Below are 69,997 nucleotides of genomic sequence, written 5' to 3' on the forward strand. Positions count from 1 at the left end.
GGAGGCCCCAAGCAGCTGCTTAGTTTGCTTGATGTGAGACAGCATGTGAGAGAGAAAAGTCACAGTTTAAAACGCAGGAATTAAAAAACAGAACTTCAAAACTGTCACAGTCACTGAATTTTAATGACTGATTTACAGATACATGTAGGGAAGAAGAAATGTAGGGAGAGAGGGATAAGGGTGAGGGTAAGGGCAAGGGTGGGGAAGGGGAAGGATGAGGGTAGAGTGAGGGTGAGGGAAGGGTAAGGGTAAGGGTGAGGGAAGGATAACGATGAGGGAAGGGTAAGGGAAGGGTAAGGGAAGGGTAAGGATGAGGGAAGGGTAAGGGTAAGGGTGGGGGAAGGGGAAGGATGAGGGTAGAGTGAGGGTGAGGGAAGGGTAAGTGTGAGGATGAGAGTAGAGCGAGGGTGAGGGTGAGGATAGAGTGAGGGTGAGGGTGAGTGAAGGAGTAGGAGAGGGAGAGGGGTGGGTGAGGTGGGAGAGGGGTTTGGGGAAAGAGGGAGCTGTTGTTATTTGCTGCGACTCCAGCTCCAGAAGCTCTTCTGCTTCTTCTTCTCCTTTTTCATCAGGAGCTCCTGAAAAGAGAAAACAGCATATTTTGAGTTCAGTTTCAAAGCTCTGAAATGATCTGAAATCAATTGTTAGAATTAAAAAGATGAGGCAGCAAACCTGAAGCTGGAGGTTGTCATTGGTGAGGCGCTGGATCTGTTCTTTCATCTGCGCCTCCTCGTGGATCCAAATCTTGTGTTTGGCCTGCAGCGTCTCCTCCAGTTGTTTTTTCTCTTTCCTCCACTGGTGTGACCTCCTCTCCCAACTCTCGCACACTGTGGAGAGCTCCTCTCTAGACTTTCTGACTCTCTCAGAGAGCTCCTTGCGGAGGCTCTCTACTCTCTCTGAGAGCTCTCTCTGGTCTTTCTCCATTTTTTCAGTCAGCTGCTGTCTGAGTTTTTCCTCCAGTGAATCACAGGCCAGTTGACTTTCTTTCAAAGCTGACTGTGTTTCACTCAGCAGGGCCAAGGTGTCAATATGAGCCGTGGTACGTTCTCTTCTTTTTTTATTGGCCCTGCTGATTTCTTTCTCTTTTTCACTGAGGAGCTCTTCTAGCTGGCTGACTTTTTGCTGCCAGCTCTCTTTCTCAGCGTGGAGGCTCCGTTCAAGAGAGATGATTTGATCATCTCTCTTTCTGATGCCCCCTGCTGCCTTCTCCAACACTTCATGTAACTTCCTCCACCAGAGAGCATTGGCGGAGTCGTACTTTTCTTTCTCAGTAGAGAGCTGGCAGTGAAGAGACCAGATATCTTGTTCTCTGTTCCTGTTCTTGTCCTTTTCATCCTGGAGGTCACTCTTCAATGCCGTGACTTCTTCCTCAGTGACAGAGAGCTTCTCCAGAAGTTGCTCCCTGTCACTTCTCCAGGTCTCCCTCTCCTTGAGGACCATGATTTTAGCAGCGGTCCTTAACTTTTGTTCCCTCTCCTGCATCTCACCCTCCATCAGTTTCCTCATCTCCTCCATCCCTCTGTTGTAGTCCTGTGCAACACAAACACAGAAATACATGAAGACATTTTCATATTACTGATAGCTCTATTTTTCCTTACAGGAAAACAGTCATCTGTTAATACTGAGAGGAAATAGATATCACATTTACATTTTATACTGGAACCCTTCAATAAATCCTTTATTTATTGTTTATGTATTCATATTAATCTGAAGTATTTATCCAGGCAGACATTCTCATGTATTCATGTGTTCATCTGACTGACTGTGAGAGATGAGTTTAAATTAAGATGATATTGTAAATGTGTATGAAATGTAATCTCATTACAAACTGCATCTGTGCTCATAAAAAGTGTGTTTATCTAAGCTTTAGACACAATACAAAGCCATTAAAACATGCATAGTCTTGTGCAGTAGTGCAGTGTTACGTCCTGGTTTGAACATCTTACCCTGCTGGCTCTACTCTCTCGTCTTTCCATGGTGGCTGATGATCTTGAAAACGTTCTAAAACGTGAGATAGATGTAAAATCTTGTTGAGTGTTTGACAGATGACTTTCTCTGAAGACGAATGTGTGTCTGTTCAGCTGGTGAAAAGATTGTGTTCTGTTCTGAGGAACTCACATATAGACTCTTTACATTCTAGAATGGATTTGTCATAAACGCTGACATCATAACAGGAAGACAAACATTCTTCTGTAGACTGACATCATGCAGTTGAAAGAGCTCAATCAGTTTGAATGATCACACAAAATGTTTGACAGAATAACATAAATGATTGGAGCTCAGAGAAACCACACAGACAGTACTGATCTTTAGTTTTACTCACAGAAATCAAACACGCTTTTGTCCCGCAGTTTGTGGACACAGTCTCATGTACACATCACACAATACTGAAGTTTCCTTCATTGTTTTCACTAATAATGTTGTAATGTTTACTGTCACATCCAGATTGATAAAAGTGAAAATGTTTCTTATAACAACAATGATTTTCATTCAGTTTAAATATGAATTATTCTGAGGTCACACACACCTTGCAGTCTGCATTCGAAGTAGAATTTGCTGTACTTCTGCACAAATATGACCTAAAATGTGATCCGATTGTCATGCAAGTCCTAAAAATAAAGAGACATTAATCAAACAAATGAGACAAAAATCTTACATTTCATTTATTTATTAGAAAAAGAAGAAAACCTTTATTTACTCAGGGGAAACCAATTGAGAGTAATGCTCTCATTTACAGTAGTGGCTTGTAAATACACAACCAAAACAAGTCATATAACAAAAAGTGTAAAAAATGTAAAACCAGCAATCTTATACCAAACATAAATACAACACAAACACAAGAGAAATTATATAAGACAGTAATATAAAGTACATTACAGGGATAAAACAGACACATTGAGAAAAACAGGAGCATTCATCATATAAAACATCGTCCAACAGAATCTTAAAATGTTCTAAGGATAAAAATTTGTCTAATTTAAGGGGGTCCGGAAGCTTGTTCACCTATGAGGAGCATAGTAGGTGAATACAGTTTTCCCCAGTTCTGTATTCATATAAGGGATATCCAAGGTAATGCATTCTTGTGAACTAGTGTGGTATCCCATATTAAGTCTTAAAAGTGATGATAAATTAAATGGTACACGCAGAAAAATGGGGGTATCATTTCTGTACCCAAAGGTACATTTATCAGAAAAGTACCCTGTAAAGTACGGAAATGGTCCTTAAGGTGATAACTGTGGACCTTTGTTTTAAAGGTACAAAATCATTCCTGACAGAAAAGGATACATAATTGTACTTTTAACAAGCTTAACCCGGTTCAAACTGGTTCATCCCCAATTGTGTTACTAGACATGAAATGGCACGAGACAGTGAAAATGTTGGTTAGTTTTCCTGCTTTGTCAAGCTTGTCCACGGATGAACTTATTAAAAAAATAATTGAAGATGGAATATAAAATTAACCAAGAAGAGACAAGAAAATTCAGGGGTAAGTAACTGGACCTTAACGTTTCTTTTCATGCTATTGTTAGCTAGCTAGCTAACGTTAACAAGACTAACTCAGGATACAACTTAACATTAGCTAGCTACATTTATGGCTTGTTGTTAGATAGGCTAATTAGCTATTTCAGAACGATTTGGTCTTTTAATCAAGTAACTTAAACTCTGTGACAGGATACTTTTTATTTCAGAATGATTTTGTTCATTTAATCGAGTAGCTAACTGCAATGTAGCAGAGTTGAAATGCTTCCACTTGCCATCACCATTATTCCCCACTTTAGTTTATTTTATTTTTTACAAAGTATTTTTACCGTTTCATTCAACATTCTTTGCAATTCCCCAGGGGGACTTGTTTTTCTGTAATTATTAATTTTATACATTGACACTCCTTCATGGAGCCCATGCAGACTTGAGTAGTGCAACCCATTTCAGCCAGATAATCTGATATTTGTCAGTCCATTGCCATATGTGTTCATATTAGTGTTTAACTATTATGATTGTTACTGTAAGAAACGTTAGTTTGGTTCAGACATAAAGTCTGTTGAGTTGCAGTACTGATATTTCCAGACTGTCAGTGAACATGTTGTCCATCATGGGAGCTACCTGTAACAGTGTTCAGTGGGAGATAACCATGGACTGTATAAATATATATAATGTTGTTCTTTCTTCTTCCTGTGTTGATTGCTTGGCAGTTAGTTGATGTTACGAGAGGCTAGTGAGAGTGTAGTGTCAAGTTCACGGCAGGTCTTTTTGTTATTTTGGCGTTGGCCACTGCCCACAGTAACCTGTGTTGTGCAAATTAAAGTTGCAGCGAAAACCGTCTAACGCCTTATTATCTGCTTATCAAGGGACGTTACAATAATTCATTCTCATGTTTTTAATCACTTTCACTTTTACACCTAATGCAAGACAATATGAGGCAGATATAGTACGCATTTAATCTTTTTGCATATACTCCAACTGTACACTAGGTCTCAAATTGTCCAAAGCACTTTAGTGAACAATGAGTGTGCAGACTTTTGGCATGTAGCTATCTGTCTCTGTCCTTTTGCCAAAGGAAATGTGTGTTGGGGAGGATTCAACGTCTGTTGAGGTCCATGTGAACGTGCTACAAAGTTAGTATCAGAAGACACATCCAGACATCTCGACTGTCAAAGACCACATGGTGCAAATTTTCTCCTGGAGTTTTTGTGACATCATGGAAGGGATGCCCGTGGAGGATGTACTCAACAAATACCCATGTGCTTATGGAGGCCTACTGCAGTAAGTATGGTGAAAACACCTAAAATAAAATGAAATAAGTGAAAACATGAAGCTTTACATTCAGACAAACTAATGTGGCAGCTACAATTATTAGATTTCATCTGAGACCAACATTTATCTTCCAAAGGAATTATATCATATATCAAAATTCTTAAAATTAATTTTTCAGTGGAAGTTTTTTCAGTGCCAATAATTGTTTCAGTGCCAATACAACCTTTTCCAATAAAAGTGTTCCTTTTTCAGTTCAGGTTTTGTTTTCAATGCCAAATTTTATTTCCTATACCAAAATTTAACTGCCACTGTTCTAGCCCCATAAATGTTACATTTCTAATGAGTCTGAACTCCACCAGTCGACTGTCAGGCAGATCGTGTACAAATGGAGGACATTCAACACCATTGTTACCCTCCCCAGGAGTGATCACACCAAGAACAAGGCGTGTAATAGTCCTGGAGGTCACAAAGGACCCCAGGGTAAAGTCTAGGGAACTAAAGGCCTCTCTTGCCGCAGCTAATGTCAGTGTGCAAGGAGAAAGCCACTATTGTCCAAAATAACATTGCTGCCTGTCTACAGTTTGCTCAAGACTGCATGGATAAGCCTGAAGGCAATTAGAAAAATGTTCTGTTGATGGATGAGGCCAAAATCGAACTTTTTGGCTTGAATGAGAAGAGCTATGTTTGGTGACGAGCAAATGCTGCATTCCTACATAAGAACCTTATCCCATCTGTGAAACATGCTGGTGGTATTATCATGGTTTGGGCTGCTTTGCTGCCTCTGGACCAGGACAGCTTGCAATCATTGATGGAGCTATGAGTTCTGAGTTGTAAGTTCAAATTCTACAGGAAAATGTCAAGGTATCTGTTCATGAACTGAAGCTCAACAGAAAGTGGGTCATGCAGCAAGACAACGACCCTAAACATACACGTCGTTCAACCAAAGAATGTTCATGCAAAGAAGGCCACCAACATCCCTGAGTTGAGACTGTTCTGTAAGGAGGAATGGGCTAAAATTCCTACAAGCTGATGTGCAGAGCTAATAAACAGTTACCGGAAATGTTAAGTTGAACTTACTGCTGCAAAAAGGGGTCTGAAAGCAAGAGTTTGCATACTTTTGCCTCACACAAATAGGGTAAGATTGGATCATTTTCCTCAATAAATAAATTAATAGGTTCAATGTTTTTGTCTCATTTGTTTAATTGGGTTCCCTTTATCTAGTTTTAGGAGTTGCATGAAAATCTGATCATGTTTTAAGTCATATTTATGCAGACATAGAGAAAATTCTTAAGGTCAAGCACCACTGTATTTTACACGAATAGCCTGCATAAAGATATTGCACTCACATCACTGATATTGTAATACAGATATTATACAATCGTTACTGCATAATCAAGCGACAAGCTCCTACATGTAGGTTAAAATTGGGTAAATTGATCCTGAGGGTAATGAGACACACAGGAAACACTGCATGAAGTAAATCACACTTGAATGTGGGAGGAAAACAAGTTAAAGAGTTGATGATCAGATGTGATATTGGTCATGGTGAATGATTTTATCAATAATATAAGCACGCATGCAGATCTCTTTAACATATTAGTGTGAAACATGGGCACCTGTCCTAAGCTGAGTTGAAGCACTTTTGTCAAAATGGTGGTCATGTTTTCTGTTATATAGGATGACATAATAGTGTATATGAGTGTATGTGTAACTTTCCAGCACATCTAGCAGTGCTTGATTTACCTCTGCATTTTGATCAACAATAATTTCCACAACTAGTAGCTTCAGGCACCCATCAGGTTCACCACATTCACTGCACAGCTTTATTCCAACAAGCTTTGGCCTTACTGGGCGACACATAGTTTGCTGTTATGTCCGTAAACGAAATATGAATACAGCCTTTAATCCCATTGCAAAAACTGATGGACACACATACACACACACACACACACACACACACACTGAGATACAGTTTTTGTCTGGTTAATTTTATAAAGGCGGCCGTAGGCCATATGTATTTAAGAGGTCGTGAAGACTGATGAGGTACCCTCGGGTGTTGCCACAGCAACATCTTATCCCATGCTTCGGCTCAGTGTAGAGGTGTTTTCAGGACTGACAGCTTCCTAGAGGGAAAGAAATAAACTGGTGTCAAAATATAGAAGTGTTAATACTTGTATAACTGTTGGCATGTCTTTAATTAGACATTGTTATGTGTAGCACATATATTAATATAAATAATCAGCTGTGAAACTTCCTTGAGGGAACAAAAGACACAAGAAAACCAGTGAAAAGGTGAATATAAACCAGAATTCATTACATCCAGCACATTCTGCCTTGCTGTCTGTATCCAGGCATCACTGCAGGACTTCTGTTTGGAGGTGAAGCTGCTGTGTTAGTACATTTATCTGATTTTGGAGACATCCTGAAGAATTTCCAGTCCAAATTTCCAATCTAGTCTGAATCAAACTTCATATAGTCACAGTGGACCAGGGACAGATTCTTAGGTTCTTGCACAATCCAAATTACTACCTAAACTGTGACAAAGAACTTTGTAGATCTCTGTAAGAAAAATAAGCTCTAATGCTCTCTAAAATCTGTACATACAGTTACTCCTGTAGCCTCAAAACGTGTAACACATTCATGCTTTTAGCTCTGACCCTGCCTAGTGTGAAATCTTAAATTAAAGACTCATTAACACCAGAGGTGATTCAAGGGTAAAAAAACCTCATGGGGCTCCTCTGAACATAATGTTGTAGCTGTAAAAGAGTGTTAATATGTAGCCAGCATTAAATAAAATAAATATGCATAGTAATACTAATTTCAGTAGCATATTAACTTTTTATGAGACATATGAATTCCTAAAATAAATCATTAAACTACTCTCTTACGTGTCACAAGACCAATTGTCCTTGTCATTGTTTGGACAGAAGGGGTAATATGTAGAAATTACCCTTTTTGTGAGATATTTCACTCTCTTCACCAATCAATTTTTCAAACTTTAAATGTATAACAATTTCCAGGAGAGTACATACAATATCTAGTACATATCTTCTCTGTACTGTGAGAAGGATCCTTTCTCTGTTGCTTTATTGAGGTTTCTCACTTTTTCCTGTTAAAGGATATTTTGGGAAGTTTTCCTTGTCTGAATCGAGGGTCTAAGGTTAGAGGCTGTTGTGTGTTGCACAGATTGTAAAACTCTTTTAGGCCACAGATTAGTTCAGTTTAAAATGCTCTACAAGTGACTGATTAACTAGAATTATAATCAGTAACACAATGGGAGACTAACACAAACAAAATAGTGAAACTCATGTTTCAGATGTAAATAAATGCCTTTAGTGAAGTCACAGTAAGATAAAATAGAACTTTATTCATCCCGAAGGAAATATTTTATGCCAAAGATGCTTAACACACATAGTGAAATGAATATATATATTTATCACCTACTAAATTAACATATAATAAAACTAAAAGTAGAAAAAATGTAGTAAAGGTGGTTTATAGTACAGATTTGCATGTAATGTCTTGATAAAAGTGCAGGTTGCTGGTAACAATGTTTCAAATTACAAGCAATGAACCCTTTTCACAGCAGACATTTTGACTTGTCAAAGCAGGAAAAGTGCACATGTAATTAACAAGACTAACGATGGCTCCAGTGCATTACTTGTCCTGGTAAGTGATGTCAGTGAGTGAGCATGTACAATATGCGCTGAAACTGACTCACCTAAATGTAGTGCAGCCATCATTAATGTTATTAATTCCTCCTGTGCTTTCCCTGCTTTGACAAATCAAAACGTCTGCCGTGAAAAGGGTCTATTAATCAACTTTACAGGAAGTTGCATAATTGTCATTATGTTACTTTGTATTATAATTGTACAGACAGATACAGTAGTGTGCAAACATTTTAGCCATGTTTAAATTCTTATCCACAAGGAGTCCTGCAACAGATGTTTTGGCCCCCGTAGAGCCCTGATCTCAACATCATGGAGTCAGTCTGGGGTTACTTGAAGACACAGAAGCAACTGAGATGCCAAAATCCACAGAAGAACTGTGGCAACTTCTCCAAGATGCAGGAACAACCGACTTGCCGAGTACCTTGAAAAACCAAGGAGACTTGGTACTGTTTTAAAGGCAAAGTGTGGTCACACACACACACACACACACACACACACACACACACACACACACACACACACGTTAGTATGTTAATTGATAAATGAAAACTATTCATTTTTTGAAAGCATCCTCACTTTACTGTTAATGCCTAAAACTTTTGCACACTACCGTCCATCTACGTTACTTTGTGAAAAAAATTACAAAAAGTTGCATCTTTGGTGTTAATTTTACAAATGTTTCAAATTACAAGCATAAACAAATGGAAAATGATTAAAGAAAACCGTATGAACAGTATAGTGGAATTGCACGGCAAGTGGAAAATGTAATGAAATGGGGTGGGAGTGTTCAGCATGCAGTATAAATTTCTGTAATGACAATATCAGCATACATAACCTTGACCTTTGACCCAACATGTTGCTCTTGCTCTCACTTGTCCAACTGGCTGCAACAAATCTTATATCCAGCTAAAAATAATCTCAGGTGGATGTTTTTTTTTTTGGGGGGGGGGGGGCAAAATGTTATAAAAATACAAAGGACACTTACAAAGGCCAGAATTTTATTTTAAAACATTTAAAAATTAACAAAAATTATCAACAGAATGTGAGAAAATAACAGTTTTGATGTTATGTCATGTGTATTGTGTTGTGGAGATATCTACTTAAGTTAGCATGCTAACCAGCTAACCCCGGCCTGTCTTGTCTCGTAATACCACTTTGTACTTCAAGAGGTGACGGTAAGTCACTGTAGCGTTCAGTCTGTCCTCAGTCCAACATGAGAATCAGTTGTGCTGCCCCGAGCCACCACAGCGACAATAGCAGAGATTTTGAGCCAGCTGCTGCCAGCTGCAGGACTGTTAACATGTCACTTTATTGAGTTTTAGTATTTTTTCAGGTGAGCAAGTAACCATTTAGATTCCCAGTATGTGGTCAGTTTATCCAAACATGAAACATGAAATGGGGATGGGAGGATGTGCTCTCTGGTGATATGCTGCCCCCTATTTGTTTGTAGCAGGTGGCCAAATCTTACATATTGCAACTTTAAAAAAAAAAGCTGCAAGCGCATCTACTTAATTGGGAGGCGAGGCCCTTATACACTCACTTCATAGGCTAATTATGTTACGCACTTCATCATACCAACCACTAGGCGGCGGCGGTGCTTTATCATAGACTTTAAATACATAGAGCGGTCATCCCCATGTCAGATCTACACTGTTACTTGGCTCGTAACCAGACACAACTTGATAATGTTTTGGAAACCAGCGTCGAGCGCAAAACAAAAAATAGTTCATTCAGCGCACAAACGGACGTCACGTTGGTACAGTAGGCGTAATTGCCCCGACATTTCTCTTCTATCTGTGGCGGATCTGTGAGCGTCAGAGTCGGGTTCCTCTGTAATCAGTAACCGACAATCCTCGGCAGGCAGCGGCTGCTCGTTTACGGAAGTCCCGGACAGTCTTGTTTAATTTGAAGGGCACGGGGACACGGGCGTGTGCGCGCGGCTACATCCTGTGTCTTTAAACCACAGGAAGGAGACATTTGTGTTGTTTCTGAGAGATGTAGCCCGCCTTGCAAATCTGTCGCCAGCATCGCTCCAAGCCCACCTGCTCCTTCTCTCTGTCATCTCCCCGCTCAGGAAGCGAGGCGCTGGGATGCCGATGGTTTCATCTGGGAGGAGGCTGGAAAGCAAAGTTCTGTGTTTTTTATAGTTGACGTTTCGCAGAGGGGGGGGGCTTCTCGTAAATTCATATCCTCCACCGAGGGTCCGCGCTGTCCGACATTGACATCTGCTGCAGAAACGCTTCACTCAAGATCCATCAGCTTTTAAAATCCACAAGAACCAAAACAGGTAGGTGGTGATTAATCACCTACACGCATGCGTTATGTTTAGACTCGAAACCTGTCAGTAGTATTTATAATGTAATGGGCCTGTTTCTATAAATCACCAGTGATAGTGACATCTTAAAAAAAACACCCCAGACATGAAATACTATAAATTACTTTTAGTTTCATCTTGACAGCTGCGAGAAATGCATCCTTGAAAACTGATCCTCATGCTGGGGATGTTTCTACATGAGAGCTGATAGCCTATTGGTCATAGTTGTGTGACAACATTTGTTTTTTTAACGTGAGAAGATGATAATTAAGGATAAACTTAACAGAATTCACACCTTTGTCACCTTTTTTTAATGCCAGAAATCATGTTGATCACAATTAAAATGTGCACACACATAGACTGGCTCTGATATTTCACTCCTTTATCTCTTGACACACACTCAGATGTATGCACCCAAAGGAACCATGTGTCTGAGATACTATCTGATGGCAAAACACTGAATTAAAAAATGACCGCCATCCTTTTTTTTCTCAGACAGAAAAAGTGTCCTTGAAGCAGGAGTGTAATTAGGCCAGATACTATATCTGCTGCTGTCCTCTTTCAGCTAAGACATTAGTCATTTCTTTGACAGTATGTAAATATGTAACGTACCACTGGCCACATAGGCTACTAGTATCCACTTACATTTACACTGTACAATGTAGATGTGTGATCTAGTGTTTACATAACTGCTTATATCATATATCTAGGGCTGCAAGTAACTCGATTAGTTGTTTGGTCCATAAAATGTCAGAAAATAGTTAAAAATCTTGATTGCTGTTTCCCAAAGTCCAAGATGATGTCCTCAAATGTCTTCTTTCGTCCCGATCAACAGTCCACCATCCAAAGACATTCAGGTTACTATATAGAAGACTAAATAAACCAGAAAATATTCACATTTGAGAAGCTTGAATGAGAGAATTTGGCCATTTTTGTCTCTTAAAAAATGACTCCAAATGATTAATTGATTATCAAAATAGTTGGCCATTAATTTAATGGTTGGCAACTAATTGATTAATCAACTAATCGTTGCAGCTCTAAAAATATATAATGACACATCCTGTCAAAAAGCCTTCTCTTAGCTGCTAGATAATATTTGCATATTTGTCTGTGGTCAGAAGCTGTTTCAGATAACTGTCACTCTATAAATTAACAATGTGCTCCACTAACGTAGCAGAGACCATTTATCCTTTACTCTCAGGGTCATGAGTCCATACAGTTCAGTGCTTGGTAGTATGCAATAATATAATGTGATATAATGTAATATGACAGATTAACAAGATGCAGAGGAAATGTGTTTGCATGCAGCTAAACTGAGTGAGAATTTAGCTGTGAGCGTAATAATCTGTAACTGGGTTAAATTCAGTACTACAGTTGAATTTGAAACACACTGATTATCACTCACCTAACAGGTTTTCTCAGTAGTTACAGTTAACTACTGTTAAGACTCGTGTGCCCCTTTTACAACTTTTTGGCAAGTCCCTTTGCACGTATTTCTTCATTCTTGTTAAAAGTGCAAGCTTGGCAGGAAGAAACATGATTGTGTAAGACTGGATTTCAATGTACATGCAGACACAAGCACAAGCATTAAGTCTCTCTCATGAGTCAGTCTAAGCACATTTGATTAATTATTATTGTCCCAAATGAAGGTGAGTCCATTGCCAGTTTCCCTCACAGACAGATGTGTTGGGCTGGATGAAAATATTTATTTTAATTACTTTATGTTGTGCAATTTATATACACTGAGTCAAAATTTTGATAAACCAGAAGCTGAACCAACATTGTGGCCGTTTTTCTGTACAGAAGGCCTTTTTAAAACACAATGAAGCTTAAATAAATGTTTCAATTCGGTTGATTTCTACAGTGGTTAATTGACAGAATCTGAAATTCATCTTACAATTTAATTTTGCAGCACAGACATTATACATTACATTGTCATCTCGTGCCTTTAATGTTAGACTGTAAGCAAAATCATTTTGACGTCATTTACCCTAGGCTGTGACCTGATCAGAAAGATGAGGCCCTAGATACAGGAGTGGCACTAGGACCTAGAGGAGGCATTTACAGCTGTGGCAGCAGCTGCCGGTGTCATTTTTGTCCGGGTCATCATTAGTATCCCTGTCACAGGGGCATATGGCCCTGGAGGCCCTGAACACCAACACTCCTCGGCTGTAGTTTTAACATTAAACACAGAGGAGGTGGACAAAATGTGGAATCACTGAGTCAACAGAGGGCAACCATGCAGAGCCGAGGATTTAAGATAAAAGATAACACAATGTGACGATATAGATGACTTCCTTCTCATTAACTCCTGAGGAAGAGCTATGTGAAGATATGGCTTTTGACTCAGTCATCCAAAACTATCAGTGTTGTCAAATAATCCCATGAGCGGAGCCAAGAAGGCTCTCTACAGCCTGCTGTTTGGGTTACACTACATCCTTCCTGGCTCTCTCGCCCTCCGGAGTGTGCATGTAAACACCATGAGACGTTTGTTATTATCAAATCATTCTACTCTCTCCTATGTGAACGTGAGTGGAATAAGAAATGGTAGTCTGTTAGGACTGTTCCCATAAAAGCAAATATTTTGCTCTCCCTCTGTCATACATTCAGAAAATGAACATTTTTGTGTGTTAACTGCATTGTATTTAGTTTTTAGAATGCAGAAAAATGTTAACATTTTACATAATATATAGCAGTGTGCTATCATGAAGTCTTAAACACAGACATAGAGGGTTTTATATGTGCTTCTCCCAACCCTAAATTATCCATGTCTTTCCCTCACCAAGGTTTAAACACACTCTAATTCATATGGTCACTTTCACTCACATTCCTGTTTTTTTTTTTTCCAATGTTCCCGAGTACTCAGATCCACATTACTGCTGATTATGATCTATGTCCAATTGTTATGACGGTGGCCGCTGGGACTGTGGCACGTTGACGTCATTGATAGTGACTGTGAGGTGGTTGGCTGAAGGAAACAATACAGAGCACGTCGCTGGAGGAGCACAAGTGTCACCTCAGAGCGCAGAGACAGAGGAGAGGAGGAATAAGAGACGGTTTTTAGGTTGGGAATAGTACAGTCGCTCAGCTTAATGTGAAAGGATGGGGAAAAAACCTAATTGGTGAGGAACATTTTTGACTCAGTGCCCATACAGTGAAGGTGGGTAAGATGGAACAACCGAGTCTGGGAGGAGAGAGAAAGGATTAGAGACATGGGGACGATAAGAGAGCGAGAGAAGAGGGATTAAAGCTTGGAAAAATAGACAGTGCCAGAGGGAAATGTGAGAGGATCAATTTAGAGACATTCTGCAAAGAGACACAATGTTGTCACCGAATGGGCTGTCTTACTCGGCTCTCCCTCTCGCTTCCCTCGGCTCGTTTTGCACCCACCCACTCCCACGTGTGCCCAATTGGCCCATCACCCTCCTCCACACTCCCCCCACCCACCCACTAAATGCCATACATGGACCACAGGAATACATTATGCCCAGGCAGGCACCAGGTTATTGGTGGACTGAAAGACCAGCATGTTTCTGGGGCACATGTGGAGTACAGACAGCACAGCTTCCCTCTCTGCATGAAAGTCATGGCCTCCATTTCTTCAAGGTCATGTAAGTAATTGTCAGAGAGCTCTGTTGTGTCTCCGTCCCCAAGCAGCACAAACCCTCTCTCACTACTGACCGAGAGTATGTCCATATTGCACAGGACGTCATTTCAGCCATGTGGGGGATATGATGGGTTAATGTTTGTATCGTGGTTTGGCTCTGCACTCAGTGTCACAAGGCAAGGTGTCTCCTCACTCTCATAAAAATGTGGCATTTTCTGGTCCACACGTGTTAAACTGTAACCATCACTGACTAACAGATATGGGGTTGGGCCGTCACAGTTTTGTGCCCAAATCTGCTTTTTTAAGGCTCAGACATGTCAATTATTAATTTACTTCCCTTTCCTCTTTGCTGATTTTCTTCTTTTTTTTTTTTTTACATCTGAGAAATCTTTGTTTGCTTTATTATTATTTATCATAAGTTTGAATTTCTGTTGGTAGCACTCTTGTCTTAAGCTATGTTGAATATCATGGTAAGTATCTTTTTTTTCATCAATTTGCTGTAGCTGTTGCTTCACGTATTTTTGAATTTAAGTCAGAAATAATAAAACCTTGTATAAACTGGGTGTTTCTTGAATCACTATTGTGTGATATCAATCAGCATAAGAGAAAATCAAAGCAGACGTTATTCACGTGATAATTGAATGGATTTTTACTTGTGTCAATTGGCTTAAAGGCACACTATGCAGGATTTATCATTTTGTGTTTGTAAACACACAGCATTCAAAGTTGGCCCCTCCTCCCCAGTTCAATGAGTGAGAGAGAGAGAGAGAGCAGTGGTAGTCGATCAAGTTAGAGAGTGAATGAAGGGAGTGAGTGGCGCTGGTAAGAACAAAGCCATGAATCAGATGAATAAAACATTATTTTCTGATTGTTTTATGGTGGTTATGTTCTAAAGCCCACACCTCCACACAACCTTGCGGGAAGGTGCTACATTGCCAGATTTTGTTTGAATGCAGAGCTTCATCCTGTCTGCTGTGGCCTCTCTGCTATGTGTGTGTGTAGCTTGGCTCCACCCTCGGTCAAGCAGACACACAGACCTACAGCTCCATGACACAGAGAGAGAGAGCAGAGCGGAGCAGAGGAGAGAGAGATGGAGACAGCGATGTAAGCTCCTGACCTCACACTCTGTGCGCTGTTATTTGCTGTGGGCTACACACCCAGAAAAATAATAAGAAAATAAGAAAGAACAGGCAGAGGTCAGGATCTCTGAAGATAAATACACCACCACATACTTCTAGTGGATCATAAGTGATGATTGAGAGACTTTTGTATGAGTCTATACATTGTTTTTTAGGGAAATCCTGCCCAGTATACCTTTTTAAATTCCTCCTTTATTTATGTCATCTTTTGCTCTCTGTGTCTGCTTGAGCTCTGCAGCTACCTCAGTCAGTGTTGTTGTTTATTCCGTGCTGTTGACTTTTGCTGTTCTGGACCATGCAGCGGTTCCTCATGTTAGTGTGTGCCAGGTGCTCTGAGCTGATATGAACTGACTGAGCATCTCCCTGGTTACTGGAGGACTGGCAGGCAGATTAGGCACAGGCAGAGAGGATCAGCTGTGTCCAGGCTTATTTTCTCCATATCTCCCATCCAAAACCTCTAGGAGGTTTGAACAGTATCCTCCTGCTCTCCAGTTTTTGTGTTTATGTTTTTTGTTCTTTCAAATGTCTTATATCACTATGTGCAGCTGGAATAATCTGTTTTCAAGGCCATGAAAAGGCAGGTAATTGAACAGTCGTGATGGTGGGAGCCTGAATGACTCACTCAGTGCTGGGTCAACAGGATCTCATGACAGTCCCACACTCATCAGCTGAATAGACTTGTCACTTGTGAAAGAGGCTGCATGTTGTGCTGCCCAGTATTTCCTGACAGAAATTTGGCCTCCCTCTTTTCTTAGCTTCTTTTATTTATTTTCCTTTTACATTATGTTATACGATCATTGTATGTTCACGGAGATAAATCCTCGTATGGATCCTTCCGTGTAATTTTGATGCCACAGAAAAATGTTATCTTCAGGTTCACTAGTGTAAGATGTTGTGGATGCGTGTGAGTTAAATTCCTAAAATGCAAGCATAATGTGCTTCTGACAAATGGAAACATTCCTATCATTTTCTCTGTTGCAGACATCTTAAGAAATGGACCAAGGTAATCAGAGCCAGAGCCAAAGCCAGACGCAAGCAGACAACCCAAGTGGAGCAGTAGAAGCTCCTCCGACCGATACAGCAGCTCCAGCCACAGATCCCACTGCCAGCCAGCCTGCTTCTGTCAGGCCTCGACGGCCCCAGAGAAGTGCCAAAGTAGAGGGCTCTGTAGACATATCCGAACCCAAAGATGAACCCAAACACGAACCCACACCAGTGGCTAACCAGGACGAGTGCACTCCTGATGGCGCTGCGGCAAGTCGTCCCAAACCCTCTCGCCCTGCAGCTGTCAAACCCTTAGGAGACCGCACCGCGCCTAGCATCAAGTCTGGTCCTAAAGGTCCGGGACACCATCCGGTCAGGGCTGCCTCAGTGCCCCACCCACCTGCTAGCAGGCCTGTGCCTCCTCACCTGACCCCTCATGCACAGAGAGCCCTCTCTGTTGCAGGTACAGCTGACACTCAGGCCCAGGCTGTGGAAGACTTCAGGCAGGTTCCCTGATCTTTGTGTGTGTGTGTCCCAGCATTCATGTCTCAGCATGCCTCCATATAGCCTTTCATTCCCAGACAGCTGAGGAAGATTAGCCTTGGCACATGTAGACTGTTATAGACTTTAACAATTAACACCGCAAGGCTGTCTGATTATACAGCAGCTAACATATGAATGTGGTAATTCTGTTAAATACTGTGATAATCATTTAACACAATTATTAGTTTCATTGTCTGGAAACATTTGTTTTCTTCAACTTTTGAAGCTTATTATGTATTTTCACAACTAGAAAAATTAAATTCAGATAAATAATTTACTATCACCGTCAGTAATATCACTCTCCTAAATTTTGCCAGCCTGCACTTACTTGCCATCTTAACATTTGAAGCCACAGTATCTCTTTATACAGACATGAATCCTTGTGTTGTGTTTCTATGGGTGATCTAGAGTTTCCCATTCACATGACCTGCATGTGTTGGACTGTGGGATGAAACTGTTTCTAAATGTCTGACGCTGGCATGAGTTTCATAGCATTCAGTGGAGTCAAACCCAGGGCATTAGTTTTGGTGCCACCCAATATATAAAATAGCATTGCATGAATAATACTCTAATTACCATTATTAAATGTGTAACAGGGCTCCTTACACATGCTTTGATTTGAACCACTGGTAACCATCTTAATTTATGGTGGTAATTATTTTCATGGAAAGAGAAGCTCCTGGATGTCCACATCATCACAGATAATTAGCGTGTATTGTATATTGTATTGTTGTTTTTACTTAATATTAATATATATCAATAATTTCATGCAATTTGCTCTGCATATGAATCAGAATGACTGAGTAGATTACATTAGAATCATTTGCCTGGTGTAATTAGATGATTGACATCTAATTAAAATGACGTGTACAGTGAAGAAGTTGCATATTGTGCTCATTAGATATAGATAAGAATATGTAAGATACATTAGGATGTGTTAATACAAGGGTCTCAGTCTGTAGGTTATGACAGTGCGGTGTGTAGGAGATGAGTGTTTCTGAGAGATATTACATAACACTCTTTGTCAACAGGGTGCACATCATCACTTGGAACGTAGGTTCGGCCACGCCACCTGATGACATCACTTCTTTGCTGGGGCTGAACGTGGGTGATGGAAACACAGACATGTACATCATTGGGTGAGAGGCAGCAGCAATCCACTTTCTTTCACATAAAAGCTGAAGTGTCCATTTATGTTCACTTGTCCTACATTGACAGTGCAGACAATGTCGCTAATGAGTAGTCTCTCTCCCTATGGCAACGATTCTCTTCCATTTATTAATCATCCATTAAATTATCAAAGCCACCTCTCATCACTTCCTCCTACGTCTCTGCCTGCTGTTGACCCTGTGTTCTTTTTCTTCAAGGCTGCAGGAAGTGAACTCTATGATTAACAAAAGGCTGAAAGATGTCCTCTTCACAGACCAGTGGAGCGAGGTCTGCATGGAGAGACTCAGCCCCTTTGGTTATGTGCTGGTCAGTAATGGCTTTTCTATAAACACACATATGCTCGCTCTCATGTTAAAATGCTAGACAGCATGCGTACGCATTACGTGATCGCTGATGAGATCTCTGCTTCCTGCTGCTGTTTCGGCTCATTTTGTTCCCCGAGCAACGGATGGAGTGATAATTTATAACAAGCATGTAATGTCAGCGTATCTGCTATCTTCTGCTGTCTGCTGCCATGCTCATTGTGCAGAGTCAAGCTCTCGCTGTCTTCCGGTCTCTCTCTCAAATATACTAGATGTACTTAAAGCTCGAATTTAATCTGTGAATTTCCTAACAGTATTCTGCACATATTGAATGTAAGATGATGCAGGAAATACTAATATATTTTCCATTCTGTATATCATGTATAACATTAAAAGCATGGCTTATTTATATCTGTAGGATACTGGTATTTGCTGTGCTGGTATTTTGCATATTTTATGTGTTTACAGGCACATACCGTTGCTGGCAGTTGGTGTTCATCTGGCTGCATCTGAAACGATGTTTGACTCTGTTGGCATGGTGAGCCGGGGAGCGTGAATCAGCTGTCGAGCTGAACAAGCTAGACAAATGTCTCCCAGGGTGCAGTTTTATTTTTGGATCACGTTGTTGTCAGTGTTGATGGGCCGCTGACAGTGAGACTGATGCTGTCCTCCAGCTATCTCACGGTCTGCTACGCTAGTTTAAACCTCGTCAAAATCATCTTGCTGTGACCTTTTTGTGTACTTTGTGCTGATATTAATGCTGTGAGCTGGTTGGTCAAGCTCTTTAAGTAGAGGGAGATACACGGCGGTGTCAGTAGGAATCTGTATAGTTATGACATGGTGGACAGACACGTAGTAACAAGACACCTCATCCGTTCTTTCCTCTCTGAGACAGTCTGCTCACCAAGACTCATTGTCAGGTTCAGACTGTATCGGCTGCAAGCAGGGCAGCAAGAAAGCGTTGTCAAATCAGCCCCTCACTGCAGAAGCACATAGCCAACAGGACTTTTTTTAACCACACAGTTGCTGATTGTAACCATTATTTCTGATTAAGTAAGCTACATTCAGATGCATACATTTGTAAAGACTTTTTTTCTGGCTCTAATCTCTAATTGCAGCATGGCACCCCTATTGAATGTGTTGCAGTAGGCTTCGTTTGTGATTTATTTGGTTGACCATTTAATTAAAAAATGTTGACTGAGCACTTTATTCACTAGCTGAATCATTTTAACATGCATTGTAAAAAAAATTGAAGCTTCCAAATTTAACAGCCTTCAAGACATTTGACAAGGACTTAGGTTACATCATCTTTTATAGTTTTGGCAAATTCTAGAATAACAGGAATAACAGAGACCTGCATTTCTATTAAAGTTAAATAATTACCAAAAGCTATACTTATGGCACATATGTCAACAAACTTGTGATGGTCAAAACTAATCTCAGGCATGCTTTTATAGTTTCTTCAAAAATCTAACAAATTAGGTGATGAACTATGGAAGAGGGTGTGGATGTTTTTGTGGTCGTCAGTGTGAGAGACAGGAATCATGAAGCCTTTATTTTGCACTGAGCTCCTTTCTCTAAATTCCCATGCGGCCCTGCTAACATCACACATGTTACTCACAGCTCACTTCTCCAGTCATGTGTGTGCTCTGCAAGGTCAAACATACACAGCTGCACACATGTACTCTCTTTCTCTCTCACACACACACACACTTGTCTTTGGGCTTAAATGTCTCTTATGTTCTAAGCCAAAATAGAAGCCTTCAGGAGCTCTACCAATGTTCACTGATGTTAATAAGAAATGCTTTTCAACCACACAGGCAAAGGTACATTCTCTCAGACTTTACACAAGTGCACACACACACACACTCATTGTCTGCATCCACACACATACCACAAATAAAGTCGGTCCACTTTGCGGTTCAGTAGAATCCATTACGCAACAAAGTCGTTCAAATAGCCAGTTAGTACTCGGGAGGGTCTTCAGTCACGTGGAGATGTGTGCCTCCATTACTGCCCACAGGGCATTTCAGACGGGGTGTGATCATGCTTCTTCGGCCTGCGGTTGGGGGGTTGGGATGTGTAGACAGTGAGGGAAGTACCATAAATATCTGGTGAGGGGCTTGACATAGAATGCAAATACCTTATCTCGTTCGGCTTAGTGAATGCCCCTCTTGCACAGTAGAAAAATATGCGCACTTTTTTTATACCAGTAGTTCACAAATGTCAAAAGTTGCATATGTATACACGTAGCATAACAAGAAGTACATCAGATGATGGTGGAAGGCTTTAAAAAAGGAAAGGTCTGACCATCAAGCGCCTACAGTGTGTACATCACATTTCCCCCTACAAAGTGGTTTGTTTCCATAGTGAGAGTAGACCGCAAGCTACGACCTCCTTAATGTGCAGTGCTTCATGTAAAGTAGTGGGTGAGCTGGGCCACAGGCTCCTGCAGGGTAAAATGGAAATGCAAGGGGTTAGAAAGAGGGAGAGTACAAGAGGACGGGAGGAGAAAGTGAAGCCGAGCAGCAGAAATGGACACACAGCAAGGCTGGAGAGAATTTACATATAGAAATTTCACTGCAACTAAAAGAGATATTCACCGTTATCTTTCTGTGCAAAGTGAACTTAATTGCTGTCCTCTTTGAAGAATTATGTAAAATGGGTCCTCATGACCCTCACTGTGTACTTATTTATGTTGTGTTATCTTGTTCTTCATGTCTATCACTTTTCAACTGTTTGTCCCTCAGGTGACCTCCCAGCGGATGCAGGGGTTGTTGCTACTGATCTTTGCCAAGTACTACCATCTGCCCTTCCTCCGTGGAGTCCAGACTGAGACCACTCGCACTGGACTGGGGGGTTACTGGGTGAGATGACCATAGAAACTTCGCCCACAGAAACAGAGCAGTACAAAGGACTACAGTTCCCTTTCGGAGTGAATAGATTTAAGGTTGCATCTGTCATGGATACCCTGATATAGATTTGAAAGACAAAAATGATCGATTACAGTTTCTACACCCTGCCTCTTACATACTGCTTGGTTTGTAACTGTGCAATTTGTTTGCTTTATCCAGAGCTGGTGAGGATGTTGCATCCTCAGAGCATAGAGCTCATGCAAATGACCTAACATACTGTATTTACATATATAGAATAAAAGACTGGAGCAACAGCACACCAACCACAATATCAGGCCTTGTTATTTGTTAGTCAAATGTTGTTCCATCTAGTTTTATGAAAATAAGGATATAGGATAAGATAAGGATGTTTGTATCTCACAGCCAGCGGTTGTTAATGCTTCGAAAGTCATTCATTACAAAATGAACCAAAGCCAAAATACAGTCTTGACTGATGCTAATGGTTAGTGATTTTTTTTTTCATGTATTTTGACTGGTATGAGAATTGGACAAGATGAAGTTAGAGACTGAAATCACATTTGTTTTGACTAATGGCACCAAAACTCTAACAAACAAGAAACCAGTCCATCCAATCCAAGATTTTTGTTTAGAGGCACTAATTCTTAAAAAAAAGATGTTTCTACAACATGTCAGCACAATCTGCAGACTTAACACTGTAACATCTTCTGTGTTTTATCAACTCAGAGCAATTGGGAGAACAGCCAGAAGAAATCTGCAGGCTCATCCTGTCCCCCCACTGTGCACTTTGCTGTTAGCATTAAATATTCACTCAATGGTCCTTAATGAGTAAACTTCCTGTTTTCCTGTGGCAAAGACACATGGACACCACTCAATACAATGAAAACACTGATATACCAATCACTGGCTTTAAGCACTTTTCCATTATTAACAATATTAATTTTGGTTCAACACATTCAAACGCCCTCTTCGTCTATTAGCGGTTCCTCATTTATATAATAACTTCTGATCTGCCTGTCTGTGTTGTAGGGGAATAAAGGTGGCGTGAGTGCCCGCATGTCGGTGTTCGGTCACACCATCTGCTTCCTCAACTGCCACCTGCCAGCTCACATGGAAAACTCAGAGCAGCGCATGGAGGACTTTGAGAGCATCCTGCAACAGCAGCAGTTTGAGGGCCAGGCTGCCACCGGGGTTCTTGACCATGAGTACGTTACCACATACATGGACACACATACAGTTTTATATATCTGTCCGATAAGCACTAATAAAGCACTCAAATGCAGATATTCTGAGTTCAGGTGTCCAGTGTCTAAGCCCTGCATGACTGAATACTGTACGACAGAGACTACACAAACTGATAACCCCTTTTCACTTTCATCTTATTTGTGAAAAGTAAAGCTATACAGGTGTTGTTCACTGTGAAGGGAAATCTTATCATAATCAGTTATGTGCTTGCACTTGTTTGAATTTATTACATTACTCTGTTTTTGCAGTGTGGTATTCTGGTTTGGGGATCTCAATTTCCGCATTGACGACCTGGATATGCAAGTGGTAAAATCAGCCATCGATAACAACAAGTTTTCCGTGTTGTGGGAAAAAGATCAGGTAAAAATAAAGGTTGTCTGATATTTACAATGATAGAAGATTGTGAAAATTAACTTAAACTGCATTGCATGTGCTCTCTCTGAAAAGATGGAACTTGTACCTTATCTTTTTTCATAGCAGCAGAAGCAGCGTTTATGTAACGAAAAGCTGTTTTTCAAAAAGCTGTTAATTCTAAAAACATAAGTTTATATAATAATACTTGTGAAGACTTGTCCCTTCACAAGCTCAGATGATGCTGAAAAGTCAGAAAGTAGATGATAAAATGTCTTTTATCATTTGGTGGACTGTGATATGTGTAGGTTGAACCACTAGAGGGCAACAGAGAAATATGCTACCCACCTGCTACCCACTCACAAGAGCTATCATTAAGTGTGAAAGAGGAATCCTCGGTGAGTGATGTCTACTGATTCTCATTGTTACAGCTAAACATGGCCAAAGACAGTGAGACAGTGTTGGAGGGATTCCAAGAGGGGCCGCTGAAGTTCTCTCCTACCTACAAGTTTGATGTTGGGACAAATACATATGACACAAGGTTGGTGATGCTGGCGGCGCTGCTTTGAATTCTAGGCCACTGACCAGATATCTCAATGTCTGGCTCAGTAATATTTAAACACTCCTGTCTGAAAGGTTCTCACTAGCCTGAGGACCCTTGAGAATGCCTTTCTTTTCTTTCCTCCACATACTTCCTCTGATTTTAAAGGATGGTTGTAAGAGATTTCTCTACATGTCTCTCTCTCTGTCCCCCTCCCAGTGGAAAGAAGCGTAAACCGGCGTGGACCGACCGGATTCTCTGGCGCCTGAGAGCCACCGCACCTGCTGGCAGTGCAGGGAAGCGTGGTTCCATTTCGGGGCTGACCAGCGGGACCAAAGTGACGCAGCACTGCTACCGAAGTCACATGGAATACATCGTCAGTGACCACAAACCAGTCTCATCCATCTTTACCCTGCAGGTGAGACACACCAGGCACCACTGTGAGGGACCGACATCGACAGGGTATCATTACAGCTGGGTACCAAAATCACCAAGTTTCCTTAGTTTGAGAACATTGATGTTTTTCTTCAAAGCCCTTTGTTAATTGAACAAAATATGTTTCTGTTTTACTTTTTTTTACGTACAAGAACTTGAGCCTTAATAAAATACAGTCTAAACTTAACAAGGTTTTGATTTTAATGAGGAAATATCTGATCAAAAAAAGTAAACAGGACTAAGAATGTAACCAGGCATTTGATGCCAACTTTCAGTACTTAACAGTGTTTAATAATTGATGCTAAAAAGTATTGAGGTTCGATCCCCAGCCCTCAGATTCATTTAATATTATTTTAGAAACCTTACATCAATTTGGCATTGAATAAATATTTGTTGTTCTCTGTAGTTCCCCTACAAGGTGGATATTCCCCTGGTCACAATCATAGTGGAGGACGAGTGGAATAGCATTGCTGATGCCATAGCGAAATTCAAACTGGCACCCAACTTTTCTCGAAGCTCCTGGGACTGGATCGGACTCTATAAGGTAACAAGTCTTACCTTTACTGGCCAAATAATGTACGATAAATCCATGTCAGTAAACCATCAGCGGTAGCATAACAAATATTTCTGTGCATAGCTAATTTTAATCAAGTAGATACTATTTGTGATTTTGCCTCTGCTGCCCTAGGTGGGTTTCAAACACCACAAGGACTACGTGGGATACATTTGGGCCAAGCAAGAGGAAGCTGATTTCCTTCGACAAGAACATCAGGTAACCTGGATGTGTGCTGAATTCTCTTCAGAGACAATTTTCTTTCACATTCAATTAATGTCTTACAAACTGTTTTCCAGGTAGCCTTTACTGAGGAGGAATTGCCCAAAGGCTCAGGGGACTTTATCTTGGGTTACTATAGCAACAATATGAGCACCATTGTGGGTGTAACAGAGCCATTTCAGGTAATCACAATACAGCATTGTTGAGGTTTAAATAATCAAATGCATTATCTTTTGCAAGTTGACATTAAGTATGATTAAGCAACGACTGCTACTGAATTCACATCCACTGCATCTTTACACTTGTTTCCATTTCCTCTGCTTTTCTCTTCTCCATATTCCACCTCTTTCATTCCACTCTTTTCCTCTCCTTCATCTATCCCCAGATCCAGCTTCCTACTTCAGACCCTGACAGCAGTTCTTCAGACAGCTCTGACATTAGCTCTGAAGACGATAGCACTGTTGTCCTCATGAAGACAAGGTCCCGCAGTCCCAGTCCACGCAAGAGCAAGCACCGCAGCCATCGCAGTGGCAGCCACGGCCGTAGTCTCAGCCGCTCCGGCAGTCCTACACAGGCCAAGATGAAAGAGCCAAATGTCACTGATGGTTCTCCATCCAGCACCATGGAGGCAGCTGAGAGTGGGTCCACAGTACACCCAGCAGAGGGCAGCAGCAGCCAGCTGTCTGCTCCTGGGGAGAAAGACAAAGACTCAGAGGGGTCAGGGGTGTGATACACAACCAAGTCCTGCTGTTGTCACAAGTCACATAGCCAAATGTTGTGTCTTTCATTTGATACATCCACTGCACTGTATGTTTTCTGTAATGAAAATGTACAGTTTCTTATGCCATCCTTTTCAGGAACAGCCGTCTGGTTTATTCAGAAGGCTTACTTTGCCTTGAGTTGATTTATTAAGCTGTGCACATTGTATATTTTTTTATTTGTAAACTTTTCACTCTGTCCTGTGTTTCTTCTATCTTTGTCCGTTCTCAGGTGTGGACAGTACAGGGAACTGACACCTTGCATTAGAAAACTCTCAAGGATTTATGGTCATGTAGAGTAATGGCTGCTTAATACTTTTTAGAGACTAACTTCCCTATATTCCAACAACGGTTTGAAGCTCTGCACTGACAGTCATGTTGGCAGACTGCATACAAGTGACCGAAAAAAAGCTCTTGAGACAAGGAGCATGACATACTTGATACAGACATTGCTCACAAATAGTATCATTCACTGTTTGCTTTAGTTGTGGAACATGTATCTATTATGAAACAAATCCACTCAAACCGAGAGGACCATAGAGACAAAAATACGTTTTATTCTGAATCTTAGAATGAAAACATCAGTTTTGTCAACTTGCGTTACTAGTTTCTGCAAATCTGCAAATGGAGATAGCCATGCAGTTGAACTTGGCTGTGTGGTTCTACATTCCCTGCTTTGGCAATTTGGTATGTATTACACATCAACATGATATATACTGTAACATGCAGAGAGCATCTAAAATGATCCATCAATGGGAGTAAAATACCTCCAGGGGGGCATAAAAACAAAACAGAACCAAATTAGGTGGAGATGGGGTGTTTAGGGGCCCCTGCCACAAGCCATTTCAGTGTAGAGAGTGAATGTGGGTGTAAAGGCCTTTAAATAGACCGCCAAGTCAGTGCAGTGAGATGTGATGGCTGTGGGTGACTAGCTGTCAGCTGACACAGCTGTCTTGCCAGAACTTGGTGATTACTTGCTGGCCTTAGGTCCACTTACTAACAACTATAGCAATATCCGTCCCAGGAGAAACATGTTTCAATTGCTTTGACAGAGATACCTTTATGTGAGTTAATGGGCCTTAATCTAAATCTTGCCTTTCACAGCAGCAAATTTAACCGGAACACAAAAGCAAGAAAGACACTAACTGGTTATCAATCTGGATATCTCCAACAAATTTGAGCAGAAACTCTACTATGTAGTGCTACTAGAGAGCTTTGTATTATACTGTTAGTAGTATAATACAAAGCCGACATGTTCCACTATTGTGAAATATCACATTGCAAATATGATATTTCAAATACATGAATTGTCATATTTAATGCTTCACTTTTTGTATGTTTTTGACTTATGCTTTGTCTTTTCAGTTAACCGTTTTTTAAAATTTGTTCTCTCTTTCTCACCCTCCCTTACTGATCCCGGTCATTACCTGACAGTGTGCTGTCACGATAGATGTGTTAACATTGGTATCGTGTGACCTCTGATGCACCATCTTAGACACTATTTACCTTTGGGCTCTTAGCATAGGACAGTGTATACTGTTGTAGCTGTAACCTCAGTGTGCGTGTCTATAATCAGTTTTTGTGTGTATGTGTTTTTATGGAGTTGTGTGTGTGTGTGTGTTTGGGATGGCGTGTGTGTGTGTGTGTGTGTGTGTGTGTGTGTGTGTGTGTGTGTGTAGCTAGCAGTGGCAGTGAATGGAGTGCGACTGTGTTTGCATGGTTTGCTGCTGGACATACTCTACATTCCGGTACTGTGATTTTTGTGCCGTAAAGTGCTGTTTTTGACTCCTCTTTGTCATAATCGTGGCTGTGAAAATTGTTAGAAAAACATGGTAAGGACAGTATAAAAATTTAACTTCCGTGTAAACGTTAGGTGAAGAAAATGCAGGATAGTTATGCTTGCATAAATCTATAATTATTTGAATCATTTCATAGTGCATTTATGTATTTTCTTTACTTTAAAATAAAAAAATACACAACATTTGTTTAGAGTAAGAGTAAAAGAGTGTTAGGGTGTTTAGAGTAAAAGATTAAGATTGTATGAACTTTGTCCTACTTTAGGTGATGTAGATAAGTATGATCAGTACTGCAGTCATGATCAGTGACCATTGTGAAATGTTAAAGAAAAAATGCTCTGTCTACAGAATGTTATCGTTTTGTTATTATGTGGCTAAAATAGAAGAATATGTATGTAAATGACAAATATGAAGTATGATATAACACACTAAATAGCAGACAATCTATGCCACAAAGTTTATTTTACGTAAATTATGTATTTATTTTCTTATTTAACTGTTCAATGAGCCTGAATTCTGCTGGCCAGTGAGGGAGTATTATTTCAATGGAAATGTCAAAATATATTACAGAATATTGATCATTATTTTCCTTTTCTATTTGGAACTATGAAGAGAGATCCTGATTTCTCCAGTATGCATTTTAGTAAATTCAAATCAGATGTTGCTTTTATTGTCTGATGTGTAGATTGTTTAGTCTACATGTGTTTGTATAATTGTAGATGAAATTGACCTGAATACAAAAAAAAAAAAAATACAGCAATGTTGTGAGATATTTGACTGGATTGTTGGCACATGAGGATAATTAAAAACATCTGTTCTATGAGGTAAGAAGGTTTTTTAGGGAGTTGCTTGCTTTGTTCTCCTACCCAAACACTAGTGCAACACTGTCCAAAGAAATAATACACTCCCCTTCAAATTGTGCTGTCTGTCTTTTTCCTGAGTCTGTTTATTTTATTTGCTTGAGAAATGGGTGTTACAGCATAATCAATTCTATTGAGGGGCTGGACCATACTGTAACAACGACTGCAGTGTAGGGTGTGTGCTGTGGAAATGTTATGAAAGCATGACACACCGAAGAGTTAAATATTTTCTGCTGAAAGGTGTGTGTGTCTGTCTGTCATAGGCTACTTTCAGAGACAAATTTCAGACTAAAGACCAGTTATTTGGGGACGGCTTGTCCAACTGGGGACAAAAGTCATGTCCCCAATTTGGAAAAAGCTGATTTTTGGGTCAGTGGTTAAGGTTAGGGTAAGTCTCCAGGAAATTAATATAAGTCTATGTAATGTCCCCAAAAGTGACGTTAGGGTTAGAGGGGTTCGGGTTAGGGGGTTAGGATTAATGTGTGTGTGGGAGAGAGAATAAAAAAGATACATTAAGAAATGCACTGTACCTGAAACAGTGACTCAGGATATGTGTTTACAAAGTAAGTAAGGTCGATGGCCTTAAAAATATGAATGTCATTCCCCGAGAGAATGCGGTCTGAACTGCTGAAACCTTTGAACAAATAAGTGCAGCTGATATTTCCCTCAGCCAGTCTCTATAAAGGCCATAACTGAAACAACAGTACTCCACATGCATCAACTTCAATTATGTAAAAGAACTGAACTTCTAATGATTACTAGTTGTAGAGTGGACTTACACTGCATTAGTAGTCTTTTGACAGCCAATCAGCTTGTAGTGATTTAGGATGGTTTAGGGTAGAAGTCACTTGCTATTTTGGACTTTCTGAATGAATGTGTGCGATGAGCAGAGCAACACATCCTGTAGAAGGCAATAGCAGGTGCATCTTGCATCATGCTTTTGCTCACTGAAAAGAAAGCGTCCACCCTGCAAATTCACGGTGACAAATGACTGTACTACTCTGATGCAACACTAGTCAGGGATTGAACTGCTTGGTTTAGTGACACTATGCACCATAAGCCAAGTAATAATAATTCATTTGATTGACTAAAATGATACAGGCTAACAATACAAATGATGCTATGATGCTGTAATGCCATAAGTGTGAAGAGTCTTGTGTATTTTTTTTTTTAATTTTCTATCAATTTGCAAAATTGAATGGTATCATTTCGGCTTCTCTTTAAGAGATACACAAGTGCAGAAGGAAGTGTTTGATATTTGACCTTTTACCCTGGTGATATGAGCTACTTTGTGTGTGGAATAACAATCAGTACATGGGATTAATAATGTTACCTTTATTCTTTATCTCACATGATAATAACATTACCCAACAGCCACTGTTCAAGTTATCTTAACCTTCACAGTGACTGACCATTGACTTCTGTTGACAAACGCTGCCAGGTTGAAGTATTATATCTCGTCAGTGTAGCCCAGAGAGAACATCAGGTTACTGTGCTTCATGATGTAACACTGGCCTGAGATTGAAACATCACTGCTCTACACTTTCACAAATGCTGTGTCACGGTGACCAGCAATATATTTTTTTTCGAAATATCTTGGAAACATGATGATCAATATGTGCTGGATGTTAAATATTCACAATGATAAGCAGAAAAGACATGCATGAGCTGTTTTGGTGAATCAGTGGTCTGAGTCACAAACTCTGTAACCACAATGTCTCTTCTTCATGTGCATCAGATTGTGGATAAATCTATCTTTGGCTAAGACAAATGTACGAGAATATTACCAGTTAAAACCAGTTCTTAAGAGTGAATTCAATGTTCACAAACTAAAACTAAACTTTTTAGTTCACTTAGTTTAATTTCACCTCAAAAAAAAAAAAAAAAAAAAGGAATGGATGAGAAAATGTCCTGCTTTGGAGCAAAAACCATGGTAAACCAGTCCTTATAGAGACAATAATTAAACCCATCTGTAGTCCACTAAGGTACAACATGTTCAAAATGAGAGCTTTTGATTATATTACACAACAGCGCCTGAAGGGTAAGAGGAAGATGGGGGCTTTTTGAGCAAAGTATAACGAAGTTATGCTGAGAGATAATATCCTCAACCTCTGCTCTTCTCTCCACTGCCCAGCTCTCACTTTATTATGAATGTATTTTCAGATTTATCTGGTTGTTTCACCGGGAAGGTACATGTTCTGATGTTCTTGTGATAGCTAATATGAATACAACTTATCAGATCAATTATACCTGTGAGTGTTTATATTAAACTCTAATCATGGTCTCTAGGACACACGTATTTGTTGTCTGGTACACTAAGGCTGATGATAAAATGCATCACCCACAAACACAGGAAGAGTTTTATATAAGACATCATAAGAATTAGTAATCACGTTCATTGGTTGCTTATATTTGTAGAGCAAATAACTTCGGTCTGATGTATGAATTTTTTTTTATCAGACATTAGGCTTGAAGTCTTTTTAAAAATAAGCTTTTAAACTGATCATAGCATCATAAAATGTAAGTCTCAATGTAGCAAACAGTGCACTGGAGAGTTACAGCCAACCAGCTCTTATATGTGCTTAAAATACACAAAACATGAGAGGGAAAGAAGTATGGTCCAGTGGATGTTCAGGCTGAGGAGCATCAGGTATCAAACATTCCTAACATACATACACAGGAATCACATGATCACACCATGTCTTAAGTTTTCATGTTATTATTTGCAAAGCAAAGACTCTTGGCCTGCCCTGACTTCTTAAAGAAGCTATTTTAAGTTTAGGGGTTGAATTTAATTTCAATTTTAAATAGATTTGCAGAAGATTAAGTTTGTGTTTGAGTAATGGCTGAGTTAAGGCATGCGGCCCCCATGGTATAAAGGCTGGGGAATGAAGCACAAGGGCAGATTTGTGTGTGTGTGTGTGTGTGTGTGTGTGTGTGTGGCAACACAGTGGTAGACAAGGGAGAAAGTTATGATACAAAATCATGTTATATTGTCAGATTTAACCACTTTGTGTGTAGTCAATCAATCAAATTTTATTTATATAGCAGCTTTCACACAAATCAAATGCAATTCAAAGTGCTTTACAAGCGATTTAGAAACTCATGCACATCAAAATAATTAAAAAGCAAAAAAGTAAATAGAATAAGACAACAATAAAATATCAGTAGTTAATATAATAAACGATAAATAATAAAAGGCAATACAAGCAATAAAAATGATAAAATCGTAAAACACCAGATAAAAGCCAGGCTACTACATAAAAGTCAGACTAAACAAATAGGGTGGAGGTGCTGAATGAACAAGGCTTTCATAACATATACATAGCACACACCCTACACTGCAGTCCTCCTTACAGTATGTATTTTTTTCCTAGGATGGTGAAGTCATGATCCGCTCTACTCTACGTCTTACTGGCTTACCCTGATATTCTTACCCTAACACTAACCAATCTCATTCCTCATGCCTGAACCTAACCAATCCAACCAATGAAGGCAACAAGTACTAGCCAATCAGAGGTAGAGTAGGGCGGGTCATAACTTCGTTATCCTAGGGAAAAAAAAAAAAAATTGGCTTACAGTATGGTACAGCCCCGCCATGGGCTCAGTGGTATGGCCCGCCTCCTAGTGACGTCAACGCGTCTGACTTGATAGAATAAATAGTGGAGCTCTGCGCCATGAGGCTCAGGCTACAGGATCGATACACCGAGAGGCTGAGACTGAAGAGGAAACGCAAAGGCGCTGCTAGAAAATAATAATAATACACAGTTAACGTAATATTTACGTTGCAACATTTTTTTTTTACATTTAGTACCAGCAGTTGCCGTTAACGATGATGAACGGACAGATGAATGGTTTTCATAACTCCCTCATTGACGAGGACTGCTTCTTGTTCACCTCGGAGTCTGTCGGAGAAGGGCATCCCGGTAAGACCAGCACGCCGGCCATTCATCCGGTTGTGTTTGATTAAATGAGCCACGGTGATATAGTTTTTACGACGTTTTTTTTGCCCCCACGTACTGTAGAGTGTAACGTTTAATAAAGAGTAGGTTGGACGCCGTTCAAATGTTGCCGTTACGGCCTTCTTCGTTGCGTGAAAGAAGATGGGCCAGCTTCAGAAGCACGCGCCACCAGCTAACTATCGCTAGCTAACGTTAATCTTTGCTAAACGGTTGATTGTGTGGCATGTCCGGTCCACCGACAGCAAAACCCCCGCTGTGTTCATAACAGACAGTCGTTGGAAATCGTGACCTAAGTGCTTTTCTCAACCTAACGTTAATTTTTATATCATAATCGGTATACGTTCTCCCCGTCCGCGGCTGTTCTTGAAAAGCAACAATGACTCGGTTACTTTATCGGTTTGCCTGTACAACAGTGTATGCTTTTTATTGTGTCCTCGGTATAATTAATTAGTTTGAAGGTTAGTTAGAAGTTTAACTCTCTTGTCTTCCGCTCTCCGGTTTTCTGCGCGCTCCCCCCGGCTGCTCCACACGTGCACATGCTGAAATGGCGACTGTTGAGAGGCTTCGAGCCACTCCCACTGAGCAGGATCGCCTCATCTGGCTTTTACCCGGTGCTTTGGTCTTGCTGCAGTCTGTTATCAGTGCAGGTAATGACGTTACATTATTGCTCTGTTTTTTTCAGACAAGATCTGTGATCAGATCAGCGATGCAGTCCTAGACGCTCATCTCAAGCAGGATCCTGATGCCAAAGTTGCGTGTGGTAAGAACAATTTTCTTTTTGTTTTCTTAATGTTGGCTCAAATCATCAGTCAGTTCTTACGGAAAATAATTTTCATTTGTCTCTTGTCTGTTGCAGAGACCGTTGCCAAGACCGGAATGATCCTGTTGGCAGGCGAGGTGACATCTCGAGCCACGGTGGACTACCAGAAAGTTGTCCGTGACACCATTCGCCTAATTGGATATGACGACTCCTCCAAAGGTGTGGCATGTTTCTCTTTTAGAACTTCTGCTTTGTGCTTTTCATTGAGTTGTGTCACATCAACTTTTATTATTGCGTATGAATGGTGTTGACCTGCTGATGTTTCCTCATGCACAGGCTTCGACTATAAGACCTGTAATGTTCTTGTGGCCTTGGAGCAGCAGTCTCCTGACATTGCGCAAGGTGTTCATGTCGACCGTAACGAGGAGGACATCGGAGCAGGGGACCAGGTCAGTTTGCCACATGTGTGCTGACGATACAAAGTGCTGCTTGTTGTTGTCCTCAAATAACATTTATGCAAATAAACCTACTCACTGAGTAATCATCTCTCACTTTGCAGGGCTTGATGTTTGGATATGCCACTGATGAGACCGAGGAGTGCATGCCTCTGACAATCGTTCTTGCCCATAAGCTGAATGCTAAGATGGCTGAGCTGCGACGCAACGGCACCCTTCCATGGCTCCGGCCAGACTCAAAGACCCAGGTAGAGCTGCCATTTTACCTGTTTTTAACTACTGTAAATTCCTTCTTTTAATGGGGTTTGGCTCATCCGTGTTTTCACCTTTTTGTGCAGGTTACTGTCCAGTACCGCCAGGACCGCGGCGCCATGCTTCCAGTGCGTGTGCACACAATTGTTATCTCTGTTCAGCACGATGAAGATATTTGCCTGGAGGAGATGAGAGACGCCCTGAAAGAGAAGGTCATCAAAACTGTTGTTCCTTGCATCTATTTGGACGATGACACCATCTATCACCTGCAGCCCAGCGGGCGATTTGTTATTGGGGGCCCACAGGTAAGTGTCGGAGGGAGTGGCTTTCAGAAATCATGTAGCCTGTGGGTTGCATACCTGTCTTGACATCTGTTCCTCCATTACAGGGTGATGCCGGCCTGACAGGGCGTAAAATTATTGTCGACACCTATGGAGGTTGGGGAGCCCATGGCGGTGGAGCCTTCTCTGGAAAAGATTACACAAAGGTGGACCGTTCTGCTGCTTATGCTGCACGCTGGGTGGCCAAATCTCTGGTGAAGGCTGAGCTCTGCAGGAGAGTGTTGGTCCAGGTGAGTACTAGTACCATAACACACGTCTCTGTTTTAGAGAAAGGGGCTGCAAGAGGTTCCTGTCTGAAGTTTTCTGTGTTTTGTAGGCTTGATATAATACATGTATATGTGCTGTATTAGGTGTCCTATGCCATCGGAGTTGCCCACCCCCTCTCCATTTCCATCTTCCACTATGGGACCTCCCACAAGAGTGAGAGGGAGCTGCTTGACATTGTGAAGAAGAACTTTGATCTCCGTCCAGGAGTCATTGTCAGGTAATGTATGGCCTCTGAAGCCACGTGCTACTCACTGACAGAGCAGCTTCTGGCTCCTTCTGTTTCCTGTGTCTTATTGTCTCTTTTGTTTTTTTTAGTTGCCCTGCTGAGGATTTAGAGTTTAGTCTATTAATCTATTGTGATAGAAAGCTTTGAGTTTGCCATATCTCTGTTTTTAATTATATGGCTTAGTGTTAAAGGTTGCACATGTGGACATTAGTGGGGTCTAATTTATTAGGGCAAACATGTAAGAGATTTGGCATAATGAAGCCTTGTAGCTCATAGTTAGCTCAAGTGTCCTTCTTTAAATTGGATGAGTGTGGTTTCCATCTGAAGCTGCAGTCACCACACTGCTCAGGGATGAGTTTGGTTGGCAGGGTAAGTGTTGAAGCTTTATGTGTTCTTCCCTCTTTACCAGCTGGTCTAACAAACCTCTATTTTATTATATTATTTTATTTTATTTTATTTATTAATTTTTTTGGTAGTGGCTCTTGACACTGCCCACTGGCTAATGTGAGTGTTAATGCCTTTTGTGAATATGAATGCATGCATGTGAGCTCACTGGGTTTGACTGCTGCTAAATGTGTTGATTATGTATTCCAGGGATCTGGATCTGAAGAAGCCCTTGTATCAGAGGACCGCGGCCTATGGCCACTTTGGCCGAGACTCCTTCCCATGGGAGGTGCCCAAAAAACTCAAATACTAAACCTGTTAAGCTTTTCCCCCCAGGCTTGTTGGTGTATACTACAGAGAAGCCTCCAAGTTCCGGGGGTGAAATGCCCTTATCTCTTTAATAATGGTATCATTAACACATGACTCCATCCCTCCCTCACTCCACCTCCCTCTTCTTGTCTGGTTACTGTTTTTCTGCTGGTTGCAGTATTGTACTGGGTCCTAGGAGGCATGCCTCAAACTTGGATGTTTTTAAAGAGTTGGATGGGTTCCATGAACTCATGCACCATAGTGCTTCATGTTCTCCCACGTCTTGAGGTCCCCTTGCTTCTCGTTGTGATAGTCCCCGAATAGCTGCGGTTCAGTTGTTCTTTTGGCATTCCAAACTCCGTCAATATTGTCAGTCCTCTATTCAGTGTCATAGTAGTAGCATTTTAGACGATATGCGTTGCTGGTGCTACTGATTTATAAGGAGTCTGCGTTACAGCTAAAGATTTGAAAGTCCATTTTAGAAGCAAAACCTGACACTGGAGGATCCTCTGATCTTCCCAAATAAGTTCAGCTTCTTTCTAAACATTCCCCCTTTGTCAGTCTGGTACAATTATTCCTTGACCCAGTGTTCTTTATCCCCTTTTTGTTAGCTTTATTCCCTCGTCTTTGTGGAGGATGCTAGAATGGCACAATTAAAATTCAAGGGTTGTTGCTGTTTTCACTAAAAATGCTATGCATTGCAGGCTAAGGGGCAAGTCAAATCCTAATTATTCAAGCTCTCAAGTGAGCATAAAGCCTCAGATGCCCCTACAGACCTTTGCTGTTTTCTGACGTAATACAGAAAAGTCAGAAGCTGCTATGTCACTGCTCTGGTCTGCAGAGGTATCGGTAATACTTGATAGTGATGGAAAAACTCGATTGTTTATGCATTGAAATTCAATTTTTAAATGAGTCCTTTTTTAAATGTAGATTCACTTGCTTTTTTATGGTTTGAAGTGACTAAAGGCCCTTTGACTCCATAAGAATATTGATGTCAGGTGTAGCTACAGAGAAACCTGGTTCCCATCTTTATTCTTACCGGAGTTTGTTCTTTGCCACAGAGTCTTATTGGCTAGATGTCAAACCTCAATACTATTTATTTGTTCTCTGAAACTCGGCGTGGATACAGAGAAGCTGAAGTTTCAGAAGGCAGCTTTAAACACACTTGGTTATTGAATCTTGAATTCCTTTTGACTTGATCATTTTTCAGTGTTTGGCTTGAGGCTCCAGAGTGTTGTACAGAAAAGCTTTGGTTGGCCTCAACAAGAAACTGTCACTGGTTAATGTTAATGACTATTTTACACCTTTTCTTATTTTTGGACAGCAGATATTAATTTTTAGATGGGTTGGTTTTGAAATCCCATTTTAAAATGTCTGGTGCAATTCTTTGGCTCTTACCTGTCCTCACTAATGGGATGGCAACATTTGGTTGGTGTAGTACAGAGAAACCAGCCTTGTTTACATGGCCATCCCATGTGTTGGATAGAGGTTTGGAGTTTTGGTTTTGTTCCCTTTTACTACTCGGAGGTCATAACGTTGGCTACAGTAAGTGTAAGAGTGCCTTTTCTATTTCCTCTGCTACCATTTCCCTTTCTCCCCTCCTACCAACATGCGTTCAACTTCCACAGGAACAAGTAGCTCATACTGTATTATGCTTCATGTTTAGATTGGGTCGTTTCCTTATGCTCTGTAATAAACAACTCCCTTCAAATGTGCTGTCTCAATTTCGTTGTATGTTCACTGATATTGTGTGCACACAGAATTTGGTGGCTAAGTGAAAGAAACTTATCACAATGAGGAAGTAGGGTTGTAATTTTACCCACAGCTGCGCTTTCTGTTAAATTTGTTAAGAGACTTTGTACTTTTGCAATCCTCCATCATTGTTTTTAGCGCCAGCCTATATAGTTAAGTTTCACCTCTCACCCAAAAGGCTTCTTCAGTCCCATTGTGTTACTAATGGACATTTACCAGATATTATCAAGTTTAGACGGAGCAGCAGTTGCAGGAAATTATATTACTAAAGTCTGGAGGCATTATTGAGGAAATGTTACAATATAAGAAATTGCCCTGTCTACTTCCTGCTTGGTTTAATACTCAATGATAACAGGCTGTGCTGTCTTTCTGTTTCACCAAAAATTAGGTTTTTTGTCAGGGTGACTGATTATTATGAAAAAGCTACCGGTGGCATTTACAAGTCATGTGTTTTTCAGGCACCTGTTGTCTGATGTGTTGCCAATAGCATGCTAGCAAAGATTTTACCAGTGGTGCAACAAGAGCTGGCCACATTGCCTCGCAACTCAGCCTGACTTACGGTTTTCATGATATACAAGTAAAATCATAGGCTGTCTAGAAAAATACCAAAATTCAAAACATTAAATTCCTTACTCTGCACTTATACGCTTAGGTGGTTGTTTTGTTTTGTTTTTAAACCAAATTTGAAGTAGAAGTGGTACCAATAAATTATCGTGCCCTAAAAAATGTAGTGCCAGCCTCCAGGATAATGACTATTATCTATAAGCCAAAACACTGGAAGTCTCCTATTCTCAGGTCACCATCTCTCTGTGATGGCAGCTGTAAAAATGTTAAGTCTGGAAGTCTGAAATATCATTACAAATGGATATATTTTTGGTTGGTTACTCTTTTTAGCCTTTGAAATGTATGGTTTACAAATCCAAAAACGGAACAACACTTTAACAGGAAGCTAAAAGATTTAATCATGCGCTGTGTGCAGATCTGTGATATATTAACTGAGACTGAAACAGTCCTCAGTATGGGTTTGTGCACAGTTTCGCATTCATTACCTTGGTCACTGATGAGGCCTTTTGTGTCTTCTCAGAGGGAAACAGTTGGAAGCAGGTTACAGAGTTTTAAGTGGTATATGTGTCTTTCTCCTTGATCTGGTGCAGTGCTGACTGCAGAGTTTGACCCCAAGCCAACCCCCGTTCTTACTGGCCTATTTTAGCTGCCTGTGCTGAATGAAAAGGTCAGTATTCTTTTAGCGTGACAGGTATAACAGCTCTGAGATTAATGGCGTAACCAGCTGGTTCTGCTTCTGAAGCAGGTAAAACCACTGTTGGCTTTCCCTGTAAAGTGGTTTCATGGAATTTAATATTGTGAAAGCTGAGGTTGCAGTCTCTCTTCATATCCTGTCTCCTTTGAAGACCAGTTGAGCTCTTATGCACTTTTCATAGAAAGCAGCAGGGCTTGTTGTTTGTGGAGACACTCATAGATATGACTAGACAGTTAAACAGGTTGGGCCCAGTATGTCACCTGGTGTAAATTACAAAAATAGGGATAAAAATCATAAGAACAAATGACCCATGGAGTTCATGACTCTTTTTGCTTGTTTGTGAAAATGTTTATTTTGTTTTCTTAGTTTTCACTTGAGCAATGGCACAACATAAGCCCCTTTTTTATTTTACCAAAGACATTTGGACATGTCAGTAGGAAAAGCACAGGTGTAAATAATAAAATGAATGATGACTGAATTCCATTTAGCCGCTCCAGTTGCAGGGTCGTAGTATTGTACATACTGGCTCATTGTCACACTTCCATGGCTTACTGGGACATTTGAATACAATGAAGCCATTATAATGTTTTTAGTGACAGGTGTGCTTTTCCTACTTTGAGAAGTCTAAATGTCTGCTGTGAAATGGACTACTTTGCCACTATTTTCTATATTCAAAAATCTTACTATGCATGCTGGCATTTTGAAATATATGTGTCATTGTCTGTTGTTTTCCAGTGTGAATGCATCCTCAAAATATGATTACAAGCAGTTTATAACATGTAATTAGGGCAGAATGTAGAAGTGTGGTTTCATATGAATGTAGATTATGCAAAGCAACAGGGCTGACATCATTCTATTATATCCTCTATAAGGCTATAATTATCCTTATATGTGTCCTGAACAGAATTTATTATTATCACTGCTTCACCTTAGCACTACCAAAACTCCTCTTTACTTCAACATCCACTCTTTTGAAACGGGACAAGGATAAGATGCAGTGGGGTTTAGGCACAGACCCAACTCTACCTATAAGGATGAACAACGCTGCTCTCTGTGAATGACTTCGCTTTTATGCAAACTGCGTTGCCTAAAGGGAATAGCTCATTCCAGCTCTTTGTGTAACACAAAGTGTTATCGTCCAGCTTACAAAACACACATTGGTTACATGTTTTAACGTTTCCTTTTGCTTACTTGAATTGTATTCAAAAATGTATAAAATCAGTGATATTGCATGTATCCATATAAATTGCAATGGTAACATGCACAGAAAACAGTATTAACAGGGTTAACATATGGTTTGTGCGTCAATTATTTGGTCAAAATCTACAGTATTTCATGCCTGAGTTGTGAGATAAAAGTGTTCTCCTTTAACTACAGGTTACATAAATGCTTTAAAGAAAGGCATCACTCTGTCCAAAATGTGCCCATTTCAATGAATGACTCACAGGTAACAGTCAATAAACACGCAATATTTGCAAGCTAACCTTCAGATGCATTAATGTGCTAGAACACAACGGCTGGCCTCATACAGTAGAGAGGGTAAATTGGTTCAATATGTTTGTGCAACTATTTGCTATTTTGTTAGTCATTAAACTAAACTCTTCATTCAGCTTCCACCCTTTCTCAGCTCTTTGCAGATTATTCTAGGCTATTTACCTTAAATGAACTCACTTAAAATTGAAACCATTTGCAGTGTTTACAATTAGAACAAGCACAACTGGATTTTTGAATAATCTTTATGAAGATTAACTGAGGCATTCACATGTATGAATTGACAGACTGTAGAAACAACAAAACAGAAATGCTGCCTCTATGACTCTGTAGAGTTTTGCAGGTCAACTGGCACATTTGGCCCTTTGACATTTTGCAATCATAAAAAAAGCACAAAGGATCTTGGAGGTTGGTGAAAGAAAAAAAAAAACACAATACAATGTCATTGGAACAAAAGATACAGGAAATAGATGAGATAGATGAGATAAAGCAGTTTCTCCGGTTAGGTGTAGATGATGTTTGACTGCTTGTTACCACCACAGAGTTAAATTGTGCAACCAATTCCTTAAAGAACAAACAGCCAAGACTAAATAAAGAAAACGATGGGTGTCATTATTTTGCAGCTCTATAGTACATTATTCAGGGAGTTTAGTTAATACAACTGTAACCATCAAATTTCTTCCACTATTAATAAAAAGAAAAGTTCCATTATGTGTTCATAAGTATACAGTATGTACAGTATTATACTTGATCTCAACCTGACACATTACAGCTACATCAAAGTGTAATTGTATCATAATACATTTGGTCTATTCACACACTACTCCCATTTTTATTTGTAAGTTTACCCTTGACACAAACATTTTGAAAGTTATGTATCAGTACTTGTACAAGCAATTGTGATTTCTATATTTCAAATAAATTCTCATAAAATGTTTCCTCATAAAATCACATTTCAGGCATTACTTTACTGTTATATCTATATAAACTGTAAATAAATAAGATATAATGACAGCTAACAGTTACAGAAACACAGTGAAAAGCTGAATTCACAGATAAAATAAACACTTGGACATAAAACAAATTGGTGATTATGATACACAGATTGTAAAGTGAGAAAGAGAAAGCACATATGAAGAGCACACAGTACTCTCAGTAGTGTATGTGTGTGTAACCTTGGAATGAATGTATTCAGAATTGTCCTTTAAGAAAGCTTCTTCACAAAGTTGGAAAAAGACAAGGACGTGTCTAGTCTGTCTATTCTAATCAAGTAGTAATAGAGAAGGACATAATAGAGTAGTAGCAGTTTGCTTTGACTGCACGGTCACATGGGTCACAAGGTCACAGTAGTTTGTGATAAACTCTGAGCAGCTACTGCAATTTACCAGCTATTTGCTTAGTTGCATACTAAGTACAAGTTTGAGTTATTATCTCTGAGCCCAGGAATATTTTTGGGAAAATGTCTGAACACACAAAATGTTCTCAGTCTACCCTCCTTTTTAATCAACTGTTTTGGGGATAAAAATTTAAATTGTATGTAATTTGAAATTAATTGATTAAGTTGATTGCTGTGGGACTCTGGGACTTTTTTGGCATTGAGTTTTTTTTCTGTCAAAATGTGCTGTTCCCGTGCAAGCCAGTTTAAAAAAAAACTGCTCACTTTCAATTAAAACATCCAAAATAATGAAGGTATCTTGGTGTCCTAATGGACTCAGATTTAAATTTCATCCAAATTACTTTTGTGAATTGTCAGCTTTTTATCGTCCTACATATGTGATAAGAAAAAGAGTCAGAACTGTAAAAACAAATATGTGCCTTTATCTGCAATGCGATAGGCTACACCGCATGGTATTCTGCTCCACATTAACAAATCTAGCAGCTAATTCAAAGTACTGCTGCTTGTGCTTTAACAAAGAGTATTGTTAAAAGAATTTCTTCGTAATGACCATGAAACAATAGAGACAGGAGCAGAAGTATCAAAATTTATAAGAATTTATTTTCTTGTACAAGAAGGAGCATTTCGCAGTGTCACAAAGAAAGGTGCTCCTAGTGGAACGCATATAACAGGGTTTTATACACCTTAAGTGAGCGTTACAGTTCTTTTCTTAACCTATCAAATACAGACTTATAGATAACATCATGTCTGTTTTCAGTTCAATGAATTTTAATTTCTACATCTTCCTCTTGACAAATACAATACTTAACTTCCTTTAACGTCAGCTGATGAGTCTGCTGATGTTGCAAACACAGGCCAGGATGAACTAATTACAAAAGAATTGAAGATTTGTGCACCTTTACAGTTATTTAGACTGATAATATGTTTTTATCCGATTGTGTGCTCTGTAAGTCTGCAAGTGTTACATCGCTTCGTAACACTTTCTTTTATGTTTTGATTCCAATCAAATTTCTCCACTAACAGCCAAAAAAAAGATAAAATATACTCCAGAATGTGTGTGGATGGTGTACACAATATTAAAGAATAACACCATGGGGGACTTTATACTGTAGAGAAAGCTTAAAACAGCTCAAGAAGATTCATATGATATATATACAAGAATTTCAGTTCATCCTCAGTTATGAAAACCTCTGTCAGTTGGTTTTGAAATATCCACTAAGACAAGTCTGGGCAGTTCTCTCTAGCCATGGCCTGAAGGGGATATCAACGATAATTGTCATAGTGTTGAGTCAGTGTACAAACAAGGCAGTGTTAAAATAAATTAAACATTATATGGTACAGTGATCTGTTTTTTCCTGTTACCAAATTTCTGTAAGTTGATCCTTGATGTAAAAACCTGCTTCATATGAGTACAGATAACTGTCTAGTTCAAAGCTTCGATATGTTTATTTCACATGCTGACTGAATCTCATTCAGAGGTTTTAGCATCAAATCCTGTTCTAGAGAAGGATCTCTGGAGCCTTTTCTGTGCTGAAATAATCCACTGAGCCTTTTCACTATAATTAGCTTTGTTGCTGTGCCACAGAATCCTATCAGCTTTTTAAAATGAATGAGGGGATTTTGTGGCCTGCACACATGTGGCAGTTGCACCATCAGCATGGACAGTTTGTGTTATTAAAAGAGACCTGCACACTTGTATTTAACATACTTTTGCCTGCTATGGTAATACTGAACACTTGGATAGGATGTCATGTACCTACTGAGGTTTCATTGCGTGAATTACTTGTAAGGAAGCGTCCATCTGTCCTTACATAATAGTACATAGACTGTTACAAATCTCCCTGTAAAATTACAGTAAATTACTGGCAGCTGTAGTTGCCATTGTCTTACCATTTTTTTTTACAGTGTTGCTACTGTAATTTACTTTAACAATTAATTACTGTAAAAATGATTACAGTATTTTACTGTACAATGTGAGGTTTACAGTTTGATACTGCAGGCCTGCAGTAATATACTGTATTTTTATTGTAATGTACTTTAACAATTTCTTACTGTAAATGTTACAGTAAACAACTGAAAAGTTTTCTTCTTATTCATAATAATAAAAACAACTATAAATTGCAGACACATACTGTAAATAACAATGTGTCTTCAATCTTCGTAATGAGATCAGCTCTGTTTTACATTTAAAAACACATAACTCTTAACATCTAGCACAAAAGAGGATGAGACAAGTGACAGCTTTATGGGACTGAATATTTAGTCAATATGCCAAGTATATTCAAATATGTTTGAAAAAATAATTCTCAAGGTTCATGCCCTTTCACAGGGGTCAATGTAAACCTTGTAATATCTTGAGCTGCCAGCAAAACCAAACAGCAACTGCTTTGCAAACTACTGTTAACAAATATAAAAGCACAAATGAACATATTGCAGGATAACACAGTTTGTAATGCATTCAGATGTCCTCTGTTATAAGCAGAAGGTCAGCGTCAAGGCTTCCAGGTCACAGCTCACTAAGTTAGAAAGAACCAAGTGTGGGAGCACAGAGTGAGAAAAAGAGAAGTGAAACAATTGAATGACGGAGAGAATCATTTTAATCAAGAAAGACACCTCACATTAATGAGGTGACGTCAAGTACTTCAGAAGAGTAGTAATGTGGATTGTGGACTGTGAGTGTGTTTGCCTTCTTAGGAATTACTTTCTGTTCCTCTCTCAGCGTTAATCACAATGAAATCCCTGAAAACAACACATAACACTTGTATAAGTAAACAATATAATATGGCTGAAAATACTTATTATATCCCAGGTTTTATTACAGCTTGGCAACAAACTACAATATCTTTGCAGCAACCTAGTAACAGCCTAAAAACACACTTGGGTTCAGCTAAGATAACCAATATGACCACCACAACTGTTGTGTGCTTTATATATTAGGCTATTATTAATTATGAAATGCATGTGGGATAAACAAGGTGAATGTATAGACCAGGCCGGACTAACGTTAGCATTCACTGATATGTAGTTCAAGAGAAAACAGTCATCCAAAAATAATCTAAAGACTTACAAGCAGCAGTGAAAATACTGTTTAAATACCAGTAATTCAAACCTCCAACTGCTGAAGATAAACTACCTTAAAATGCTCTCATGTGCCTGTCAGGTGCTTGCTAGGATTATACCAATTTAATTTTTGGCAAAAATTAAACGTAGTCACTAACTGGGTAACCAGATGCCCAAATGTTATTCTATTTTCTGAATAAGAACTGACCTTTTTGGTTTGTTATTGCAGTGGCAAAAATGAAATTAGAAATAAATAATAACATAAATAGAGATAAATAAATAGAAATAACGATACCTCACTCATAGAATTTCACAGTAATTTTACAGCAATTTATTTATGAACAGTGTTGATTTATATTATTATGTATTCATTGTCATATGACATCTATATATCATATATTCATTGTCATATATCCATTAAAATCCGTCTCTGTCCAGTGTCCTCTGTAGATAAACTGTGCCCAGATGACCCTTGACTGCAAAGTTCAGTTTTACACTGTCAAAAAATCTTTTAGAAAAATTTCCCACAGGAAATACATAGCTGGCATTTCATGACCTTAAATTTATATCTGGAAGTATTCCAGATTTTAAGGTCCCTTGACTTGGAAAGCTCCTGGCACTTTTACAAATGACATCACAACAGTTACAGTATATCAGGATATGAGTGGTATTCACGCTCAAATAACATCATTGATTTCAGACTTCAGGTCCTGTCTGCAGTTTAAGTACAGCAGCTGTGCATTTCCACTACCACCTTGGCTCAGTCAGACCTCTATATTTAACTCTGAATGGTGGTGGGTAATGTAGGGGGTTACACTGTCACCACAGCCTTGAATGGGCAAGATCACTTTCCATTGCACGAGCATCACAGCACTGACCGCGGCTGTTGCAACTGAAACACACTAGGCTGCAATAATAAAAGCCTTGGATATTGTTCCTCAAGAGCACTGCGCCACACCTGTACCATGCTGAATTTGTGAGGCAGTAACGAAGCCTTAAACTTTCACCAAGTGATAAATTGGTGTAATAAAGTTGGCTCTGATACCGTATCATATCTTTGTTTCTCTATAACAAATAAGAACAGAGTGAATTCTTCCCACAACAAAGAGCTCAGAGGGTGCCACCTGCTGACGTATGAGACCAAACAAAATACCATGGGCACCATAACATAATATAACATTGAGACCAAACATTGGTGAGGACTGAAAGATAAGGTCTCATGGTGCCCTCAGTTTTCTCACAGTCAGCACAGTTAACAAGCAGAGCAGTGCAGAGTTATCACAGTGAGAAGGGCAGACTCAGGTCAGTGGGATTTCTCCAAAGTATTAAGTAACAGCTGATGCAATATTTGTAGGAGCTTGCTGTTGCTCTACTGTACGTCAGCAGGAAAGTGAAGTTAAGGCCACATGTAGCATCTTTACCCAAATATTGCACTTGTGATTAACTACTCCACTTTAAAATGTTAACATTGGAAGGAAACACACCATGTTTCTTAAAGCACACAGTCCACTTTATAGTGTATTATACATGGGATTATTGGTTTTCAAAATGCGTAACGTCATGCAATAAAACAGTATGAACAATCAATGAGTTTAGTGTTTTCAGCTAAGGACTTGTGAGTTTGTTAAGAAACTATTAATTGTGTTGTGTTTGTGTTTTTGTGTTATGTGAGTTGGGTGTGCCACCTTATTATTACAACAAGCTCCTGTTTTAATTAAGGTTGCAAAAGTGTATCCGGTTGCACTTGTACTGTTGTATCACACTTGCGTCATTTCCAGACTCAGTTATGCAATCGTCTTTTTGGTAGTTATGGAGACTTTTCACAAATCTCATCCCAACTGTAATTAAAAGGGTATTAGACACTTGTCATTGTACTCAGCCCAAACTAAATTATACACTGTATTTTATAACGTGTTGCTGAGATTATTCATTTGACCAAGAAATGTTTAACAATGACTTAAAAGAACCACTTACAAAAATGGTCAGAAGTTAAAGTGTGAGGTAGACGAGTTGATCCTATTGTAAGCTCCAAAATCTTTTGTTACACAAGATTATTGTGACCATATTAATGCAGTTTATTTAATTGTAAGTACACTAAAAAAAACATGAAAAAACAAGCAAGTACAAAACAAGATAAATCAAAAGACAGTACAAAATGGTGCAGGAGGCCTGGATGCTCTTAGCTTTTTCAGTTAATGTAACCAAATAAAACAGTGAGTAAGTAAATAGTAAAGATCAATACATTAACCGAGATGAGCAAACAGGAAGAGAGGGGAAGAGCAAGCATATTGTGTGTTTAACTTTGCAGCTTTGTTTGCAGTATAACTATTCAAAAGGTTAGTACAGCAATACCTAAATCAACAGGACAACGTTGTCTGTGTATTTAGCACTGTAGGAGGGATTTAGAGAACTGAATTGCCAGTAGCAAAGGGTTTCATGAGGACACTGGATGATATGTGTGTTTGAGCATCTACTGAGTGAAACAATAGTTTTGATGCAAAACTACAGGTTGTTTTAAAAGAGATTAGGCAACACTCAAATCTTACCGAATAGCCTACATAACCGCCGGCCTGCCAGTCACAACAGGTACTTCAGTAGATTACATAATTTCAAGCTTTCAAAACATTTGACAGGTGTTTCCTGGAGATGAGTTATTATAGTTTATGCTTTATGTAATATGTTAACGTGAAGCTACAGTAAGGGGGAAGGGGCAATGGTGTGAGTTGTGATTGGGTAATTTCCAGCCAATTGAGAAATGGTGAAACTGGAGATAATCTGTTGAGCAGCAGAGCCAGTGACAAGGGAATGTGTCCCCCCTCTCAATAACTTCAGTCACATGCTGACTGAGGAAGGAAAAGTGAGCCAGGAGGGAGGGCATTGACAATCTAAAGGGGAGTGTCTCTGTTCCACCAATAGCACGCTGAGCCTGTTCCTCCTTGACAAAGTTTTGTATAACACTGTGGAGACTTGGCCCGCCATGTGGTCTGAAGTTTGCATATTTTCATGTATTAATGAAAACAAAGAATTAATCTGCTATTGCTCAGTGGATCAACAGCTTTTCTGCACACGTCAAGTCAAGTTTAGTTTTTTTCCACAGTCGGGGAATTTTAGTGGAAATTTTCGTTTACTTTTCAGCATAGAGCTGGGAAAAAAATGTGTCTGCTGTTTATCTGTTTGATGTGACAACAGTAACTTGTGCACTGGTAAAAGAATCTTTGCAATGCCATCCTTTCTAAGGAACTCGTGCTATCTTTTTATATCTATCTATATCAATTTCTGTGTTTCCAAGCAGTACAGTCTGTGTGATATACAGCTTGACATTCCTTTTCTTTGCTGCAGTCTTACTGTAGATGACAGTGCTCATATGTGGCTGGGTCTAACTTGCCAGGCGGGTCCCATGTGGGAAAACAGGTTAGAGTTTCGTAAAAAGTGGTTGTTTCAGAAAATGACATAACAGCTAAATCCAAAGAAAGCCATTATCAACACCAGTGAAAGGTTGAAAACAGACAGAAAAACTCATTCTGTGATATTGGAATGTAAAATGAATATTGTACAGACTTTTTGAAGTCCTAAAGATTTCATTTCGCTTTGTCACACAAGATCACAATTTGGCACCACAAACAAATATTGGGTAAAATTTAAACTTTCTTATGTAATGCTGCTTGCTTGCATGGTGACTCTGAAATGGGCCTCCATGTGAGAGCTCGCACTGGATTACAACACAAGACACTAACTTCTTATCTTGTGCATTAATATGTGGAGTTTAAGAACTCTAGTTGAGCTCCTCATTGTCAGTTGAGCAGTTTTACACAACTGTGACACTGCAAGTTCATTTAAGCTCTCCACTGACAAGATTTTGTGTAAAAAGTGGTGCAAGTTCAAGAAATGTGTGCAATTTTAGAATGACTGACAAACACTGTTAATATGTTGTGTGTGGAAATGATATTGTATGGCTATTTATCTTTAAAATGACAATTGACTGTTACAATAAACTCAAGGGGAAAATGTAATTTGACTTCTGGAAAAAAAAAAGTTGTAGCACGTGGAAAAGAGGAACAGATGGGCCACATAGTTGAAACACAGATTCATACTGCCATCTGCTGAGGACATGATGTAAAACACTTACATCAGTATTCTCATGTATCCCAATTTATGTATTACAATCTCTCCATATTTCAAGATAGAACTGATCATAGTCAGTAAACAGGTTGACCTGTTACTTTCCCCCCACAGATTTTAGTGTTATACAACCTGTCAAGACACTGATAAAAGAAGAAAACATTCACATTATATGGCTGTTCATTCCACAAGCACACACCCAGACACATTTGGACAGTAATAAATGTTTTTTTATGTATATGCCATTTTATGTGTAAAGAATTTGTGTCCTCAGAAAATATTACAGTATCAAAAATAAAAATATTTTTACAACCAAAAATAAATTACAATACCGGATGCGATGAAACACAACACAAAGCACATTATCATGGCTACAAACACTAAACCGTCCAACTCAATATGACACTGAATTCTCACATTTCTATGCGAACGTTTACTGAAAGATCCGTTTTCTGTTCACAGCACTTTTCCCAAAAAGTTTAAATCTTGTTTATAAAAACTAGATCTTTGTAAACACAAGAGACACAGGACGTATTCAATAGCAGAAGATTAACAGTGCTCCCTGTCAAAAAGTGCCAACTTACAAACATTTTAACTGTTAGAAAGCAACATAAGTTTACAGGTCCAGTCATCTTAAATGTGTATAATGTGTCCCTAAAGATATGAATCAGGGTATGAGGTAACAGTCCAATGTGAGTAAAATGTAGTAAACATGAACATGACAGACCCACAACCATTCTGTCTATTACAAGTGCTGTCTCTGCGCAGACTGCACTTGAATGTGAGATATCACATGGTGACCGTCTGCTGACCGTCACTGTACAGGATCCTGGAGTTCTCGTTATGTCGACAGCCCTGATGCTTATCAGGAGCACAGAACTGTAAATGGAGTATTGCTCCACAGGTTTTTCCCTGTAGCTATTGTCATCATCGACTGTTTGAGATTGTAACTCAGCGTTTGTCTCGTCTTTTGTCCATTTCCTTTTGAATCCGGGCCTCTAGAGCTGCCCTCATGGCCGAATCCAATGTGTTCTTCTCTGCGACACGTTCCACCACCTTCTCAGGCTTATCCTCCTTCAGAAACAGAGAGAAAATCAGGATGTGCAAAGAACAAGATGATTAAAATACACATTAGCGCAGTAAGAGTCAGACACATTAGCGGCAGGAGGGATGTGCATTAACCTTGTGCACGAGGAAGGACGTAATGGCACCAGAGTCAGCCTGATAGTCAAGCCAGAAGAGTTCAGTTCCATGGGTCTCCGTCTCTGTACTTGACCCACTCTCGTTCCACTCCTCAGCCTCAGCACCGTTCCCTGGCTCTGAACCATCTAGGAAATGAGCACAGTGGAATAAGAGCACAGAGTGGATCTAATGTAATTGGAAAAAAGCTAACAACAAAGAGCACCAATCTTACGCCTTCGTCGAGGATGGTACACTTGGATGTCAGGTCGACGGGGTCGTCTAGGGATTGTGGTGTGCCTCCTCCGCTGAAGCTCTTTGGCTTGCTTCACTTCTTTATCATAGTCGTCTCTTGAAGTGACAGTGAACCAACACTTTGTTATAGCATGAAAAATATATAATATACAAAGTGCTTTTCAAAAATATACAGTGCATAATATCTGACAGTCTAGCCGAGTGAGTGACACAACATAAAGTAGGTCACCTTCTCCTTGTTTTGCTGTGGTTTGCATAAAGATAACAGAGTTATAATCCTGTTTCCCAAACACAAACAAGCTGTTCTATAACATATATTCAAGTCTAAGCTTCACCTTCATATATGTAAGTACGTTGCAATTGTTCAAATATATTTCAGAAAAGGTTTGTGTAAAAAAATTAATTATAGAATTTCCCTTTATATTTGACGTGCATTTCAGAGACAGAAATGAATATTATTAGCTTTTTGAAATTCTCAAATACAGTACCAGTCAAAGGTTTGGACACACTTTCCCATTCACTTGAATGAAAAAGTGTATCCAAACCTTTGACTGGCACTGACAAACTGTTGATAGTTACGTTGTGTCAATGGTGAGCCACATTGACTAATATTTTTGTAGAGGTTCTACTTAAATACCGCTGAAGATATGACAAAAAAAACTACAATTCAGCAGTAGAAAGTAGGATAGTAGGTGCTTTTTAAAAAAATTGTCCATCAATATATCTCATGGAGGTTCTTCGTCTTAGGCTCTTTGATCGTTACATCTAATAACAGTATGCAAAACTGCTTCTTCCACTAAAATAATACACACTTAAATGTGTTTTATACCTACTGTGTCCCAAACCATGGACAACTCGGGCCTGTGCAACCTTTCTTTCATCTGCTTCACAGCAGATGTCTTAATCAGTAGATGCCCTCCTAATTAACTTTACTTCACCATCTGATTAACTTCTAGTTAACATTTGCGGCTGCAGCTGCAGATATAGTGGCTGGATGTCGCGGACCAGCTGTGCTACTATCTTAGCTAACAGTTACTAGCATTAGCTGAGGGAATCACCTAGCAATCTGGTTCCTCCGGATATGGTGCAGGAAGCCGTGGCTCATATCCAAACGGCCACCAGGTTTGTATTTCAGCTCATGCGCTTCATCATCTCTTAAAATGTCCATTTCCACAGATACAGTTTCAACACGGTGACCGTATTTATGAGCTAATCACGCTAACGGGTCACAAGTCCCAGTCAGAGTAACTGTGCACTGACAAAAAGCTACATAGCTAACTAGCTGCTGGTAATTTGTTGTCCAACCGTAACGTTCCCGGAGTTTACAAATCAACCCCCATATACTGTTTATATTTTGTACCATCCCCTCATAATTAGTCTCTGTGCCACAAATGATTCATGAATACCTCGTGATACCTCATGAATGCAGTCACAGAGAAACTGGGTGATTAATCCTTAATGAAGCTTTCACATAGCAGAGAGAGTTTTTGAATAAATATGAGTCAAACACTCACTACAAAAATGTGAATCAGTTGCACACAAAAAATGTTTTTAAAAAGTTGAAATATTTCCATTTTTGGTGTATTCTGGGTCACATTAGGAGAAGTCACAACATGTCGGGCTTAAAGAAAAGTTTTTAGGGTGTTTTTATTGCTCTAAAATGTAAAAATTGGCCAAATTTGACCCTGAACAGTAAGTATGGAAGGGGTTAATCATATCTAAAAACAAACATGTTTTTTCAAAATCGTTGAACACTTACAAAACGCTCTAAAACAAAGTATCAATAAAAATACAAACCATTTAATTAAAATCTATTCTTTATGAATAAAACATAATTTAAGGCTCATTTCCCCCATCGTGCAAAATGAACATTCTGCACAAATAATGAGTAGAAATAATAAACTCCTAATCTACTAAGAGTGACTATAAAAAAATCAGGTTATACTGTTTCAAAATCACATTGGTATTGGCCAAGGACTGATGTGACCAGGCTGTATTTTTTAACTCCGGGTTAGGTTTTCCTCTGCTGTTAACGACTAGAGACCGCGAGACTTTCGACGCGCTCTGTGCGCGACTCGTTCATTTATCCCAAATAAAGTTGTACCTTTATCTGTTATTTTGACGTCAGGCGCACAAACTTACTGCTGTGATGGTTTCCCTGAAGCGAGAAAGAGACGTTGAGGTGGACGACGATGACAACGAAGACGGAGGTGAGTTTATTTGCTTTATAAACGTCTGTCCTACGTCTGGTTAGCCGGTAGCTAATTTTACTATTGAAAGTGCGTTTGATATTTCTACCGGTTGATCCAGCTTCACACAGGCCAGTCAACAAACACCGCAAATGTGTAGTTTCTAACGGGCTGAAACAAATTCACCGCCCTTCCAGAGCGCCCTGTGTATCAAATCAATCATCTCCTAGCAACATAAATGCTAGGTTTAGCTAGCATACATTCAACTGCTAAAACACAAACTGAATTGACTTTGTTTTCTTTTTTGTTTGATTTCCATGTTTCAGTGGTAACCAAAATACGACGAGGACGTGTAGTAGAAGACCGGAGAAGCCGCCACTGCCCTTATCTTGACACCATAAACAGGCAAGATTTACTTGAATGTGTACAGCTAACGTTAATGCTAAATGCTACTGAGCCCCGACCTCCTTCATTGCTCTGCAGCTCATTCAAGGTTTCTGTCTGTTTATCCACCAGGAGTGTGCTGGACTTTGACTTTGAGAAGCTCTGCTCCATCTCTCTCTCCCACATCAATGTCTATGCCTGCCTCATATGTGGGAAATACTTTCAAGGTAAGAGAATGCGGGGTTGAAACACCTTGTTGTGCTTTGTCTTGACTTCATACATATATGTTATAAATCCATGATATTTTTGTCATCCTGTTTTCCATGTTGTGTTTCTGAAATTTGTCTTTCTTGTTCTATTCTGTACACACAACATCTATTGCATGTTTGTCCATCCTGGGAGATGGATCCCTCCTCTTTTGCTCTTCCTGAAGTTTCTTCCTTTTTTTCTCTGTTAAAGGTTTATTTTAGGGAGTTTTTCCCTCCATTTGAATCGAGGCTCTAAGGATGGAGGATGTTGTATTGCTATACAAATTGTAAAGCCCCCTTGAGGCAAATTTGTGATATTGGGCCAATACACTAAAATTGACTTAACTTGACTGTTTCACTGTGTTTCACATGTTTGTCTCCTTCTGTAGGTAGAGGCCTGAAGTCCCATGCTTACACTCACAGTGTACAGTTCACCCATCACGTGTTCCTCAATCTGCACACTCTCAAGTTTTACTGTCTGCCAGACAACTATGAGATCATCGACTCTTCACTAGAGGACATCACGGTGAGCGAAGTGATAGTGTTATAGACTAATGAGTTTACATTCGTCTTTGTGAAGAGGGATATATAAAATGGTGTTTGTGTTGAATTAATGTATTAGTTGTATTATGTAATGTATTAGAGGGTATCATGCACTCAAAATATTGTTATATTTGCAAACAGTACTTTTCTGTCAGTAATTTGTTGACATTTCTCTTTCTGCAGTATGTGCTGAAGCCAACTTTCACCAAGCAGCACATCACCGGCCTTGACAAGCAGGGAAAGCTGTACAGAGCCTACGATGGTACTACTTACCTGCCAGGCATTGTTGGGCTCAACAACATCAAAGCCAATGACTATGCCAATGTGGTGTTACAGGTATAAAGAACTGCATCACTTAGTCATAAACTTTTTAACTAATACAGATTTTTTTTTTCTTCAATTTAATTTTAACTTGTTTGTTTTCAAGGCTTTTTCCAATGTTCCACCATTGCGAAACTACTTCCTGGAGGAGGAAAACTACAGGGGAATCCGCAGACCACCAGGGGACATCATGTTCCTCTTGGTGCAGAGGTTTGGTGAGCTGATGCGCAAACTTTGGAATCCAAGAAACTTCAAGGCCCACGTGTCTCCCCATGAGATGCTGCAGGCTGTGGTGCTTTGCAGCAAGAAGAACTTCCAAATTACCAAGCAAGGTAAGATTTGTGTTTCCAGACATTAGTGTTGCAGCACGTATTACAGTTTTGAAGAACAGAGGATTAATTCACAGCAAAAAATGCTGCACTATGGAGAAAGCTGTAGGTTGTGGTGCTGATCGATTGTTCTCTGTTCTGCAGGAGATGCTGTGGACTTCATGACGTGGTTCTTAAATGCTCTGCACGGTGCTCTAGGAGGCACAAAGAAAAAGCCATGTGAGTGGGAAAAGACTAGAAAGGGTTTCATCTGTAATCTAAAAAAGATGCTCATTTGGCACATTAACAGTATGTTTATCTGAGCTGAAGGAAAAAATGGGATATAATTTTATATAAAATGAGAATTACGTATTATTTCTATGTGGCAAAAATAAGTTGGAGATTGAGTCGGCCAAATATTTCTCATTATTTAGTATCATATAAGTGAGAATCAGCCTCTGTCCTCTTCTGTCTTTCTGTCATTACAGCAATCATTACAAAAGCTTTTCAAGGCTCCATGCGGATCTTCTCGAAGAAACTACCACACCCAGATTTAGTGAGTGTCCTGCTTGTGTTTTGAACTCATTAAATGACACATGGAACATGAATCATATTGCTAATAATTAAATCAGATTTATTTATAAATCATGTTAAAATTATTTGATGATAGTGCGTTGGAGACAGTGATTGTTGAGCTGAAAAAAGACTTTTTACTTTCTATATTACTTTATTTTCTGGTCAAAATACAGGGCAAATCAAAGCTGATTTTTGGTGCATTATTTTAACATTCATTAGTTCAAATTTGAGCTCATTTATGTTTTTGGAGATTTTTTTTGGGCCATGCAGTTTTTTGTTTCATTAAGACACCACAGTTTAAAAGAATTGAACTTTGAAGGTTGTAAAATGAAAAGTGAAGAAAAGTATGTTTTTAAAATTTCCCAGCTCCCAGAGGAGAAAGAGGCGTTGCTCCTGACAGAGGAGTACCAGGAGCAGCTGTCTGAGTCCACTTTCTTGTTCCTGACCCTTGACCTCCCAACAGCCCCACTGTACAAGGATGAGAAGGAGCAGCTTATTATCCCACAAGTCCCTCTCTTCAACATCCTGGGCAAGTTCAACGGCAGCACAGAGAAGGTAACGATTCCTTCACATCGTCTTGTCTTTGATGTAATGATGCAAAATAAAAGTGTGAAAAGTTTAACTTTATATCTGGACACACTTCTGTCTCATTTACATTCAGGAATATAAAACCTACAAAGAGAACTTTCTCAAAAGGTTCCAGTTGACCAAACTGCCTCCATACCTCATCTTTTGCATTAAAAGATTCACGAAGAATAACTTCTTTGTGGAAAAGAACCCGACAATTGTCAACTTCCCCATCACGTAAGTGCTGTTCATATGCTGTAAGACAAAGTACAAAGCCTCAGTATAAATGTGCTCATTCATGTCACTTTGTATTTCTTTCAATAGAAATGTTGACCTCCGTGAGTACTTGACAGAAGAAGCCCAAGTTACAGAGAAGAACACAACTTATGACCTCGTCGCTAACGTGGTGCATGATGGGAAACCTACTGAGGGAGCGTACAGAATACATGTCCTGCATCATGTAGGTTACAGACAGATGTTTTTATAATTTCCCTGATTTTTTTGATGGTATTAATTACACACAACCTAACATTAAATTGTGTTTTTTTTTCCCAAACCAGTGTCAGTAATATGGTTAAAATGATGTCACTGCCTCTTAGTTATAATGTGTCTTTGTGTTTGATCAGGGAACTGGGAAGTGGTATGAGATGCAGGACCTGCAGGTGACGGACATTCTCCCCCAGATGATCACACTGTCAGAAGCCTACATCCAGGCAAGTTCTGCCATTCATTGTGTGTGTGTGTGTGCGCGTGTGTGTGTTGGAAAACATAAATGTTGCAGAGCCGTGTCTCTGTACTTTTCTATGCAACATGAAATGATATAAAACATTCATCACCTTTCATCTGATGGCATTTGAAGCACACTCATATATCTTTCACTTTATAAAGACAGAAGCAGCTTCTGATTATAGCAATTTGTATTTTGGTTGAATTTCACTTATGATGCCCAATAGAAATAGTAGTGATATGAAAAAAACGTCAACACAAATATTACTCTATTAATCTGGCAAGCGAGTCCACTCAGGACATGCTGGTCCCTTTCTCATTGTAGATACAAAAAAAAAACATAATTTTAAAATCTGCAAAATTTTTATTTTTTACAAAAAGACCTCAACACAACAACTTATAAATGTAAAGATGTTGCATATAAAAGAATAATTGTATAGTTTATTTACCATCACATAAGGACCCAGGTCTTTTCTGTTGAAGCTACTGTTTCATTGGTAATTTATGTGCTATTTTAGACACTTTGTACTATGCCAAGAATACATTCAGTGGAGGACTGAATCTTTGCAATTTCTTGGTTAAAAAAATGCCCATGTGTCAGTTAACAACAATGATTATCAGTACAAAGTATCCGTAAAAAGATTCCTAGACTTCAAAATCCTGAATGAAAAATACCAGAATGCAGTTGTGAATCATGAATTGAACAAGCACTTCTTGTTTCGCCTAGACCTCCATTCATCTCATATTGGTAACAACTGTTTTATTTCTCTTGTAGATCTGGAAAAGACAAGAGAGTGACGATGACACAAACAACCACACGGGGGCGTAAGTGAGGCAGGAATTTTCTGAGTGTGAATGACCAGAAGTGGTGTCGCTATTCTGGAAATGGACCGGGTATTTAAATGATTGAAAATAACAACAGAATCTAAAATGAAGGTGGAAAGAGAGCACCAGGACTTTTTGTTAATAGACACACAAAAAAAGGAAATACATGTAAAGGTCTCCATGTTTTTTTCACTGTTTTATCTTTTTACTATGTGGAAGTTTCTAAATAAACGATCTCCAGGACACGTTTTTGTCTGTGCTGCATTTTCATGTCAAACAAGATAACAGAAGAAGCAATTATGTTGAGTAGTCAGTTGTCCAAATAGTCTTTAATTCATACTGGACAGAAAGCTCCAGTGTTTTCCATTTTCACTTTCATTATGACATACATAAACAATTTACAGAATACCACTGTTCACAAAACTGTAACCACTGCAGAAACTGATATTTCAGACTGAATCCCAGCCTCAGTCTTGTGACACATTTCATGCAAACCAGAACATTTATGGCTCATTGATTGACTGCAAGCCTACAAGAAGGAGCAACTTGCCTAAAAGTTAAAAAAAAACAATCAGTGCATTAAACTTGTAAAAACATTAAGAGTTGATCAGTTACATAATATATTTGTGAGATAATAAGTAGTTTCCTGATGTGAACATACAGTACAGAATATTCAGAGCTGCATTCAGTTTGGCAGGTTGATTCATTTGTTCTTCTTCCACATGTATTTCGCACAGAAAGCCACGTTCTGAAAATAGGAAAAAAAAAATACAGAAAGCAGATGTGAAACAAATAGTTTCAAGTAGTGATGGGCAGTTTAATGGTTGGTTGGTTAATCTATCGAATGGAACTTATGAGAGGAAAAAATCACTTGTGTGCTTGAATGTGGAAAAAATAGTTTTGATAAACGTTTCTCTAAGACAATTAAAACCTTTTATCCTCACTGCAGAGTGGGCATATTGACTCTTTCATTGCAGACATTTGTATTGATAGTTTATATAATTAAGCTTTTACTTATTCATCAGAGACCTAAACATTGAAATCATTATCATCATAGCCTGAAATGTTGGATACAATGAACAGCAGTTAAGTTGGGTGAGCAAATGGCTAAATCAAGATTTACTAGAGAATATTATGTATGTTTTACCCTGTAACTGTGAGGTGATGGGATTGACCCGTGCATCACCTTTTTTTAGCCAAACAAGCAACATGTGACTGAATTTCACTTACACCACATTCCTGAGCAGTTTTTATGTCTCTGCACCAGTAGCTCGGTCCCCAAGTACAACGATTCTTCCCCAGCGGCTCCAACTTCTTTGTGGCAACACACAGATCAGCTCTCTGAAGGACAGACGGGACAAACACTGATGAGAAACTAAACTAGTTTAAAGAATGGCATGTGAATAAGTTGCTACACTGTGTTCATGACTAGTATTGCATGGACAAAGGCTCATTTCTTTAAAGCGTTATATAATTTGGTAGTATACGGGAAATGTGCTCATTATAGAGTTTTTAAGAAACAACTAAATATGCTAATAGTTAGTTTGACACACAAAAATACACACTGAAAAGTATTTTCTGTCTGTTAAAGAATTAATTTATTAAGAATTTTTGCAAACTAACAACTAGGTATAAACTGAAATATAATGAATTGGCACTATGACTATTTTTTAAAGGAACTTATTCTTACTTCACAAGCATCTGGATGGTCCAGCTGGTTTCCCAAAACCTGCTGCAGCCGGGAGCCATAGATTTTGGTGAAAGCCTCACACTGAAAAGAGCATGACAATTACTTGGCTACTTCTCAAGCAAAGTGAAATGAGACCTGATTAACAAACTGCTTTACTGAAAACTTTAAGAACAATGAGAGGTCAAATATTCTAATATATAAAAGCATATAGTAATAATAAAAGGACATGTAGGGGCGTTTGACATAATCTGCTGAGAGTTGGTGGGAGCTGAGGGTCAGACCTTAGGAATGGCTTTGGGGTGATGAACACACACAGACTGGAGGAAGGAGGATGTTTGAGTTTGGGTGGAGTTGAGACCCAGGTGAAGTCGGCTCAGCACAGCCAGCGTGCGGCACGACTCACAGTCCGAGGGGAGGAACACCTCTGGGAAATCAGCAGAGAGTTAATTTGGTGACAATGAGGAAGAGCGAGGGTCAGCTCTAACCTATAAATGTATTCATTATAAACATGTAACTGACCTGGAACAGGTGTGTCCTTGAACAAACAGATGTGCAGCAGGGTACATATTGTGTGAGGAGCTGCGGACGATAAGAGGAACTCCACTATCTGTGTCCCATATTTGTCTACAAAATCTTCACATTGGTCCTTGTAGCTGTGAGGAACAAGATAGCAGAACTCCTCCATGAGCTTCATTAAAGCATCCTGCAGGACAAGAAAGAAGATGGTGACATATAAATGAAGTGATGCGTGATGAGGGATATGTACCTGAAGCAAGACGAAGTAATATATTTTTAAAAAAATAGTCACCTCAGTCATGTTTTGGGGCAACAGTGTTTCCAGTTTCTTGATAAGAAACAAACACAGGGTGCAGGCTGGGTTGATCTGCTCCTAGAGAGGAGTTAGTTGATAAGACGGTCATTTACAGAATTCAAAGGTTGGCAAAAGTTCCACTTCAACTTCTGTTTGATATTCCACTTCTGCTTTCTCATACTAACATGTGCATCGCTGGACGTGCTGAGTGCAGAGATGTCTTCATAGGTGGCATGGTGGGGTAGTTTCAGTGGTTCTTTGTCCTTGTGGGCAGCACAAAGTCCAAAAACCATACAGGTCTCACCTGCTTTCTACAACAAACATATGATCATAGATTGAAACTGTCACTGAAGGCCACAGTGTTCATTATATTTCCATATTGTACATCTAAAGAGAAGCTTACCAGTTGATCAGGTGTTTGCTGCAGGACTTTTGGCAAAAACATCTTCACCTGTAAATCACACTCTGATGCCTGTTCTCTGGGGAGATGCTGGCACAGAGCGTGCAAGGATTCATACATGGTTTCCTGCAGAAGCACAGACGTTAATGCAATGGCTCAATTTTTATGTTGTTGTAGGAATACTGGGTGTCTGTGTGTACATTAACTACCACGTACAAAGACAGTACATGCAGAAGTAATCGGATACGTCAAAACTGTTTGATTGAAAAATTGTGTCCTTGCCTGTTTCAAATGTAACTTTAAAAACAAAGGGAAAGATATTACATGGATCCCAGCTGCTGGGTGTGATTGTCAGTTTCCTTTCAGTGTGTCCGGTAAAATAAAATAAAGTGAAGTGAGAATAAAATGACACTGTGCAGTGAGTCAGTCCCCAACAGCCCCACCTTAGTATCTCTGCTGGAAATCATGTTGCTGGACAGCTGGATGATCTGGCTGCATTCTGAACAGATGTCAAACGTCTAATAAGGTGAAGCCACAAACAGAGAACTGGTCAATTTTTAAAGACATTTGTGTTAAAATGTATATTAAACATAAGCAAGGCTTGTCTGGGTTTTCACTTGCTGTGCAGATTAATAATAAATGGTGTGAACTTTTAAAGAGGAAATGTTTATAACTGAAGCCTGATGACTGTATAGATATCAAGAACAACCCCACTAATAAATAAATGCATCCACTGTTATTATATCTACAATTAACACCATACATGAATATGCAAAAATAATATGTGAGTGAGACTTCTGTAGTTTCCCTGATATGGTTTAGCGTGTATACTGTATGTTGTGTGTTGAAATGTAGTTCCATATGTTGGTATGTTGGTCTTAGAAACATTATAGAGAATCAATCTTACCAGAGATGTCTGTTTGATGAGTGTCAGAGGGTCTATGATGAGCCTGGAGTCTCCTTAAAAGACCCAGACAGAAAAAGATTAGATGAAAAAGACAGTGACATAGAAACAAATGAAGCGACAGATTCATCTCAGCATAGGTTCGAATATATATACGACCGTGTGTGCTCTGATTTTTTTTAGCAGAGTAAGTTAGCAATAAATCCCACAATAACAACCTGATCTGTCAACAGAATTAATGACGGCTGGTCAGCTGATATTTCCGCAGACATCCGTCAGTGAACCTTCATCTTACCGGGACATAGTGACACCGCGAAGACCAGCAATATGAGCCGTGAAGCAGACATTATGTGAGGGGGAACAGGACGATATGAAGCGCAGATGATCTGTCTATAATAACATCAGTGCCGTTGTTTGGGCTGCACCGGAAATCAAGGTTGACGGCAGAGGTATAGCGCAGGCGCAGTGGAGCAAATAATTTCAACTAGAAAGTTAATGATCAACTAGGTTAGCGTTAAAGTAATATCATATAATATATATAAATATAAAAATAGACAAACCTGTTTTACTACTTGAGGGCTAAACTGGAATTCTCAGAACTATTTTCTGAGATTTTGGTCTATTCTGGGTTTTCTGTCCTTGCCGCTCAGACCTGGACTTTGTACCATGGTCTAATGTAAACAAAGGCGTATAAATTAATATGTCGTATTTTTTAAAAGTAAATAAAAAAAAGTTCATAATCATGTTTGACAGTTCAGGAAGGCTTCTGAAGTGACCAGTAGATGGCGGCACAGCAAATGAAATACAGTGCTTGAGCTCATCCAGAGCATATTGAAGTAAAGTAACAATAAAACAACTTTTTGTGTCATATTGGATTCAAGGAAATGTGTAGTAAGGCTGAAAAATAAGAATTACAAAAAAATTAATATAGGATAAAATAAAATAAAAAAATTATATGCATGTAAAAATGAAAAATGTACATCTACCACAATTATAGGCAAACCATACAGTAACATTTTTTATATGCTAAAGTGCAAATATGTGCAGGGCAATGCAAAAGATTCACTGAGAACAATATGCTGTCCCAATAGGCCATCTTGATGTCCTGAGGAAAAAAGGTTTTTTATAGTCTCTCAGTGTTGGGTATTTACCTGAGCGAAGAAGTGGGTAATGAGGATCTTTCATAATCCTACCAGCTCTGCTTCTGCACCTTCTGCAGAGTGGGAAGTGTAGATCTGATAGTAGGCTCAGCTGATATGTATTTCTAATATTGTATATTCTGTGATATGCTAATTGCTTTCTGCATTGATTTATCCTCAGTTTTTTTTCAGTTTTATTGTTATACAATATATTGTGTCTGTGCAGTTTCCTATGGATTTGGACCCCCAACTTTGCGCTGCATTTTACATGTGTACTTGCATGAAAAGGCACAGGTGGGGCTCAATTGGACGTCATTATAGGCTTTGAGGTTCTCTTTCGTTAAACATTTGCCCTGATGAAGTTTAAAGGAAAGGTTCCCAATTGTTCAAGTCTGTCTTAAAACAAAAGTCAGGTACCAAGATGAACACTGAAACAGGTTTTCTTTTCTGTAATCATTCCTCCTGTTCATATTGGCTAATAAAAGTGCAAATGTGCTTTAAATGTAAGTGACGGGAGCCAAAATCTGATCAAAAATTTAAAAGTTTATCTGAAACTTATATGAGGCTTCAGCAGTCTGAATTAGTCATATCAAGTCTATATCTGCCACATTTACTGTCTTGTCTTTCTTGTCTTGTCTTTTTAGCATAATAAATTCCCTTGTTTCCTTGTACAGTGTTTCCCTGTTGAGCTGAGGTGGAAGTATAGTAACAAAAAGACTGTAACATTGAAAGATGTCTGCTTGATTTGACTAATTTGGATGCCTGAAGCTTCATATTAGATTCAGATAAACTTTAAAGTACATTTTTGCACAGAAGGAGGCCTGTGGATTTTGGTCCCTATAACTTAACTTGTAAGTGCATTATGTAGGGATCTTCTAATGGACAGTATGAACAGGAGGAATGATTACAGCAAGAAAAACCTGTTTCATTGTTAAGTTTTACTGACTGTTTTTTGTGTACCTCTTTTAAGTGACTGAAATGACTGAATCCATGCAACCTTCCTTTCACCATGTTGGATGCATCTATAAAAATAATAATTATTATTACATAAAATAACCAGCTCACCAATTTCATAATTAAATAATTGACATACTGAGGCAGTCATTTGTGAAATCCTATGAAATTAAACATAATAGCCCCGTGTAAAGGCTGTTCCTCTCCCTTTTCACTAGGCCCTGTTCTTCAACATTATCATCGTTTTGTGTGTTAAATCATCATTATTTTCAGTCAAATGTCTCTGTTAGTTTGTCAGTTAGGTTTTTTAATAAGTGAATACATTGGTTGATATGTGTGGTTCATCTTTGTTTAGAGGTTTATGATCTGGTAGGAGGGTCAGCCCACTCTGTGTTCTTTCAGTTGTTCTTCCTGTGATGTTGAGGGTTGATCAGCTGCTCAACCAGGGAAACAGGTTTGCATCATTAGGTCCTCTTAGCATTGAGGGCACTGGGCATTGTTAGGATGGGATGTTAGGATGTGAGAAAATAGGTAAAACTGTTCTGTAGTAAATGAAATCTGGTTAAACTTGGTGTAATGAGGAACTGTTGGTGGGTTTATAGTGGATTGTGATTGTCAGCAACAACAAAAAAATCCAGTGTTTATAATTGGGTATAAATCTACACCCTGTAAAAACTCAAACACTCTGTCACATGATAACTTTTATGTTTTGTTGCCCTGCATTATTATTTAGGGTGTGTCAGACATGTACAGACTTGGTTTCAATTATTGTTTAGTGTTTACTGTAGATACAGTATAATACTCATATCAAAATGACAATATGTAGCTATTTCTTTAATGATTTAAAGATGCTGTGTGATTAGTTTGCACATGATGAAATGTGCATACTTATCACACAGCATAATTGCATAATTGCAGCTGTTTTTTCTTATACAAAAGAGAAACCACAGAAGCAAGAAACAAATAAAGTTAAGTTTCAGTTTCTGATGTCTGCATACTTCAGGATATAAAGTTGTGACCCATTTAAAATGTGTTTCTCTGAAAGAGGGCAGACTGAAATGTCATATCATTGTCCACATTTGCAGTTCATTCTAATTTTTAATTCATCAAGTCATTGTAAAATATGTATTTTTATAGAGAGTCGTGCTGAAGATTACTTGAAAATATTGTTTCTCATCCTCAGACATCTAAAAGAAGTAATCTCAAATTAATCAAAGATTCTCATCAGTCCTCTTGTCCATTCTGTCTTTGCACAAATATCACAGCAGCTCTGACAAACTGCAATTTGCTAGAATTTGCTTGCAGGTGCTAAACGTGGCATATTTGAATAGTTTGGTTTAATTAAGTCAATGGGAGATAATCAATGTCAGAAATGTAGAAACCCTTTTATTTGTGTTCCACAACACACTTTGGTCATACAGCTACGCACTGCCTGTGCACATAGATATTAGAAGACCACAACAAACGTTTCCTCCTCCTCCTCCTCCTCTTCATCACCATCATCACCATGATCATCATCTATCTACATGTCTGTTTGTGGTAGAGATAGCCGACACCCAACTTCATTGTATGTGTACAAGACATTTCAGTCATAAATTAAGTTATTAATAAAAGTTGCAGTGAAATGTTTCTGTTCTGACTCTCAGTTTATTCATCACTGATGCCTCTTCCTGTCTGCTTCTCACCATCACAATGCTGAAATCCAAAATGAATTGTTACAAAGTCCACAGTATTTCTGCAGGTCAAGCTTTTCTGTAACTTTTAAAATATCTTTCCCAAATATATTTTAAAATATATTTACAGCATCTCATTCTCTTTTCAATCTATTTATTTTATAATGAATTAAAAGAATGTGTTTTCTCAGCCAAACAATATCCTGTATTATCAGCTGAGGTTCCAGAAAGGAAAGACCAACTCGTGAGCTGATATCAATTAACAGGGTGAGTGAAGAAGCATTCATTCAAAATTTCATCCAAAGCTTACAACACATAAAACTGGATAAAATGAACTATTGTTATTGTTTTGAAAATCATCTTCTAACATGTTCTACAGAGCTGAAGGCTATACTGTTAATCTGCATCAACTCTTATGTGACACTTTTCATTCAGTATCTTTTACTTTTGCCTCTACCCACTGCGTTCTCTATCTTTCTTTTTCTTTGAATTAGTAATGGTGGCATTAGTCAGGTTTGAGCTATATTTAGGTCACTGGGTAAATGAAAGGGTGAGAACAATTAATCAGACACAATCCAAACACGCCTTGCAATTATCTTACAGAAACTCTCTTACAGTTATACATTAAAAAGATTTCCTTCTTGTAAGATTAATCACCTGACTTACCGGAGATGCCTTTTAGCACTGACCCAGATGGCACCATGCCGGAAACCATGTTGGAAATACTTATCTATACCGAAATGAATTCCACAAATGTCAACATAAAATCTATTTTATATTTTTGCTGCACCAAAGGACTCCAATTATAAATACAGTATATGTACCAAAAGATACATTAAGAAATACTTTTGACAGGGCCATTCTGTAAAGATATTGTAAGACAAATCAACAAACAAGCACACAAATAATAAACTTTATAATAAAAACTATATTTACATAGCACTTTTCTTAACAAATGTTACAGAGTGCTTTACAGAAAAAAACTAAACAAATGTGTGTCCCCTTCACCTCTGACGTGCCAGCAAACACACAAGATGTTGACAGGCAATTTTTTTTTAATTTGTGAAAGCACACGAGCAGATGTGTAACATACCTCCTTATGCCTGAAACAATCTTCACTGCTGATGAAATCAGATAGGATCAAATATGAGGAAACACCAAACTAGCAGACTTTCTTTTTCCATCTGCAGTGTAGCAGAAAGAAAAATTCACACAAGACAAAAGAGGGCAAGACAATGATGGAGGAGTGAAGGTGAGTCAACCTGCGGACAGACAGAAGTCACACTAAATGGACACACACACACAAATGTACACACAATTAATGGGTAGAGTAAAGGAAAAAATCCTTGTCACATTCATATATATCTTAAATTGTGATTTTTAAAAAAATGTATCTTCCCAAAACAGCCTGTACATATACCAAACACTCCTGGTAAACTACTAAGTCACTTTTCCAGTTTGGCATCTTTCATGACTGCATGCATACCACTCTGTCCCATTCCTTTCAGTTTACTAGAAGGACCAGCTGTCTGACTGGTGACAGACTATTTCTTGTTCCTTTTGCCAGCAACTAGATGACATAAGAGAAATAATTAGTGGTTAAGATGCTCATATCAAAACTAAGATACCTTTCTTCTGAAATGGAACCATATGAATGAACAACATTTGTTTTTAAGTAAATCATTTTTTACAAGGACAAAAATAAAGAATTCATAAATTTGAGTGCACAATATGTTTTACAATTTAGCTGCAGTCATTTAGAGTCAAGAAAGCATTTTCTGATTTTTAGATACAATGTGATAAAAAGTCTGAGGGTGAAACAACAAAACTTGCCTGTTCATGTCATTAAACATCTCAACAGATAGAAACATGTTTGCCAGATTGCATTAGATCATATCAAATCTTTTATTGTCCTGTAGGCTGGAATTTCACTCCACACAGACTGAAGATTAGGGTGATTGAAATGCTGCTTGCATTGCATTTTATTAAAAGTTTCTGTACTGATGGCTGCAAGATTTAAATTAATGCAGATTTCATTTTGTATTGTTCCTGTGAACACTGCAGTTTTTGATTCATCTAACATATGATGAGCTTTAGCCACTAAATTTAGCAGTAGATTAGTAAATAAGGAAGAATCTTTGCACCTTTCAAAACCAGACTTGCAAGGTACTGCACAAGTACACATAAAAATACAATTCCAGGGAATGGTTTAATGCAAAGAATTAAAACAAAACTAATAGACACAACACAAAATATTATTAGTATAGATTTTTAAAATTTAGCACTGACTCAGCTGACTGGATGTCAAGGGGGAAGATTGTTCCAGAGCTAAACCAATAAAAGTATGATCCCTCTTTGTCCTGAGCCTGGACTGCGTGGCACTTTGGTTGCCAGGCCTGTAGAGTGTTGGTGCAGAGATGTATAAAATTAATGAAAAGACTGAAAATCTAAACTGAATTCTGCTGCATTCTTCACCAATTGCTGGTGCTGATTAGTCACAGCATTTACAAGCCTTGGATACAAACATAATGCAAGTCAGGATTACTCAATGTGAAGTGAAAGGTCACTATGTTGTTAACACCGGCCAGAGGAAACACATACCAACCTGTCATCTTGCTACTGAAGTATTCAAGCGCAAAAAGCGCTCCTTGTCACATATCGTTCAAAGGCTTTTAGCTTGGATGAATCATGTTGCTAAAGGAAGTGTCCACCGAGACATTCAGTTTAAAATTCTACAATATACCAGTGTTACAATGAGATGATAGGCAGGAGCAGCTGCTGGTTCTGGTGTATCTTTCCCCACTGTGAATGTTTAATGATAAATGTAATATTTCTCAACACAGAGTCAAATGGATCATTAAACAATCCAGGTGACACAGTGATATGTTTCAGTTTTCTTTCTGAGATGTCATATTCTACCATCACTTCAGTATGGATTATGACACTAAATACTACATTACCCATGAGCTTCAGCAGTCATTTCTGTAGAAGGGATGCTATCTAGAGCCATAAAATCAAAAAATTGAAGAGATCTAGCATCTAACATCTCCATTGTCTATCTACTTGATTGATAATATAGTATTAATAACATTTAAGTTTGTTTAAACAGCATGTATACTCACTGTGAACTGTTACAATATTATTAATTGTTATTTTTTACAATTAGCATATAATTGAATGGTGGAAAAGTAGATAGTCTTAAGTAATAGCCTACAGTAGATTCATTTTTGTGCTACATCTTTCTTATCTGACATTGCGACATGACACTGCCAAGAAAGTTACTCGTCATATAATCAACACCTGCATAAGACCTCATTAAAATGTCGCTTTCTTTCTACATGGGAATATCATGCATACTGCTTCCAGCCAGCCTGTGGCCAAACTGCATTCCAACTGCACTCCATGTTTCCCGTAAGCCCATACCTTTCCCATCAGATCAAGATTAATTCATCTTTACAGATACATTCACAATTGTAACACAAGAAAGACAAGCTGCTGATGTTATCAGCGTACCTAAACTGTTCTGGTATTTCTATGTCAGCTATGCACAGTAACTGCTGTCTGACAAAGCCACAACATACAGACAGGTGATAAATTAAAGGAAAAACCAACATAAAGTGTCTAAGTAAGGTGTTGGGCCACCATGTGCCAAAACAGCTTCAATGTGCCTTGGCATTGATCCTACAAGTCTCTGAACTCTACTGGAGGGATGAACACCATTCTTCCAACATTTGGTGTTGTGATGATGGTGGAGAGTGCTGTCTAACACGTCAGTCCAAAATCTCCCATAGGTGTTCAATTGGATTGAGATCTGTTGACTGTGAAGGCCATAGCATATGATCCACATTATTTTCATACTCATCAAACCATTCAGTGACCCCTCATGCCCTGTGAATTGGGTAATTGTCATCCTGGAAGAGACCGCTCCCATCAGGATAGAAATGTTTAATCATAGGATAAAGGTGATCACTCAGAACAACTTTGTATTGATTTGCAGTGACCCTTCCCTCTAAGGGGACAAGTGGACCCAAACCATGCCAGCAAAATGCCCCCCACAGCATAACAGAGCCACCAGATCCCCTTACTGTGGGTGTCAAGCTTTCAGACCTGTGTTGGTTTTTCCCGTCTGTAGTTCAATTGCTTTGTAACATTCATGATAAATCAGCTGATTTAATATGCAAGCTCCAAGACCTCTGAGGCCGAGGAGAATTTACCGATAAACTCAAGCCTGTCTGAGAGATCATATACAAACCAGCTCAAGCTCTCTGTGATTCACTCAAAATCTCTGAGATGTTCATTTAAACCGTTGTGACTGAGAACATCTTAAACTGCAGATCAATTAAAGCAAGAAGACAGTATTTATGAGTGTTATCCATTACGCAAAAATGTGGCAGATGATGCATGTTAAGAAACCAAAGAATCACGCACACTGTCAACCAGTTTGGTTCCCCCGTCAATCACAAATGTATTTTGCGAATCAAATCTGTTTGAGCTTATGAAAAACAACAAATTATCTAACAACTACAAATTATAACCATAATTATGCAGACACACAGATTTATGTAACTATATCACTAGGGGACAATTGTACTAAAATCAATGAATAGATGTGCCAAAATGTCCTCCAGTTAAACAAAGATAGTTGTTTTTGGAGCCAAGGAAGAACAATTAAGTCAGTGCTCTGGGAGCACCCTGATAGCCAAATGTTTACTACGCATGCTACATAACCGCAACACCCCTGATTCAATTCCAGCCAGAGACCCTTGTTGAATGTGGTATCATGTCTCTCCCCTTGGCCCCCCTGCCCCAAAAAAATCTTTATAAAAAAGTCAGCGCTCAGCTTTAATTGCTAAGGTGAAAAACTATGAACCGAGCTAGAAATCTTGGTGTAATAATAGATTTAGATTACTAGATTGTAATAGCCACATTATAGATACATTATTTAGATAATTACAAAATCAGCCTTCAGGTTGTCTGGGACAGGTCTGCTTTCTGTGCCCACAGTCAAAACTAAACCTGGAGAGGCAGCATTCAGTTTTTATGCTCCACATTTCTGGAACAAACTCTCAGAAAACTTGAGGTGTGCTGTAACTCTCAGTTCTTTTAAATCAAGGCTGAATACTTCTCTGTCTGCTGCTGCCTTTTATTAGATCAAACTGGAGGCTTTCGAATCATATCTAGCAGTGCTCTGTAGCTATCCTTTCTTATTTTAGCTTATTTTTGTACTTTACATTTAACTCTTATAATTCTATTTAAATGTGTCTTTTTATAATACATTGTGCTTCTTTTACATTTTGTCTTAATACCTTTTATGTTTTATGTAAAGCACTTTGAATTGCCTTGTTGTTAAACTTGCCTTGATTATTTTGCTTGTAAGGCATCAGGATATAGTGCACATATTATGACAGAAAAGCTGCTTTGTTAGTGACAGCTTGTTATTGTTGTATTAAGGAAGCACACATAGGTAGAAAATACTCCTCTTTTTCCTGCATTAAGCAACGTCAGTGGATACTTACCAAGTTACATACCACTAAAAGCAAGCATCAGAAAGACAACAGAGCATTTTAATTTAGATTTTCTGCCAAAAAAAATTACATCAGTTCCTCTACTGTCTCTGATTTAATTTCTGGCTTTGAGGAAACCTGTTTACAGATCATGAAGTTATTTATTTTAGTAACTAACATAATATGTTTTGTCAAATCTGGAGCATATGAGTAACTGAATTTGTGAGTGTGGTGTTTTAGGACAAAATCATACAAAGTTACTTAAGATTTTTTTTGCGAGGTCTTTAACTAAATTTTAAAGTGGGCCTGGATGATGGCTCTTTCAACAACAAGGAAATTCAAAGTGCTTTACATAATACATCTCTCTCAACCCAACAGGTCAAGGCAGATAGCTGCCTCCCTCCCTCCCCCCACGGTTATCTCACATGTACAACTAAACAAAAATTAGGAATTTTTGTTCTCGACACCAGTTTTCTGGTCTAATATGTTGTCCTCAACTTCTTGCACTTTCAGCCTGTTTCTGACTCCCAGCTCTCTGCCTCATTCTTCCCATACCTTGAAACCTGCAATCATACAATCACAAACCGTTGAATCAACAGGTTAACTATTATTCACTCACTTCAACTGTTCAATCTCAATAGTGCAGTTACTGTTTTCAC

At 39.0% G+C, this 69,997-nt stretch overlaps 6 protein-coding genes across 9 annotated transcripts; 3 read left to right on the top strand and 3 right to left on the bottom strand.

The window, feature by feature from the left end:
* Positions 1–425: 425 nt before the first annotated feature.
* Positions 426–2,198, bottom strand: LOC121904404 (golgin subfamily A member 6-like protein 22). Its single transcript, XM_042422136.1, has 3 exons — positions 1,944–2,198; positions 670–1,527; positions 426–575 (listed from the first exon to the last, which is right to left on the bottom strand). The coding sequence occupies exons 1-3, from the start codon at positions 1,971–1,973 to the stop codon at positions 510–512; spliced, it is 954 nt and encodes a 317-aa protein (XP_042278070.1). The 5' UTR covers positions 1,974–2,198; the 3' UTR covers positions 426–509.
* A 659-nt stretch (positions 2,199–2,857) lies between these two features.
* On the top strand, positions 2,858–28,078 carry inpp5jb (inositol polyphosphate-5-phosphatase Jb). 3 transcript variants are annotated; one of them, XM_042421878.1, is made up of 14 exons: positions 2,858–3,481; positions 4,550–4,755; positions 16,459–16,964; positions 18,036–18,143; positions 18,372–18,480; positions 21,227–21,343; positions 22,379–22,554; positions 22,843–22,954; positions 23,377–23,486; positions 23,706–23,904; positions 24,328–24,465; positions 24,610–24,693; positions 24,774–24,878; positions 25,082–28,078. In XM_042421878.1, the coding sequence occupies exons 3-14, from the start codon at positions 16,471–16,473 to the stop codon at positions 25,424–25,426; spliced, it is 2,097 nt and encodes a 698-aa protein (XP_042277812.1). In that variant the 5' UTR covers positions 2,858–3,481; positions 4,550–4,755; positions 16,459–16,470; the 3' UTR covers positions 25,427–28,078. The 3 variants fall into 3 exon arrangements, with proteins under 3 accessions (XP_042277812.1, XP_042277814.1, XP_042277811.1); XM_042421880.1 differs by lacking the exon at positions 2,858–3,481 and having other exon boundaries at positions 4,527–4,755; XM_042421877.1 differs by lacking the exons at positions 2,858–3,481; positions 4,550–4,755 and adding an exon at positions 9,447–10,704.
* A 3,705-nt stretch (positions 28,079–31,783) lies between these two features.
* On the top strand, positions 31,784–36,777 carry mat2ab (methionine adenosyltransferase II, alpha b). Its single transcript, XM_042422034.1, has 9 exons — positions 31,784–32,036; positions 32,755–32,832; positions 32,929–33,051; positions 33,169–33,281; positions 33,392–33,535; positions 33,626–33,844; positions 33,928–34,110; positions 34,231–34,364; positions 34,968–36,777. Exons 1-9 carry the CDS (start codon positions 31,943–31,945, stop codon positions 35,068–35,070), a joined length of 1,191 nt encoding a protein of 396 aa, XP_042277968.1. The 5' UTR covers positions 31,784–31,942; the 3' UTR covers positions 35,071–36,777.
* An 11,169-nt stretch (positions 36,778–47,946) lies between these two features.
* On the bottom strand, positions 47,947–50,884 carry c9h2orf68 (chromosome 9 C2orf68 homolog). The gene is made up of 4 exons (XM_042421726.1): positions 50,635–50,884; positions 49,557–49,672; positions 49,325–49,470; positions 47,947–49,216 (listed from the first exon to the last, which is right to left on the bottom strand). The coding sequence occupies exons 1-4, from the start codon at positions 50,742–50,744 to the stop codon at positions 49,094–49,096; spliced, it is 495 nt and encodes a 164-aa protein (XP_042277660.1). The 5' UTR covers positions 50,745–50,884; the 3' UTR covers positions 47,947–49,093.
* Positions 50,421–56,508, top strand: usp39 (ubiquitin specific peptidase 39). Its single transcript, XM_042421723.1, has 14 exons — positions 50,421–50,698; positions 51,705–51,786; positions 52,092–52,170; positions 52,282–52,376; positions 52,787–52,923; positions 53,124–53,276; positions 53,368–53,593; positions 53,735–53,809; positions 54,058–54,125; positions 54,512–54,700; positions 54,807–54,949; positions 55,037–55,172; positions 55,339–55,425; positions 56,214–56,508. Exons 2-14 carry the CDS (start codon positions 51,726–51,728, stop codon positions 56,265–56,267), a joined length of 1,503 nt encoding a protein of 500 aa, XP_042277657.1. The 5' UTR covers positions 50,421–50,698; positions 51,705–51,725; the 3' UTR covers positions 56,268–56,508.
* A 65-nt stretch (positions 56,509–56,573) lies between these two features.
* sftpbb (surfactant protein Bb) lies at positions 56,574–60,498 on the bottom strand. Of its 2 annotated transcripts, XM_042421725.1 has the most exons (12): positions 60,364–60,498; positions 60,072–60,124; positions 59,608–59,682; positions 59,168–59,290; positions 58,950–59,075; positions 58,762–58,842; positions 58,473–58,656; positions 58,235–58,377; positions 57,954–58,034; positions 57,494–57,604; positions 56,925–57,011; positions 56,574–56,813 (listed from the first exon to the last, which is right to left on the bottom strand). In XM_042421725.1, the coding sequence occupies exons 1-11, from the start codon at positions 60,413–60,415 to the stop codon at positions 56,967–56,969; spliced, it is 1,074 nt and encodes a 357-aa protein (XP_042277659.1). In that variant the 5' UTR covers positions 60,416–60,498; the 3' UTR covers positions 56,574–56,813; positions 56,925–56,966. The 2 variants fall into 2 exon arrangements, with proteins under 2 accessions (XP_042277659.1, XP_042277658.1); XM_042421724.1 differs by having other exon boundaries at positions 56,574–57,011.
* Between the last annotated feature and the right edge of the window lie 9,499 nt (positions 60,499–69,997).

This window comes from Thunnus maccoyii, chromosome 9, assembly GCF_910596095.1.
Source record: "Thunnus maccoyii chromosome 9, fThuMac1.1, whole genome shotgun sequence".
Lineage (NCBI taxonomy): Eukaryota > Metazoa > Chordata > Actinopteri > Scombriformes > Scombridae > Thunnus > Thunnus maccoyii.

What these genes read in the sequence shown, in the direction of transcription:
- usp39 (XM_042421723.1), top strand. Translation starts at nt 51,726, where the DNA reads ATGGTTTCCCTGAAGCGAGAAAGAGACGTTGAGGTGGACGACGATGAC. An exon ending in ATGCCAATGTGGTGTTACAG is followed by an intron (nt 53,277 to 53,367) that starts GTATAAAGAACT and finishes TTTGTTTTCAAG; the next exon opens with GCTTTTTCCAATGTTCCACC. An exon ending in AGGCACAAAGAAAAAGCCAT is followed by an intron (nt 53,810 to 54,057) that starts GTGAGTGGGAAA and finishes CTGTCATTACAG; the next exon opens with CAATCATTACAAAAGCTTTT.
- mat2ab (XM_042422034.1), top strand. Translation starts at nt 31,943, where the DNA reads ATGATGAACGGACAGATGAATGGTTTTCATAACTCCCTCATTGACGAG. An exon ending in GGCCAGACTCAAAGACCCAG is followed by an intron (nt 33,536 to 33,625) that starts GTAGAGCTGCCA and finishes CTTTTTGTGCAG; the next exon opens with GTTACTGTCCAGTACCGCCA. An exon ending in GCAGGAGAGTGTTGGTCCAG is followed by an intron (nt 34,111 to 34,230) that starts GTGAGTACTAGT and finishes GTGCTGTATTAG; the next exon opens with GTGTCCTATGCCATCGGAGT.
- LOC121904404 (XM_042422136.1), bottom strand. Translation starts at nt 1,973, where the DNA reads ATGGAAAGACGAGAGAGTAGAGCCAGCAGG. An exon ending in GAGAGAGTAGAGCCAGCAGG is followed by an intron (nt 1,528 to 1,943) that starts GTAAGATGTTCA and finishes TGTGTTGCACAG; the next exon opens with GACTACAACAGAGGGATGGA. An exon ending in ATGACAACCTCCAGCTTCAG is followed by an intron (nt 576 to 669) that starts GTTTGCTGCCTC and finishes TTCTCTTTTCAG; the next exon opens with GAGCTCCTGATGAAAAAGGA.
- sftpbb (XM_042421725.1), bottom strand. Translation starts at nt 60,415, where the DNA reads ATGTCTGCTTCACGGCTCATATTGCTGGTCTTCGCGGTGTCACTATGT. An exon ending in TGCCCCAAAACATGACTGAG is followed by an intron (nt 58,657 to 58,761) that starts GTGACTATTTTT and finishes CTTGTCCTGCAG; the next exon opens with GATGCTTTAATGAAGCTCAT. An exon ending in ACCCCAAAGCCATTCCTAAG is followed by an intron (nt 58,035 to 58,234) that starts GTCTGACCCTCA and finishes TGCTCTTTTCAG; the next exon opens with TGTGAGGCTTTCACCAAAAT.
- c9h2orf68 (XM_042421726.1), bottom strand. Translation starts at nt 50,744, where the DNA reads ATGGACATTTTAAGAGATGATGAAGCGCATGAGCTGAAATACAAACCT. An exon ending in GTACCATCCTCGACGAAGGC is followed by an intron (nt 49,471 to 49,556) that starts GTAAGATTGGTG and finishes CTCATTTCCTAG; the next exon opens with ATGGTTCAGAGCCAGGGAAC. An exon ending in CGTCCTTCCTCGTGCACAAG is followed by an intron (nt 49,217 to 49,324) that starts GTTAATGCACAT and finishes CTGTTTCTGAAG; the next exon opens with GAGGATAAGCCTGAGAAGGT.
- inpp5jb (XM_042421878.1), top strand. Translation starts at nt 16,471, where the DNA reads ATGGACCAAGGTAATCAGAGCCAGAGCCAAAGCCAGACGCAAGCAGAC. An exon ending in CAGGCTGTGGAAGACTTCAG is followed by an intron (nt 16,965 to 18,035) that starts GCAGGTTCCCTG and finishes CTTTGTCAACAG; the next exon opens with GGTGCACATCATCACTTGGA. An exon ending in GTGTAACAGAGCCATTTCAG is followed by an intron (nt 24,879 to 25,081) that starts GTAATCACAATA and finishes ATCTATCCCCAG; the next exon opens with ATCCAGCTTCCTACTTCAGA.